We start from the raw sequence: 72,089 nt of genomic DNA on the forward strand, positions 1-72,089 counted from the left end.
GCACATGAAAGGGCAGAAGGCAAGTGGTCATTTCATACTCTGAGGAACAAAAATAGTCTGCATGGATACTGATAACCAGGCAAGACTGAGTGCAAATGGTGATGGATTTACCAGCCTCATCTCCATCCTTGCTTATGCAAAACTTTTGCATGTGTTCAGAGACAAAGTACACACAGAAAACTTTCTTTGTTCCTTCTTTGCAATGGCCAAAATGTATGGCAGACAGCATGGCAGGTATTGTCTCTGTACCCCAAATAACTGTTGTACCCCAAGGAAGGGACTGGTAAGATTTTCCATTCAGGTCTATCAGATAAAGGACAAGTTTATTTTATAGTCAGCCAGAGATGCACAAGCTGGAGGTTGACTGCAGCTTTACAAGTTAAACTTTCTTTTCCAGGTGTGCAGGTGCCAGCTCTGCCCAGCTCTCCTCTGACTGCTCTCATGTGCAGTTTGTTGGGATTATGGAAAGCAGAAGCTGAGAGGAAAGCAGGATGTCTGCTGTGTCACATATTTTGTCTGATTCCAGTTCAGAGATATTTGACTTCCAGGAGGGAATGTGTGCATATTTTTTTACTCTAGATTTTTCCTCCCTCTGTCTTTTGCAAGTTTAATTGCTCATTAAAAAGTCACAGAGAAGCACACACTGGCACCATATTTTGATGAAACACCCAATGACTTTGAGCATGTGATTTATGGACATAGCTTAAGTTACATGGGGACTTGTGTCAAAACAGGCCAGAGATAAGCTTGCAGTTATCTATGGAAGTTAAGGGATAATTATGTAAAAGCATTGCATTTTAAAAGAAACAAAGACAGACCTGTGGGAAATGCGTTTTCACAGCATGTATTAGCAAAGCCCAATCAACCTCCTTGTGGGAGGACAATTAACAGAATTAAAAGTTGGAATTTTAATTATCATACAAATTAGAGGGAAATTAATCAGCTTGTATTTTATGACTTGACTTGGCTTTGAGCGTTGCTGCTCAAATTTTATTGCAAAACTTTGATTAATTGAGACACTGCATGAAAGCATAAAATCCTGACTTAGGTAGCATTTTAATGCCTGGCTCAATTTCCATCTGCCACCTACAGTATGGGAAGCAGCAACAATGAGGCAGTGCAGAAGCCAAGCCTTTGTTTGCCCTGCCAGAAGTGTCCAAAACCATTTTTCTGCCTGTGGCCAAAATTGCTTTTTCTAAAAACCTCCTCTTTTTTATCTTCTAACTACTCAGCATGTTGGTTTACACCTAGCAAGATTCAAAAGTTAGAGATTTTCACTGACTTACTGGAAGCATCATTTCAATATTAATCAAAGCCCAGCTTTATCTTTGGTTTAGGGGTTTTTGGTTTGTTTATTTTGGTTTGGGTTTTTTTGGTTTGGTTTGGTTTGGTTTGGTTTTGGTTTTTTTGTGTGGTTGGGGGTTTTTTGTTTGTTTGTTTTTTAGGGTAAATGTTGCTCCCTTGTGGGTTGTCAAGAGTGAGGAATTTCATGTGAAATCTAAAGGCACCTATGAGCTTGGGTGGGACCTTTGGAACTGCTGCCCCAGACTCAGGAATGCCCTGCCTTGGCAGGTATTTGAACCTTGTTTAGGGTTTTGCTGATGAGAACCTGAAAGCAGCTAGAGGCGTTTGTGGCACTGTGGGAGGATGGCAAGTTCCAGTTCAGCTGCTGAAAATGCGGGTTTGATAAAATATTTACTCTTTTTTGATTGTTCTTTTTCTCCCCAATGACATAATTTGAAGTTTGGTTCCAGACTGATTAAAGAGTCAAAACTTTGAGTGCTCCTTTACTAGAAAATGGGAGATCTAGATCAAGGTTCCCTACATAGAGAAAGGTGCTGAATTTGGTATTTGCACTTTTATCTTTCTCTTCCCTCTTTTTACTCTAGTAAATATCTGTCAGGTTGAGTCTGCAAATCCTGAAGGGTAGTCTTGCCATATTTGACATTGAAAATCAAAGAAAGCATAAAGCTAAGCTCTGCCCAGGAAAAAATGAAATCAAACACTTTTCACTGCTTTGTTTGGGTTGTAAAAGTAAAATTCAAATACCAAAGTCTAAGAAAAAGCAAACCTGTGCTTCTGTCAGAACACAAAGCACAAACAGATTGCAGAATAAACTCGACTGCAATTTTATAGGGTCTCAAGTTAAAAGAGGTAGTTTAATTATGATGCTGGATTTAGTTCAGAGCTCAAGTAATGATCTAGGAAGCTGGAGAGAAGCACTGGAAATGACTGTGTGCTAATGAGGACCCCAGTTGCAGCTTTCTGTGCTAGTTAATTTGCAATCTATGTGGAGATCTGTTGGCATGCCTATAAAATGAGGTTTTGCAAAAGTAATCACCACTTCAAAGTCTAGAGATACAGCCTGAGGAAGCAGAAGCATGTTGACTGTTAAATTTCCACTTTGAACATTGTTTGGAAAGTTGACATTGTTGCTTCCTACCTGCTGAACTGAGGAAGGTAAACTGTCCTTCATACCAAAATAGATCTGGAGCTCACCATTTCAAAAGACAGATAACAGGAGTGGGTTTTGGCAACTGTGCCAGATATGCCAGCCAACTCAACGTTGTTCATTTAGAAACACTAAGATGTCTGTGGATGTTTGCTGAAGGGCAAGGCTTTAGTCTTGTTTTCAGCTGTGGTGAAAGCATCCTCTTTTCTGCTCTGAAGGTGCTGCTCCTCAGCACTCAGCACTTTTCTGGAGTGGATCTGGGCACGATACAGTGTGTGTTTTAGGGTGAATCCTTTGGCCACTTAAGGTGAGCAAGGCCTCCAAAAGAAGTCCTTAAAGCATATCCATGGAACAAGGTGATGAAAAAAACTGAGGCAAGAGTGCTTTCCCTATGGAATGCCAGGTTGGCTTTGAGTGGTAAAGTATAGGTAGGTAAGCCAAACATGCCACTTCAGACTCCCCTGAGTAGAGACAAGCTCTCCTCTCCTCTCCTCTCCTCTCCTCTCCTCTCCTCTCCTCTCCTCTCCTCTCCTCTCCTCTCCTCTCCTCTCCTCTCCTCTCCTCTCCTCTCCTCTCCTCTCCTCTCCTCTCCTCTCCTCTCCTCTCCTCTCCTCTCCTCTCCTCTCCTCTCCTCTCCTCTCCTCTCCTCTCCTCTCCTCTCCTCTCCCCCTCAATACATCTCAAGGAGTGAATTCCACAATGCTGCAGCATTGGAGGGACAGAAGAAAGTCAATGAGCTGGTAAAGGTCCAAGGATTTATTGCAGAGCAGGTATTATGCAAATCCAACTGATTACCTCACAGAACTGTCAGGTGGTCCGAATGGATGTGGCCATCAGGATCTGTACAATGTCACACTTTCACTTACCTGTCAGTTTACTTTGAGTTAGGTTGAAAACAAAATGTTCTTTTGTCAAAGCTACAAGTGCAACAGAATTACTCTTTCTTTTCCTCGGTTTTCAAGCTCAGCCAGAGAAGCTGAATAAGCTGCAGGGTTTGAGTAGAGGCTCAGAGAAGGCTGGTGGATATAGAAGAGATAATTTTAGCTGGAAGAGACCTGCAGTGACCATCCAGCCCAGCTGCCTGAGCAGAGGAGTGCCAGAGACCCACAGCTGACTCTGAACAAGTCCCTGCCCAGAGTGAGCTCAGCAGCTCTGCCTGGAGAGCTTGAGACATGGGAGCTCTGGAGACACCAGTCCTCTGACTGTGTCAGGGCTCATTTGGAAAGCACCAGACTGGGTGCTGTGGTTTGCAGGGACACCCAGGAGAGGAGCTTTGTTTGGCAGTGACAGACATCCTGCTCCAGGACAGCACACCCGGCTCAAAGTAATCTCTGATCTGAATAGAAAGGCAACAGGTTAAAGCCTAGACCCAGTGGTTAAGGGAGGGAGAGGCTTAGTTTACAAGACAGAGTTACATAAATGTCCTAATCAAGGCTTCCATAATTGGATTTTTTAGGAATTATTTTGCCTATGGTGCTTGCCACTATGTTAAATCAATTGTCCCTGTCCTAAAAATGAATTGAGGAATCCTGAGCTGTCATCCATTTTACCTGGGGAAATGGACACATTCATGACCTCCAGCCTTGCCACTGTTTGCTTAAGCATTAAAAGGACTCTGATTTTCCCCTCAGAGTTTGAAATAAAGAAGTCACTGACCCCGTCTGAGATGAGGGGTGTCACTGCATCCCTGTGGTGAAAGGAGCTCCTTGCAGGGGACTGAACAGCAGAGTGGGGAGGAAACCAGGAAACTCGGGGCTGTCAGTGCTCCTTAAGGGAACTTCCAGCAGTACCCCTGCTCCAGGGTGGCAGACAGAGCACTCCTGAAGGCTCTGCAAGGCTGCTGCTGGAGCATGTGGTCCCTGGCATTCCCTTGGCAATTTGAGCTCCTTGTGGGGCTCTTGGTGCCTTGCAGCTTCCTTGCTGTGATGGCCTGGGAACACTATTTGGTTGTAAGTCTGGAAATGGAATGCTTACACCATGTGGCATTTGTTACTTGATAATTTTTCCTTTTAACTTACACACACTGTTAATTTTTGACATGCAGGGTCACTTGAGATGTGCTCTGAAAACGAGGGGGTAGCTAACTCCTGGGGCTTGATTTAGCCCAGCTGGCAAACTCAGTCAGAATTCAGGAACTCTGTTTAAAAAACAGATGCTGCAATTGAACCTAAGTATTCTGTGGTAAATGGAAGTGTTTTTTAATTTTCTTTTAAGTACTGGGGTTTTTTTGGAAGCATCAGGAGTTTGTTTCAAGTAAGAGATGTATGTAAATGTTAGAAAGTTTTAAGTGTGCTTACAAAATGGGAAACAAAGCCAACATAAATGAGAAGTTAAATAGTTTATTGTCACTAGAGGGTAAATGTAGGGTAACTGTGACAAGAATTTCCCAAACACAGTATCCATGTTATGACTTGGCATCCCAGCACATGGCTTACATTAAAGCAAACCCTCCAATTCTATTCTCCAGATAATGAAGTCTAGTAATTCTCTTATCTAAAGCCATATGTTAGAGGGGAAAGAATTCCATTCTTGCTAAGTAATTACTATTGGTAATTAATGAAGTACAGACTTCCCTGCCTAGAGTATCATTTTCTAACATCACATTATTTGACAGATGCAACCCATGTTTAGAGTTCTGTTTGTGGAGCAGATCCTATGAAGTGCCTGGTCCTGACCATTCATGGAATATTAGATTAGGTAAGCCCTATATACAGTCAGGATTCCAGGTCTCCTGTTCCTTGGCTGTCCTTACTGTAGCACAGAGCTGGGCTTTTAGACCCTTCTTTCAACCATCACGAGCAGCACTGTGCAGTCAGGCCTTATCTTGAGATCTGAGAACTCAGATCTTTAGTAAAATGTCCTTTTAACCTCCAGGATTGTTTAATGGGACACTCACTGGAGCGGATACAGATGGGTGAGAGTCTAAACTTGAGAACAGAAGCAATGAAAACCTTGGCTGGGGAAGAGGGGAAAGTTTGCCTGGTGCCTGACTCTGACAAGAGTTTCCTCCAAATGTCAAATGAATTCAATTATCATCTCTTTAACAGAAATCCTGTACAGCTTGCTTGACTTGGGGCCAGCTGCAACTATTGTGAAAAGGAGACTGTTCCATGCCCACTTCAGACTGAATCTCCAGCTTCTGAACTGGACATAAGGTTTGAAGTGCTCTGCTTTCATCAATTTAGTTCAAGTGCACCAGCACATATCTTCTCTCCAGCATAACTTTTAGACCCCAGGCACTGTTCACTGTCACTGAATGGTGGCATCAGTGGTCAAAAGCTGGCCTGAAGGTTTTCTGCCCTTTGGTGGGGTCTGTTTCTGCTGTTAGTCATGGGCATGTTCACAGCCGTGCACAATGCCTGGGGTTGTGCATTCACCTGGCACTCAGTAAAGACAAGTGCTCTCCTGGCAGGTGTGGTGATCTTTATATTTTGGGAGAGTGTTTAGAGTTACCCCCTCCAGCTGGGCTTGCCTCCACAGGGAGCTCTGAGCATTGGGCTGTGTTACCAGTGTGTTATGTGCCCTTTATTTTATTAATCCTGTTTGACTGGGGGAGCACAGTGTTTTAACTCAGGGAAAAGGCATTTGAGGATGTCTCTGAACAATGTTTGCTGTGTGAGAACTTTTGTCATGATTGGCTGTTGTGCCAGTGCCTTATTTCAGTGGGATTAGACTAGGAATAATAGTAACTCAAAAGTACAGGTGCTCTTAGAGTTATTAAATTTGTCAGCTCTCTAGAACTTTACTTGCAAAGTTATTTCATCTCAAGCAGGATAAAACCATTGCTGTAGTGCTTCTAATGGACTATATTTCTAGTATGGCAGATAATAGGTGGGATTCCCTGATTTTGATATCAAATATTGGAGATGCACTGCCTTATAAAATTCCTGCAAAACACTAATTGAGGTCCTAAACGTGTAGTTTTGTCTTCATTTTTCTCAAAAATAACCAGTTCCTAGTGTGCCCTAATATCTTCCTGCTAATGAAGGACATAAATCTTTCTATAGAAGTATTAGGCAATTACAAAGACTTTTTCTTTTTTTTTTCAAATTTGAACTTTTCCAAGAGGGAAAAAGCACAGATGAGTGAGCTTTGTATTAAGTTAGAAAGATAAATATAGGCTGGTGGTGTGAAAGATTTTTACTTCTTCGAAAACCTGTGATCCACCTCTTCATCCTGAGATCCACATCCCTACTTGCTGGAGGCTCCTAACTATGCATCTGTACACTTTTTCTATCCAGTAATGGATGGGAAGAATATATGCTGCATTATGTTCTAATACTTTGAATGCCACGGATTATGGGTAGAGCTCCATGCTAAGGCCTCAGCCACCCTCAAGGAAGTATTCCACCAACAGATTTCTGAATCTTAGGCTGCTAGATCAGGCTGAAATAGCAGAATTTGGTTATGTGGGCTACTGCTGTGGAAGTAATTTTACCTACCAGAGTCAAGCAATTGAATGAGAAATGCATTGTGTCTTTGTGTTCATTCTTAGTGCTACGGATGGGTAGGCAGCATCCCTTTTCCCATCCCTTTTCTCATCCCTTTTCCCATCCCTTTTCCCATCCCTTTTCCCATCCCTTTTCCCTCCCCTCCCATGTGGAAACCCAGAGCACAGGGAATATTTCTCTGTCTGCTCTGGGCTGCCCTGACCCCCAGGGCAGCACTGACTCTGACCCTCATCCATGGAGAAAGTTTCCCAGACTTCAAGATAGACTGGAACCCACAAAAGTGTGCAATAGATTATAGAGAGCAGTGCAGGTGCATCACTGGGTGAGAAATTGAGGGTTTGGGGTTTTTAGTGTGTTGTGGATGGCAGCAAGATGGAGGCACAGGGTGTTGTCCTGGGTTTCTTCTTCATGCTTCTTCTTCCTTCTTCTCCATGGGTTTGGGTGGCATTTTGGAATTGGGCAGAAGAGTCTGCACTGGGGGCTCTGTGGGATCAGTTCTTGGGTTCAAAGGGAAAATAATCCAGGTGTCAGTTCTTAATTGGATAGGTTAGCCTTAGAGACCTTGTACCAAGAGATTGTTGGACATTTTGTGCCTTCTAATGAAAAGCTGCAGAACTCACAGTAGTGAGACTGTTTTACTGATAAGAAATAATAAACACTTGAGTCTGAACATGAAATACCATCTCAAATACCTTCAATCCAAACCCAAAAAAGCCCACATCCCAGCACATTAAAACCAGGATGCACATCTCCTTTGGCTGGGGAAGATTCACATTCTGTGGGTAGTAACATGAGCTCTGCCCAGGCTTGGTGCTACAGGTGATTCAGCTGTAGCTGAATCTGAGGCTATGCTAGAACAGCACTCTCTTGCTGTTACACTTGAAATTGCTTCTGCTTTCTCCACGTCTTACTTTCAAATCCCCTTTCCCCATTCTGGTCATGTTTCTCCAGCAGTGGGAGTTCCTGTTCCCTTGGCTATTACTGCATAGTGTGGTGACCAAAGCTGGCTTTGTGAGAGGTGCATTTGGAAGTAAGAAAAAAGGCAAACCAAAATTGTGGAGTGTTTTACTCAGTGGTGTTGGAAGTTGCAGTTCTCCATGCTGTGCCAATTAGCTCATTTCCATAGGAATCTGAATCTACTGTGATTTTAACGGAAGAAAACTGCATTGACTGCAAGCAACTTTCTCAGTCTCATTTAGCTTCTGGTATTTTAAATTCTTACTTTGAGCCATATCCAGGTATGAGCCTATTCCATGTTGATTTTAAGGAATTGCTGTGTAGAACACAACTGTTTCTATTCAAGATAATCTAGTACCTCCAGACTGATGGATAGAATTTATTTGCATCTTTTTCCCTCCAAGCTTGTTCTTTGTCCACCTTTGATGTTTTGCATTTGCAATGCTCACAAGAAAATTGTGCTCAAGGAAGTATGGCTGCCCTTGTTCTTGAAAGGATTCTTGCTTATCTGGCTGGTAACAAGAGGGTTTACCATAACTTCACTGTAAGTTGGATTGATGTTGATTTATTTTCACATATATGTTGCCCTCTTAAAGGTTTAGGTCAGTGCAAGCTGCTTTTGGCATGCAACATGACTTTCTAAAGCTAATGCTTGTTCCTTATCCTTGTGCATTAGAATTTGAGGCTTTCTCAAGTGCTCCAAAGTCAAACAACTTGCTAAGAGGAGCACAATTGCTTTCAGTTCTATCTTGGTGCCCAGGGCTGTAAACATGAGAAGCAATTCAATTTGATTTGTGAATTCTGTTCTATTCTCTGCACCATCACATTCACACGAGGCTGCAGTGATGGGAGCCCTGCTCTCCTTACTGGAGTCTGCATTGCCTAAAGATTTATATTTACCAGTCTACATTTTTCATAGACATAAAGTTTTTAAGGCATTTTCAAAGTGCTGGAAGATGAACCTAATCCAGTAACACACATGTGGTTTCTTCCACTATGAAAAATTGTGCACCTTCTAGGCTTAAATGATGAAAGTGAGAGGAGGACTCTTAACCTTTGTAAGTTTTTTAGTTACAGCACTTTTTGCTGGGATTTTAGTGTTTGTTTGGCTCTGTATCAAACTGAGGGCAATGTAGAAAGGCTTGAATCTCACTGTGCAGATTATAAACTCACTTTAGCATTCACTCAAACCTGGAGAGAATGGATAGGTGGGCCCAGAAGCTGTTTATACAACCATCACCTGATGCTATTAACACTTACATGAAAAGTCTGGACAGTAGATGTAATGGTTTTCTCATAAAGACTGTGTAGGAATTCAAAAAGATTTTCTGGTAGTTGTGCAGATGAATCTACATCTGCATAAATTAAAAAAAAGGGAATCAGAGTGAAAGAGGGCAAGTAACTTTAACCAGATGAGCCAAAAATAAAGAGGAATTTCAAATCAAAGTTCAAGTGTCTCATCACTGGCCTGCAAGACCTCTCAGTTCTCTCAGTGGAATGAGAAAGAATAACTTATTCATTTGTACTTGTAAGATTTTATTGCAAGTTAAATTATCTTTTTTTTACGCTAGGGATGGTTATGTGTAGTAATTGATATGCTCAAAAGAGAAATCTGTGAAAGATACAGCTATGTTACCTGTTAGTTAAAGGTTAGCATTTTAAAAGAGGGAAAAGAACCAACCAATTTTTTCCCTGTAGGAAGAGGAGATATTTGCTATTTCCATGTGTGACTGTCTTATATAATTTTGAATAACTTATTATTCCTCCTCTAACATTATCCTTCCTCTTTCCCCACGTTAGACAGCAATACAATACAGATGGTAAAGGATAGAACATTTTCTGGGATAGAGCATCTGGCTGTTTCATGATCTTCACAAGCTGGTGGCTTCTGAGCAGCCTAACCCAAGGGTTAAGCTTGAACTGACTGACTGAAACCTGCCTTCATCTGCATCAGCTTCTTGCTTTTTGAGTGAGGATTTCATCTTGAGAAGCCATTTCCTATGGTGAAAAACAAGAGAGAGTTTTGCTTTCAAGTTTTATAGAAGGCAAATATTTTGGATTCTGGCTTCTGTATTTCTGCAGAGATTTGTATGATCTCACTGGATGCTGAGTGCTCATGAAGACACCAAAGAGATCCTTGGCCAATACTCTTTAGTAAGTACCACATTGTGTTTTACTGTGTGCTTGGTTTCTTCTTTGAAATTCCATGTATGGGATAGGAGAGCTTATAAATTTTATTAAAAAAAAAAAAGAAAGTGTGTGCAGGTTTTACTTATATTGCTCACATATCTAGAAAAAGTCACATCTCCCAGTTTACACTTTTAATGAGGTCATCCCATTCTAATTAAAGAACTATTAAGGAAGAAACCTCAAAATATGTCAGAAAGAAGATGACAACATGTGTTGCAATTAGGCATTCCCATATTACATGCTCTGTCCTCATTTTATTTAAATGATTTTTTCTTTCTTTCTTCTTTCTCTTCCTCTGTTAATGTTCCAATAACAAAACATTTTGCTGAATAAAATAACAAGAGAAATCTATGCTTAAATTCACAACTTAGAGTGTACTCTCCAACTGTGATCTGAACTATTGTCCAAATAATGTGGATGAAACACCTATTTCAAGAGATGGCAGGATTTCTCCTAATTTTGTCAGTGTGTATTTCAGTGTTTTTAGCAGAAGATTAATACATAGAGTATCTTTCAATAGCAGTAAATTGTCTAATGATATGCTTACCATCTTCACATGGGAAACAAAATGTTCTTTTCAACTGCAGATCTCAGGGGCTATGTTTGTATGATGAACAGGACATTAGTGTAATTGCCAATTTTGCTAGTGCTGCTATGCCATAGAAAATGGCTGGATTTCCAATATGTCTGGGAGTTGAAATATTTATCTGAGGAAGCCAAGTGCAGCCTGCTTGCAAGAGCCAGACACAGCAGATTAACAGCAGTGAAGTTGGTGTTTGAATCAAATGTCTGGGACTGCACATCCTGGAATGCTCCCCACTTCTGACAGCTGGTTCAAGTGCAGAAAGGATCCATTTCCTGTACTGGCTACATGCTTAAACTTGGCCATCCAAGACCTGGGTTAATTGCTTGGCAGGGTTTTTTTTTTATGTCAGGCTTATTGACAGGAAATTACTTGGAAAAATCTCTGGGAAACTTAGGACAAACACTGACAGTATTGCTACATATACTGCTTCTGACTGGTTAGAGAGTGGCTTCTCCAGCATCAGGCTTTGCACTGTGGCAACCTAAAACTGTACCTTGATATGGAAGCAGCATTCCTGGTTGTTGCAGTCAGGTAGAGAAATTGTAGAGAAAGGCTTCATAAAATCAGGCCTGCTCTCCTGGAATCAGTGGTTGGCCTTGTCAAAGCTGACCCTTTGCAAGTTCCCATGTGAAAGCAAGCCTGGTGTGAGCATTTCATTAACATAACAATCTATTCCTTCGTAAAAAACCAACTTGCAGCTGTATAAATTGTTTTTGCACCATTAGGAAGAAAATGGAAAACTATCTTTTACAAACAACTTTTCTGAGAGTTTGAGTGACCAATCAATACAGGATAACAACTTGTTACTAACCAATAAAGTAATTTCCAAGAAAGCTCCTGACCAATTGGAGCCCCACAGGAGGTCTGTAACACTGTATAAAAGGAGTTCTGTGAATAAAGAATGGCCTTTTTCCACCATGAAGAAAATGGAGTCCTGTGTGATTTATTCCCATAATACCTGGTGATACTTGAGTGGAATGTAATCTACAGATTTTTCAGGTTTAGACAGAAATATGTAACACAAATTGAATTTCCCACTCTCTTTCAAGGGATGTAGATAAGAACAAGAGTTGAAGATTAATGCCTCTGTTGTCTTAATGGATGTAAATGTTGCTCCAAGCAGTTTCTTACAAAGCAAGGAATATGCCAAGGGCTGTATGGAAACACACATTAACAATGCAGAATGCTTCCTGCTGGGCAGTAAGTCACCTGGGGAAACCCAGAGTGCAGAGTTCCAGCAGCAACTGCCTGGATCCTCTCTCCTGGGAAAGCACTGCTGGTGCCTTTTGGTGCTCTTCTCTTTACCTGAAGTAAGGCAGGAAAATTTTTATCCATGGATCCTCCTGAAGCTCTGTGCAGCTCACGTGTGTCCATGTGAGCCAAAGTCAAGTCCAAGAAAGGATGCCTTCCACAGTCATTAGTTACCTTGGGGTTCATTATAATCTAATGTATGGAATTTCATATTGTGAAACACAAAAAAATAGCCTTCTAATATGGAATTTAAATTACTGCTTTTAAAAAGCTTTTCTCATGCCAAGTCTTTTTTCTGACTGCAACTTGTAGCTGGCACATAGAAGGAAAGGGGAGAAATACGCTGATGAAGTGGTCTGATTTCTTTCACAGGAGCACCCAGGGATCAGTCTGACTTCTGTTAAACAGTGGTTTCGATTTTTTCCTTCTCAGCCTGCTGCACTTCAGGCAATCTTTTCAACTCTCATTTGTCTGTCAGGCATATCACTTATCTTGGAGCTAGTAGAAGGCTTTAGACCTATGATTTTTTTTTTTTTGGTGGTATAATGCTATTTCAAACACATTGTCTCAGTCTCAATTTGGACTCATTTTTACCTCCCTCTTCTGTAGGTGCTCTCCTGGAGTTTGATGGTTAAATTTTGTAAAAGATATCTCATCAGTGCTTGTGCCAGCTCTTTCCTAAGTGACTTCATCGGATGAGCAGAAAAGGATGGATAATTGCCTATTGGATTCTGGTTAGGGAAGGTCAAGGTAGTCTCTGCCTAGCCTATCCTGAGCTTGTAATACAACTTGGTTATTACAGGGCTTATCCAAGCCTATAATCAGCTGAGTTTCACTGAGATGGAACCATCTGCTTCACTGAGCAGTTTTTTTTTGTGTCAGTGTGGTCATGCTTTGTCAACCTTTGATAGGAGAGATGAAATGTCCACAGATGTTCTGTTCTGCACCCATTGTATTCTTAGTTCTTTGAGTTTTCATATAAGAAGCTGGTGCAAACATGGTGGAGGGGAGAGATGGCAGCCAGAGGAACCTGGACAGGCTGCAGAGGTTGGTCTGTACAAACCTCATGAAGTTCAATGAGGCCAAGTGTACCTGGGTCAGGGCAATCCTATTACAGAAGTACTCCAGCAGAGTCCAGCTGCAATATTAACTTCCAGCAAGTCTTTGAAGGGGTTAAGACAACATTTTTTAAACACAATCCCACTCACATCTGCAAGCTGGGTGGAGGATGGGCTGAGAGCAGCCCTGAGGAGAAGGACATGGGGGTGTTGGTGGGTGACCAGCTGGACATGAGCCAGCAGAGTGTGCCTGCAGCTCAGAAAGTCATCCTGAGCTGCATGAAGAGAAATGTGACCAGCAGGTCAGGGGAGGGGATTCTCCCCAGCCATGGCAGGCAGCTGGAATGAGGTGATCTTTAAGGTCCCTTCCATCCCAAACCATTCTATGAGGCAACTGTCACTTAATGAGTGCATAGCTAAGGATGAGTTTTGTCTTGTCTTGGTTTGAACAGACAGGTCTCTGCTAAGGAAGGCAGGAGCCTCCCCTGAAATGGAAAAGGCAAACCCTATCCCTCTAAATTATTATGATTTTGAAATTAAAAGACTCTCAGGCAATGATATGGGAGTAGGAATAACAGTGCTTTTTTAGGAAAAATCAAAAATATAAAAGTAATAGTACAAAAAAACCAAAAAACAACCTGCTGCCAGAGTGAGAGCAGTCCCTGTCCCCCTGTGTGTCAGGGGGTGGCACAGCCCCATCCCATGGGGGCTCAGCCCTCCTGCAGTGCCAGCTGTGGTTCTGCTGGAGCAGGGATCCTGCACAAGGGGGGAGTTTTCCTCTGCAGCTCCAGGGCTGCTGGAGATGGGCCTGGGCTCCCTCTGGCCATGCAGGGCAGCAGAAGCTGCTCCTCTGGCAATGCACTGGGCAAAGGCTGCTGGGCTGTGCCAGCACCTCAGATTGGATCCAGGTAGGAATGCTCGGCTCCTGCCCTGGGCACAGCATCTCCCCATGGGATGATGGAATTGGATCAGCCCTGCAGGGACACTCAGTGGCCATGGACAGCAGAGATCTCCTGCAGGGAGGAGTGGCTGGGGGAGAGATAAAGAAAAAACTGCCCAATGGACAGCAGAGAACTGCCCCAGCTCTGACAGATTATAACAGAATACACACTTACAGCCCAGGACAAGTCCTCACTTAAATTTCAATCTACACTACAGGAGTGTAGTGCAGCCTGGATATGGCAGCATTTTGAATTTATGTCTAAGATTTTTAAGTGTACTTCTGGCAATATTCTTCTGTCAAGATTATATTAGTCCCATTACAAACTTGTAATCAAGTCTGCATAATAAAATTAGTTGTGTCTGCATGGAAGCTACTATGAAATCCAACCATACTATAGAATATCTTGAGGCCTTGGAGAATTCCATACATTCTAGTAATGAATTTCATAAGCATTAATTCTTGAAAGTTGTGTTTAATGTCTGTCTGGCCTTGGCCAAATCAAAGTCAGACCCTAGTCTTGCCTGTTTAAGCTAAAAGATCTCTGGGGAAGAGAATATAAACCACTCTCTGCATGTGCTTTTGAGGCTGCTTGAAAATTCTCTTTGATGCAAGTTTTAGCCTTGTCTCAAGGGTCTGCCTTCTGACTAGTTCAAAACCAGCTTTGCTGCTTTTTTGAGGTTTTAAAGTGAGGTGAGGGAAAATCCATTAGATTTTAGGTTATAGAGTCTGTGCTAAGGAACTTAAAATTGTGGCACAAAGCCTGGGATGCTTCAAAAGTGTAAGAGGCTGGGTCATCACCAGTCCTTTGAACCTTGGCAGCAACAGAGAATTTTCTAGAAAACTATCTTCTGCTGTTTCCTCATACCATGATATCAGAGAAGTACTAAAATTAGGTGGATGAAGTTTTAGAATTTTGAACTAGTTTCAGTGCCAAAATGTCTGATACAATGCTCTGGGCTTTGGTGAGAATTTGGGGTGAATTTTTATGGGACTTTGTGTGAGACTTCTGGTTTTGTAATACTGACTTACATATGGGAATTATTTTCTCTTTATCCAACTTAGAAGCACAATTCTCTTTAAGAAAGATTTATTTTGAGTCTTGGCACTCAAGAGATTTATACAGGTTGGAGGTGACCTGTGTGGAAGAAGTCCTTAGTGTTGCTCTTCCTAAGCTGCTTTCAGGTGACAATTCTTGTAACTGAAATTTTGGTTCCAAGTTCAGCCCACTGATTTCTTGAAAATAGTTATTTCATAAGCTAGTGGCTTGTGTCACAGCCTAAAAAGAATGTTTTTCAGGTTTTTTGGTTTTCTTGTTTTTTAGAAAAGGTATATTCTACATCTGCCTTTCACCCTTCTGTCCGTGGGGCCTGCTATTTGATTTTCCAGAGGCAGTGTCTCAAGGCAGTTTATGATACTCAGTGTATGCATTACTTCAAGAATTTTATATTGGAAACCATAAAGAAACACTTTAGTTGATCCATGGAGATGAGAGAAATAAGGACAAGAACTAAAAATTATTCTGTGCCTGTGTAAAACATCTCTTGCTGCCTTAAGTAATCAGATGGAATAAATTAAATTATGTGGGCTTTCGTGAAAGACAGCTTAGCTGTCTTCAAATACAAAACTCCTCTTTAATTAATGTGTGCTGAGTCTTTGTCAGTGTGGAAATACTTTGTCAATGTGGAATAAGTATTTAGTTGGTTATGAATTTATATTGAAGAAGAGAAACTGCCATGTTATATCTATGTGTTTGCTTCAGCTTCTTTGGGAACTCAGAGCTCTTACATCCATTTGGAGTTCTTTTAATGTTGAATTTTTTTGTCATAAGAACAACTTAGAAAATGCTCCATCTGAACAATTCATACTGTGTCTTCACATATGATATTCTCTGCAGATGTGGTCTCTTTTGAGAAGGGGAGAGAAATTTATTCCCTGCTTCCCAGCTGAAGGAAACAACTGTCTTTCTGGAACAAATCAGTGGTTCAAGGCTGAAATTTCTTGAAGATGATGCCTAATACTTTGTTAACATCCTCTGTTTTGGGGCTCTTGTACTTAAAAACAAGAGGGTCACACTGAAAATAAACCAGGCTCCACATCTGGCTTTTCCTTCAAAAAACCTCTCTATGGTTATGTGGATGAACTGCCCACCATTAACAAGTTGCTGACTTTTTTTTTTTAATATGCTCAACTGAGTACGAAGTGACAGTCTCTATTTTCTGCTCTCCCCCAATGAATAAGCTGCTTACATCTGGAACTGGGACCTGCTGCTACAGAAGATGCTTTCTGCATATTTTCCTCCATAGAAAATGGATGTAAGGCAGTGGCTCTGGGCAAACTTCTTGCAAACAATGTGCAGATGGAGCAGTGAAGTGCAATTTTTCAGAGTTCGGGGTAAACTTCGTGCAAAATTTAAATAAATGTAGCAAAGAAAGGACCTGTCTTGTGGACTGAGAAGGACTGCTGGATGCTCTGAGCTCTTTGAGCTCTGCCACTGTGGCGTCAGAGTAGAGGAAATGGCATTGGTAACTCAGTACATTAGAGTACTGAGCCTTCCCTACACAGACATCAGTTGTGTTCCCTGCAAGAAAATTCACTATCTCTGCATGGATTTGCTTATCATGCTTGGGGAGGAGCAGAAGAGGAAGGGAGGGAGTTAAAACAGTTCAGTGTATACAGCAACCAGTGGAAAGATTCACGTTAACTTCAATGGATTTTGGATTTGGAACTTAAACTCTATTATATAGTCTCTTCAATAAAAGACCTTCTGTTTTTCTACTTGAGCAAAAGTTCTTGAAGACTGAACTGAACTTTCCCCTCAAGGTGCTTGCACTGTAGATTTATTACAGTTGCATTAAAGCAGCCATTTCTGTGATTTTAATGCATTAACAGGCTGCCAGTTGAATAAGATTGTATGTTTGGGTGGAAGAGAAATCTAGAGATGTGCTACACACACTGCTTGGAATGGTAATGAGAATGGCAGCTCATTAGGATTAGCAATGCAAAAAAGGTTCCAGTTAATGAACAATGAAAACATTTTGGCAGTTGCAGGGTTGATTATCGCAAGGCTGTTCATGCTGCTATAATTTAAGCATCTAACGTGACTGTCCATTATCAGCTCAGATTTCGAGAGGTTTATTATTCCATCAAAACATTAATTCTGTGCTGAGAGCTGGCATGGAAGACAGGCAAACAACTAAGTTGCATTATATGTGCTATTTGTATATTTGCTAGAGACTGTAAATGAAGGCAGCAGCCAAGTTTCTTAGGCCCAAATTAAAATGCCTGTTATCTTGGTCTGATTAGAAGGGCTTGAGAGAGACTGCATGGGCATGAGCAGATGATGCTCCTGGAGAGGCTCCCATTCAGTTCATGGGCAAGCACAGCTCCAACCTGTTTTGGAGCTGTGGCTGTGGGAGATGAACCTTTCTGAGCGCCAGCTGGGGTAAAGTGGCTCTGAGTGAATTTATTTTTGATGTAGAGCAGTAGAATTTTGTTGCTACAGAAGATGGTGAAGCTTGACTTTGCTGTCCACATGGAAAACAAGTGCTTTGTCCCTGAGATTAGGGAAAGGCTAGCTAGCACTAACCTTCACAGGAAAGTTGCTCAGGAGAAGAGTAGGGGATAACAGGAGAGATGGAGAGAGCAACTGCTGACTATGGTGTCCTTTGCATGATAGTGCAAGCTGAGGTTCCAGTCTGACTGAAAATCCAAGGCTTCAGGCTATTTGCTTTTCTGGGCTTCTTCTTACTTTGGTTTTAATCTGATGTGAAACCAAAACCACTTCTGGATTCACAGTCAGCTCTAGTCAAAGCTGGTTTTCTCAGCGTTGGCAACTATTATTGGCAACTCCTAACAGAGTAAAAATGACCACAAGTACCTAAAAATAATGCTTTGTTAATAACCCAGGGACTGTTCTGTGGGACTTGAAAGATCTTGAACTTGAAAGGAAGATTTCCCTTGACTTCTATTTTCCACTCTGATTATTTTTTAATTTGTTTACTTCCATCTAAATTGCACATGCCCTGTCTAATGGGGCTTTCACCCAGCAGTCCCCAGTGCCTGGCTCCCTGCTGCAGCAGATGGTGTGAGTAACCTGGCCCTGCTTCCACCATCAGGGAGCAGCAGAAGGTGCTGCCAGGTTGTTGGATGCTGTGGATGCCTTGTGGTTGTTACAATTTAGCTGTATAAAATTATGCTCCCTGACAATTAAGTAGCACAGTTGGTATTAAGCAAATGTGAATATTATTGTCTAGGAAATGGTATAGGGCTCTAATCAATGTGATTTTCTTATTGCTGTGAAATTATCTGTGAAAATACCAGCTCAATCTGATTCTTTGGTAAACTGTGTGCATTATTCCATGGGATGGTTACGTCTGGGCAGAGGAGGGGTTTGATCACCCCCTCATCAGTTCTACCATATTAATTACTATAGAGGGAATTATTTTATAATCACAATTTGGGTTAGAGTTGGCAGCATTGTCACTAGGTGTGAGTCAGGTTTGATGTGGTTTGTGATGTTAAGGTTTCACCAAGGAGATAGTCCAGCAGTGGGATGGGTCCCTTCTCATGCTGATGTTGATGGGAATTTTGGACACTAAATTTTTGCTGGATCTTAACCACTCTAGCAAATTATTGGGCACCAAGAAAAAGGTGCAGTCAGAGTGTATTCATTAGGTGTCATCATGATATTTTCTGAAAAATCCTCTTTGCCCAGGATTTTTCTCCTGGGAAGATGAGAAGCCTCAGAGAAGAATGAAAACAATATTATCTCATTTCGTTCTCCTATTTTGCTGCTTTGGAATGTGGTTGGAGATTGTATCCAACAAGTGATTGTTTGATTAGATTCATGTGAATTGTTTTTACTTAATGACCAATCATGGTCCAGCTGTGTTGGGACTCTGGAGAAGGTCATGAGATTTCATTATCCTTCTTGTTAAGCTTTCTGTGAGTATCCTTTCTCTATTCTTTAGTATAGCTTTAGAATAGCATTCTTTAATATAATATCATAAAATAATAAATTAGCCTTCTAAGAACATGGAGTCAGATTCATCAGTTCCTCCTTCGTCCTGGGGACCCAGCAAATATCACAATTAGGGTCTGTAAAAATAACAGTTTTGTAATATACACATCCTGAAACTCTTTTTGATGATGATTATTCAGGCTGCATCAAATCTTAGTTTCTTTGGGCTGAGGTCTTTGTACAACTTACTGTCCTGATGTAGAGGGTTTGTAGAAGTGGCTCACAAGCATAAAGATGCACCAGCATGAAAGGAGCCTGCAGGTCCTCTGACCCCCTACTGCAAAGGCCTCACACAGGGAATTTTGGCCTATGCTCCTTCCTTCCCCTCTGCAGACCATTCTCATCTCCCTTTGATGGCACATTCGTCACCCTCATATTTTCTGAAAAATCCCCTTGCCCAGGATTCTCCTCCTGGGAAGCTGAGAAGCTTCAGAGAAAAAGGAAAACAATATTATCTCATTTGCTTCTCCCTGTTTTGCTGCTTTGGAATGTGGTTTGGAGATTGTTTATCCAGCAGGTGGTTATTTGATTGGTTTCATGTGAATTGTTTTAACTTAATGATCAATCACAGTCAGGCTGTGGTGGACTCTGAGGAGAGGTCACTCAGGAGAGGGAGTTTTTCATTAGTATCTTGTTAAGCCTTCTGTAAGTATCCTTTCTCTATTCTTTAGTATAGTTTTTGTATAGCAGAATAGAATAGAATAGAATAGAATAGAATAGAATAGAATAGAATAGAATAGAATAGAATAGCCTTCTAAGAACATGGAGTTAGATTCATCATTTCCTTCCTGCCACGGGGGACCCCGAAAATACCACACACATTGGAGAGGGTCAGTGCAGGGACAAAAGGTTTGGCTTTAGCTCTGTCTGGGGTGGAAATGGGGATCACTGGTGTGGTATGGACAGGCTGTCTTGGTCCTGTTTCTTCCATGATGGGGAGGAGGTAACTGAGATGCACAGAGGGAAGGAGTTGAGGTCGAAAAGACAGATTACAGATAGCAAGGAGAGCACATAGGAACTGTGAAGACCTCATGCAGTAGCTTGGAAGCTATTTGTCTCTAGCCCACAGGAAGTGATTGTTAAAAGCTTTCCTCCATTGGAAAAATCAGGGTGAGTAGCCAGCATTCCTGCACAAGCCTCCAGTTTAGCCTTCATCCTGCTAGGTACTGCTGCCTCCCAGCTGCATGTTGATATTCTCGCTTCTGGCCATGCAGCAGCTGAAACAATCTAGTGACCTTCAAGCAGCTGCCAGGTCACCTGAACTGTGTATTGCACCTAGCTGGTCATATGGGAATAAATCACACAGGACTCCAGTTTCTTCATGGTGGAAAAAGGCCATTTTTTGTTCACAAAGTTCCTTTTTATACAGTGTTACTGACCTCATGTGGGGCTCCAATTCGTCAGTAGTTTTCTCGACAATTACTTTATTGGTCAGTAACAAGTTGTTATTCTGTACTGATTGGTCACTCAAACTCTCAGTGTGTACATGCAGGGAAAGTTGTTTCTAAGAGATAGTTTTCATTTTTCTTTCTAATGGTGTAATACAAATTTATACAGGTGTGAGTTGTTTTTTACCCAGGAACAGATTGTTATGTTAACAAACTGCTCACACCAGGATAGCTTTCACATGAGAACTTGCAAAGGGCCTGCTCGACTTAGAAGAAATGACAGGTCAGCCAGAGCAGGCCTGATTTTATAAGGCTTTTCTTTATAATTTTTCTGCCTTACTGCAACAGCCATGACTCCTGGCCTGGTCAAACCCTGGTTTAACTCCTTCCATTTAATGATTGTATACGACAAGGGGGCTCAGTGTCTGTGCCAGCCCTACTGACACTTTCTCAGCTGGATATGTGCAGACTGAGCTGGGAATTCTGGCATGTGGGATTTGATTGCAGCTGCTGTGGGTGTTGTGGCTGTCTGTTCTGTGGAAAAACTCTTGATATCCCTGCAGTACTTTGTTCAGAGATCAATAGAGGTTTCTACTATTGATGGAACTTGTGAGAGAGGCCTGGAGCTGCACATCCTCACTTTGTTCACAAATAGTTTTGCTCCCTGTGTCAGAGGTGAAGTAAATAGGAATAGAGATAGAAAGTTGTAGGAATAAGGGCCCTATTGTGAGAGTGACAGTACAAAAACCAGGGATTTTTGTGAGGATTTGGGGTTGAATTAACTCTCCACAGACCTGCTTCTGAACTGGTATCCTGCCTCTACCTAAGGGTCCTGGGTAGAGGCAGGATACCAGTTCAGAAGCAGGTTTCCCTTCTGTCCATAGATCTGGTTTCCCTTCTCTCCATACACTGCTGCTCTGTAACTGTAGAAATGAAGAGTTTGTGCATGCTTGAATGGTGATCCACCTCTAGAAAAGTTGTTCCCAGAGGTGCCTGTAAATTCTTACAGAGGAGGAATCCTTTCAGAACCCATTTGATTCAGCTCTTTCAGGGATTTCCCAACTTGTGTTCTCTCCCAGCAGACCTTTTGCACTCCCCATTCTGTAGGAAGGAGTAATTGTTTTTTTTACTTTTATATTTCTGCTGGATGCTGCAAACTTGCAGCTGCAAGGACAGTATTGTAGTTCATCTGTGCAATGATTGGAATTTAAGTTACTCTGTGGGATTTGTGCTTTGGTGCTGAAAGCAAATGGCTTTAGATAAAGCATGAACTTTGAATCAAACAATAGCATGTAGTAGATATGCTAATTGATATCTAACAGCTATTTTCTTTAATGAAATAAAGTGCAAATAAATCTTAGCCATTTGAACGTGTTTAATCAAGTCACACCTCTGTATCTTTTGCAAATTATCTTAGGGATAATAGTCAAAATACCAAGTAAATTTTGTGCAATGGAACATGCTGAAATTTATTGAGAACATAAAAACTACTCTATTGAAACTAATTTAGAAGCTTATTTCAGGCACTTCATTTAATATGTTAATAAAATAAATTGTAATTGTAAACAGCAGCCTCACAGCATGAGTTACTGAATTAACAATGGGATGCAGAAAGATGTAAATGTTAAAAGGATAAAAGCCTACTTGAAAACTTCTAAATGCTTTCTGATACCTCCATTGTCTGGTGAGATTCCCTTTCTAAGCCAGTTGTAGCTTTTAACTAATTTCTGTTGGTTTTATTTCTTTTTCATTGTAACAAAATTGCAATATCTTGGCAACAAATAACTAAAAGCGTGTTAATGTGGTGGGAGTCATGCACTGAATAGGTATTAAGTGAATCAATAAGTGAATTTACTGCTAAGGAGTAGCCCAGGCTTGGGCCTGCAGATGGCGGCTGGGCCAGGGCCTGCAGATGGCGGCTGAATTGGGCCTGCAGATGGCGGCTGAATCGGGCCTGCAGATGGCGGCTGGACCAGGGCCTGCAGATGGCGGCTGAATTGGGCCTGCAGATGGCGGCTGAATCGGGCCTGCAGATGGCGGCTGGGCTGGGGCCTGCAGATGGCGGCTGGACCAGGGCCTGCAGATGGCGGCTGGACCAGGGCCTGCAGATGGCGGCTGACTCGGGCCTGCAGATGGCGGCTGGACCAGGGCCTGCAGATGGCGGCTGACTCGGGCCTGCAGATGGTGGCTGGGCCAGGGCCTGCAGATGGCGGCTGACTCGGGCCTGCAGATGGCGGCTGGGCTGGGGCCTGTGCAGGGCCCAGGGAGCCACAGGGGCGGCCTTGGCGTGGCCATGGCCCTGCAGCCTGGGCCACCATGGCTGTGTCGGAACACAGGACATCCCTCTGGCTGCCCTGGAGGGCTTGAGCCCCTCGTCAGGGGCTCAGAGACCTTGGCACAGAGCCAAAGACACCTGTGCCTTGGATTTTAGCCCATGGAAACAGTTACCAACTTTATGTGAAGATTTACAAGCCACGAGAGTTTAAGTAGAATGATAGTTAGTTTGTCACAGGATGGAAAAGTACAGTTTTGGGGTTTTTAGAATGGGGGTTCAGAAGCCAAGATGGAGGGATTTGGGCATGCCTTGTCCTTCTTCTTTCTTCTTCTTAGCCTCCATCTTCTGTGTAATTGCAGCACTTTTGGATTGGTTTAGAGTAGAAACAGACTGTCTAACATAGGTGATAGGTATTGGAAAATTATTGTAAATAATGTACACGTAGTTCTTAGTATAAAAAAGTTAACACCGCCTCTGGGGTGGTCAGTGTGCCACCCTGCTAGACAGACCTCAGCAGGTCAGAAAAAGAATGTTATAGATAACAAAGAATAAACAAGCTTGAAAGCTAGAGCAAAAGAATCCTGACTCCTCCTTTGATTGCGAGGCTGGGAAAAAGAGACTTTCTGACACCTCGGGGTCATCTCGACCACAGAGACCCCGAGACAGCTGCTCTGCACTGCCATGGGCATCTCCCCAGCACCCAAAGGCACTGCTGCGGCCAGCCCCAAACAGCACCCATGGGGCACACACGGTGTGCAGGGCACTCAGCAGTGAATCCCACAGTCAGCAAGGTGGCAATAGACCCTGATGGTCACCCAGTGCCATTGGCAGCCTGACAGCACCACCATCACCCCAAAAGCACATCCCCAAGGGCCACTTGTGCACAACTCTTCAACATTTCAGAGACAGTGACTCTACCACTTCCCTAGGCAACTTCATCCAATGCCCGAGGTTTCTGTCACGGAATCATTGCTTCTAATACTCACTCTGATCCTCCCCTGTAATGATCAAGGATCATTTCTGCCCATGCTGAAAGGATTCCATGCAGGACCTTTGGAATTATATATGTGAGGAATGGGCATGGAAGGGAGATGTTGCTCCAAGGAAGTGACTGCAGGACTGTGATGCACAGCATTCCTCCAAAACAAATAGAAGTTTAGTTTAAGAAATAGTAGTAGGAATAACAGTATACAAAACCCCCCTCACAGAAAAAAACCCTGAAAAATGCAAACAATGAAAAAAATACAAATAAGGATAAGAATAAGAATAAAAAGATGATGATGATGATGAAGAAATCATAGTAACAAAGAAGAGGAATAAGAAAAAGAAACAGGATGATAATAGAAATAGTAAGTTGAATGAGAATAAGGAGAACGAGAATAGGCCTAAGAAGATGAATAGGAAGAAGAAAAATTAGTAGTACATAGAAAAATACAGAAAAGAATAAGAATGAATATAGGCATAAAAATGAATAAGAATAATTAGTACACTAATAAGAATAATATTACAAGGAAGATGCAGAAATTATAATAGTAGTAGTAAATAAGAATTTTAAAAAACCAACTAGAAATAAGAAGAATAAGGTGAAGAAGAAAGAGAAATCACAACTAAAAAGAAGAGGAATGGAAAGAATAAGAATAGTAAGAATAAGAAGACTAAGATGAAGAAGGCAAAATAGTAATAAGAAGAATAATTATATCAAATTAAAATATCCATCCACACATCTGCTTGAATCCCAGAACTCAAGGAAGAGCTGTACATATCATCTATTTCCAGCTCAATCTCTTTTACTCTCTGAGACCTCTTTCCTATTTATATATCTCTCCCTCCCATTCCTGCTTCAGTATAATCCACATCCAATGAAATCTCTCTATCCTCCTAACACCTACTTGTTCCTTCCCAGGTGCAGGACCTGCTTTTGCCTTTGTTGGATTTCCAAAGTTCCTCTCTGCCCATCTCTCCCACCTGTCCAGGTCCCTCTGAAGGGCTGCACAGCTCCACTCCTCCAGACTTTTTATCACCAGGGACCTCCCTGAGGAGCCATCAACCCCATGGGCTCTGCCTGTCCTGCTCCAGCTCCCTGCTCCCAGCTCACATCACCTCTCCTATGTTTATCACCATTCGGGTTGCTCCATCTTTTCTAAAAGAGCAAGAAAATAAGAAAAAATCCAGGTGGATTAACACTAAATTATGCTGGGATATTACAGAGATCATGGAAGACGACAAAACTGACAATTTTCTAAAGCAAAAGCACTACTACACCTACAATAACACCTATCAAGGAAAAATCTGTTCCCTAAAATAAGGAATAAGTTTTAATACAAAGTCCCATTAGCTCAAGGGGGTACTAATTAATCAAAACAAGTCACTTGCAGATTCTTCATAAGTACATTTTAAAAATTGAAATTCTTTTCTTACTTGCTATTCCAGTGTTGGCACAAAGGAGGTTTAAGCTGATTTTGATGCAATCTTAAAAAACAAATCATAACTGTAGTTTTAAATAGTTGGGATTGTTTATTCCTCTTACGTGCCAGTTCAAATACAGAAAAAAAATGATCAAAAAACCAGCACTAAGTGCGAAAATGAAAACCTCAGAAATGCCAAAGTCATGGTGCACAGTACAGAGAAATACCAAAATCACTGATTTTTAATGCAGTATGAGTAGTGTACAATTAGCAAACTCCAAATGTGCTCTGGATTCACGCACCCCCCAAGTGTGCACCTTAAATAAAATTAAATACTCATTACCTGTGAACAGTCCTGGGTGTTTTTTATGAAGATGTTGAGTTGCTAATTTAATTTCAAGTACAACAGATGCTTAGTACCACATCCAAATGCTGCTTTTCCTATATATTAGGTGTATATATTTGTATGGATTCATACAAACACTCTTCAGATACCAAAATAATTTTAAAATATCAGCCAAATGGTTTCTGCTTCCCCAAACATAGGAACTCAAGCCATGAGGTAAAAACCTCAGCAATTCCAGAGAGGAAACACTGCAGTGATGCCACAGTGAGCACCACTTCTGATGAAAACAGCTGAATTTGTAATCTCAAAACAAGATTTTTGGCTGCGTCCTCTCTGCTGCACCTCATGGTGTGCCTTGGGTGGATGGTTTTCTCACTTTTCTCACCTTTCTGACCGGGCTGACTTGCACAAGAGAGGCTTCCAAAGGGGCTCCTTGCTGCTGTAGCTCCTGTATAGCTTGGTGATTCTGCAGTGTGAAAAACGCCAATCACTTGTTTTTAGAATTTTAAAAGTTTAATAGTAATAAAATGGTTATGAAAATAGCAATATAATTAGAGTGATAAAAATTTTGGGCAATTAGGATTAGGACAATATGAGACAATAAAAACAAAGAGTTACAGATGTCCGGGTACCTTTTCTGGGCAAAATAAGCCTGAAAAGGGACACACGTTAACAGAGGATTAACCCTTAAAAGCAACAGCCTGTTGCATATTCATACACCTCATCCATGATGCATAAATTCCATTCAAACACAGGATTCTGTCTGGGCAGTGTCAGCTTCTTCCTCTGAACCCTGACAGCAGTCTTCAGGGCTGAGCGAGGCAGGAAGAAGTTCATTTCTCCTGATAAGAGAGCAATAAATTCTCTTTCTCTGAAAGATTTGGGTATCCTGTGACTGCTATCTCAGTGCGAGTCCTTTCTTTAGGAAAAAAGTATCTTACATAGCATAGTTTCTATTTTAACATTTTTTTATAACCTAAAACTAACACACTACTTAAGAGAATTAATGCAGCATAACTTTCTAACACAACACATATAATATTAATTTTAATATTTGCGAAAAGCCAATCATAAAATACACATTTTTCACATGCAGCAAGATACAAGCTGCTGAGTCCCGGTCTGATCACTGCTGTACAGAGAAGCTTTTGAGGTGCCAAGGCAGTCCGGGCAGGGGGCAGGACAAGGTGTGGCTGGGGCTGCTACAATCTGGGGGTTTGTTTTCAGCAGAGAAGCTGCCTCCCCTGAGGAAACACCACACCTATCCCATGGTGACAGCACAGCTACTCCGCAGAAAGCTATTGCCACATCTCAGGGAGTTAAATTTTCTCCCAGATGGCTTACTAATTTGTTGTGATATCCTGGGTGATTCCCTTAATATCTCCTGTGACAGAGCTATACATTTGCAAACTCTCTGGCAGAAGGTGACATTTGGCTCTCTCCCGATGCTTTTCACAGCACTGACAGGAGCAGAAGATAGGCCCCCCAGTTTATCCTTGTCAAAAAAATAACTCTGGAACTCATTGGCAGACGTGTTGTGTAAGAAGGCACTGTTTTTGGAGCTGCTTTCTAAAACTGAACTCGTGCTCACATTTCCTGAACCGGCATTTTGATGCCTAGTGCCATTGTGGAAAAGCTGTATATCAGCACAGCATTCTGCTGACCATTCAGAACAGCCTGTACATCAGAAGAACACATTATGAGTACTTATCTCAAATCAGAGCCCTGCCAGTGGGGATAACTGTGTGATAACAAGCATTCCAAGCTCCAAGGTTACCTGGTTACCTGGGGCACAGGAGGGAGACTGACATGCACAGACACATTTTAGATCATATCCTGCCTTGATGATTTTTATAGACCAGAAAAAGATACTTTGAAAATAGAAGGGTATTTTCTGTACACAGTACAAGACAGCCAGATGTGTATTCTGTGGCAGAACTGGAAAAAACTGCCTCTTATAGCTCACTGTCTAAGAAACAGCTCTGCTCTCTAGGTTTCCATAATACAATTTTTATCAAAAGCCCAGTTCCTGCTCTGGCTCTTGTGTGTGCAGGTTGTGTCCACAGAGTGAGTGTGCTGTGCATAACCCTTTATGTGCTCAGTCTGCCTTGCTCTTCAACCAGGGAAACAGTCCCTGAACCAGAGTTCACCTAATGGGCATGGATTGAGGCTTGCTGCGTGATTTCAGGCCTTGGCAGTGGATGTGGGTTTATTTGTTTGGGTTTTTCCTCTGAAAGCTTGGTTCCCCTTGTGAAAGGTGTTCTCTTTGTGAAGGGATGGGTAAGAGAGAGGTGGAAGCTCAGGCAATGAATACAGGTCAATGTTCAGGTCAAAATATCTTCTAATACAGAGGTATGTGTGTATGGGTATATCCTTCCTGAATCAGGGGTTTCCAGTTGTTCTGGCAGCCTTGAAATAAACCTCTTGGGGATCTGAATCACTTCAGCTCATTATATTCTTTTGTTTTTTTTGGTATTTGTGGCAGTTTTGGGATTTTTCCAACCATTCTTTACAGAAGGCTGCTGCAAGCTCTGGGTGGATTTTTAAAATGCCTTTGAAGATCATGATATAGTGAAAAATATATGAGGGAAGAGTTTAATCTTGTTGGGCCAGAGCTTTCATAATGACCATGGAGGCCTAGTCTGGGGGGCAGCTGCTTCTGCTTGTGTGCTGGGAGCTGTGTGTGGAGGGGCAGAGATTTAGCAACGTAGCAGCTGCTTCTCATCTGCCTTTGGCATTTCTGTGCTCCTGGGGTTCCTTCAGCAAAGGCAATACAGACTCCACCAGGAAGGAGGCTTGTGCTTCCCAGTCTTGTTCTTAACTTTTCTGAATTCACTTCTTTGGATTTATATTGGGTCAAGATTCTGCTCCACTGTTATGTCTTCTTATTAGGGGTGGCAGCTGCAGGCATTGAAAATACCAGGCAAAATACAGAAGCTGTTAACCTTGTAAGGCGCATCAGGGATGGAGGGACACTTGTCAGAGAAACTGTACTGAAACAGAGACCTTGGAGCACTTATAGCTGAGGTACTCTAGGGAACTGTTTCTGACCTCCACATGTCAGCTGGTATGGGAGATTTTTATTGCACAGTGAAATTAATTTGAGTTTGCTAATTGTGTTTGCAGTAGCTGCTGCACTCTGGCTAAAGGAAACACTGCTGAGACATCAGTGTATGTAACAAACAGCATGCACAATCATTGGTTGGGTTGGGCTTTTATTGATGAGCCTGGTTCTTATATTTACATTTGGACATATTGGAAGATTCCTCAATATCCTGTGGGTAGGGGATTAAAAAATCTCCCAGGGAGTCTTGTGGTATTTTTGGGGTCCCCTGTCGTGGGGAGTAAAGATGAATCTGACTCCATGTTCTTAGAAGGCTAATTTATTATTATATTATATTATATTATATTATATTATATTATATTATATTATATTATATTATATTATATTATATCAAACTATACTAAAGAATAGAGAAAGGATACTTACAGACAGCTAAAAGATACTAATGAAAAACTCATGACTCTTTCCAGAGCCTCGACACAGTTGGACCATGATTGGTCATTAAGTAAAAACAATTCACATGAAACCAATGAAACAACCACCTGTTGGTAAACAATGTCCAAACCACATTCCAAAGCAGCAAAACACAGGAGAAGTGAATCAGATAATTATTGTTTTCCTTTTACTCTGAGGCTTCTCAGCTTCCCAGGAGAAGAAATCTTGGCAAAGGGACTTTTCAGAAAATATGATTGTGACAGGGTCTCTTAGTAATTGTGTAAATAATTTAACTTAACTGTATGACAGCATAAAATACTCTTCACAAATATGTGGTGAGTTTCAATCCAGCTATCCTTTACCCTCTTCTGCAAAGTATTGCTGTACCTTACAAGAAGCCCAATTGATTTCACAGGAGCTACTAATAGATTCATACTCGATGCATAAAAAGTGCCATTCATCTTTGAATTAATTCAGCTTTGATTGTGATCTTCTATTAATATATTTCTAAAAAAAATTAAGTGGATAGCATAAGTATTCAACAAACCAGCTAATTTAACTTAATCTTGCACTGTCCTTATTAATAAAAAAGCAAATTTCAATTTGTAATTCAGTCTCAATGAAAATCTGACTCTTCATTTGAAGAAATGTGATACGTGGAGACAGAGAAAAAGTAACCATTTCCTGGTCAAAACCAAATTTCCCCCTGGAGCAGCTTGCTGGTCTTAATCCTTTATACAGAGACCAGGCACTGAACTTCTTTCTTCAGGGCTGATGTTCTAAGCTGTGCCATGTGAATTATTTCTGTCAGAGAACATGTGGTAGGAAACAGTCCTTGAATACAGCATAAAAGGGAATAGACAGAAATGTACAGGCTTTTTAAAGAACCTGGTTCAGGTTACTAACTTGAGTGGTCACTTTTAGGCTCTGGTTACTCCAGGAATTTGGAAAACTTTCCACATGCAAGGACTGAGCCTAAACTGAGCTCCATGTAATGCCTTCATTCACCAAGTTATCCTCTAAGGTGACAGGGTGCTCTATACAATAGATAATATGGCAAACCTTGGAAATAGCTCATGGACTTCTGGTTAACACCTATCTGTTGTGTTCTATAATATATGTGAGCAACAAAAGCAGTCAGCACATAATGGGACCAAGAGAAATGCACTAGGAATTCCAAATTTGATCTGTGTTTTGTAGAGAGAGCATAAAACCTGCTCACCAGGCATTGACCTTCTTAGCACGGCATATGAGCAGCAGATCTTGCACTCTCCATGGATGCTGAGAGCCCAAACTGAATCGAGATGTACTGATACTGCCCCAGCAAGAAAATTGTTGGCTTATTCTCTGTAACCCTTTGTCATGATGTATGAAGGAAATTCTTTTCCATTGCTGCTAATGATGTACAGCACAATGTGCAGGGATGGGCTGGCAGAAACCCCAGCAAGTTGCACTTGGAAATGATGGTGTGTCAGGCAAAGGCATCCAGTGATGCTGCCAGAGTGCACCTTTGCCCAGGGTGATATATATGACTGCAGTCAGGCAGGAATTTAGCAAAACAGCATCTATGAGTCCTCTGTGGGCTGCATGGAAACCAGCAATGTTCCTGGAAGCTGAAAAATGAATCATTACTTTCCATGGTTCCTGTTTTATGGTCCTACAGAGTCTTTTCTTAGGCACAAAGGGCTGTTTTTTAAAGGAGTCCTTTTACAGTTCATTAGATGGTTAAGATGAAGTTATGCAATGTCTGAAGTTTAAAAACTGCATGAGATTTGGGAGTGCTGAGAGCAGGAGGTGGCAGTTTGGTATAAACTCAAGAAGGAGCTTTAATGAAATTAGCAAAGACAACACGGTATTGAATTAGCCTCTGAAACTTGTTGCCCAGGGAGCTGTAGAAGTTGAGAGCTCTGGAGAGCAGCCATTGATGTGGATTGTGGAATGCGCTCACTATTGTGGTGTTAATTTTTTCCAGAAGGCTGTTAAGCTATAGCCCTGGGATTTTAATAGATCTATGTGATTCAGTGAAAGCAAAAGATTCCTCATCTTCCAGTTGAAATTTCTTACATTTTCTTCAGAGGATTCCAACAAGGCCTCTGAAACATTTACGTCTAATCTAGCTGGGCAGTGCTGTATCTGAAATTCATGCTACATTATATATTTGTCCTATGAGAAGTTCTTATTTTTGCTGAAAATTTAAGACTATTTTTGTCACTATTGAGTCAGGAACAGAATAGAAAGGCAACACAGACTCTGAGATTATCAGAAGGCAAAAAGCCCTGACTTTATTAGAACTCCTCCTTTTATACACTGTTCTGATCCAGGTGGACCTGATTGGTCATTTAATTAACACATTTTACATCACAGTCTAATTAAGAAAACACCCTTTGGCAAACATCTTATGAGAAAACAACTGTTCAAAATACCAGGTGCAGAAAGTTAATATAAGAATTTTTTCATTCTTTTCTCTGAGCTTTTCACAGTTTTCCCAGAATGATGCCTGGGAAACTCTCTGTTTCTCTCTGAGAACATCTGCATTTTTTCATTTAACCTGATTTTTTCAACTTTATTGACAGCCTACTGCAGTTTCATTGGACTATCAGAAGGCAGTGAAGATGAAGTATACTTTTCCCAGTGTCTGTAAGGATTGGGTTTGGGAGCTGAGAGTGCAAGCCAACAATTTGTTCCAACTTCCCACTAGATTCAATGGTATAAGTTAATTATTTTTTCCTTTTTTCCCATTCAGAAACATTACTGCATCCCAAAGTTAGGGGAAAATTGGATCAGCTATAATGATCACTTTAATGGTTTGTCCTGACAGTCTGTATTTCTTCAGGAGCAAAACATTAAGTGTCCCTAAGACACTTGTGTTTGCCAGAGTGTGCTGTTACTTGCAGTGGCTCCTGCTTTTGGTTTTTGGAAATGGTAAAATCTCATATTTTTTTTAAGAGAGAACCAATAGATTTAATAGGTACTTGGGAAAATATTTTTGTAGGAGCCACATGTGAAAAAACCTTGCAGAAATCACTTAAAAATACTTTAGAATACATTTTTCTTTCTTAGTGAGGGTGCCTTGATCAGATATTTGTAAGGATAGGAATGATGGAGCTTGGATGTTGGAGTAATGAGAAAGCCTAATATTGTATAAAGTTTGAATTTGGCAATTATGCTTCTTCTTCAGTACATCTATAATCCAAACACATTTTGGGTGGATCTTAGTGGTTCAGATTTTATGGATCCTCTTGCAAGCTTCTGGCTTTTGTTTTGCATTCAAAGCAGTGCATCAGGGCATTGAACTCTGCTTTTACAGGTCTCTAAAATGTGCTCGGAGTGGAGTCTGTCAGGTGATGATCTGCTCTTTTAGGTGTTTAAATGAGTTTAAAATCATAAAAATACCCACTTCAGTGGTGATTGCCCCATGCCAATGAGAACTGTGTGGAAATCTGAGGCCCCCCAGAATTATCTGTAGTGAAGCAGACTGAGGGTGGTGCTTGGGAGGTCCAGCAAAACCATGTAAACTGTAAAAACCTTTTCATGGCAGTTCTGCCTTCAGCATCTTTGTCCTTTCAGCTTGTGTGTAGCTCTGTGATGTGATACTGTAAGTACACATTTTGGGACCAGTTTGAGAGCAGCAACTCTCAGTTCCTGGTGTTGGAAAAACTAATTTTAATTTGCTTTAAGATGTGCTACTCCTTGTACTGAAGTCTCTTATTCTGAATGCCTCTGGCTCGGGACTGTTTGCTCTTGCAGTCATGTTTGAATGCAGTGGGCACCACATTTGAGTTTCCTGCAGGATGATCTGTGGTGTTTGTGAGGGTCCCCAGGACAAGGTGAGAGATGAGAATCTGACTCCAAGTTCTCAGAAGGCTGATATATTATATTATATTATATTATATTATATTATATTATATTATATTATATTATATTATATTATATTATATTATATTATATTATATTATATTATATTATATTATATTATATTATATTATATTATATTATATTAGAAATGCTATACTAAAACTATACTAAACTATAGAGAAAGGATACATCAGAAGGCTAGAAAAGAATGAATAATAAAAGCTCGTGATTGACTCGGAGTCTGACACAGATTAGTCATTAATTAAAAACAATTCACATGGAACCAATCAAACATTCACCTGTTGGTAAACAATGTCCAAGCCACATTCCAAAACAGCAAACACAGGAGCAGCAATCAGATCATTATTGTTTTCATTCCTCTCTGAGGCTTCTCAGCTTCCCAGAGAAAATCCTGGGCAAAGAGGATTTTTCAGAAAATAAAAGTGACAGTGGTCATGGAGCTTTGCTGTGACAGCCTTGCCAGCACTGACCTGGTGGGGGATGTGTCATAGCCTCACAAATATCTCCAGTTAAGGCATTGGTGTCATCCCCCCATTATTCCCCTGCATGTTGTCAGAAGAACACGATTGATTTCTTGAGACCTCACTCAGTATTTGTGCGGGTTTGCCTGACGGGCTCCAGATGTGGTTTGCCCCAGGGCAGGCAGCTTGGGTTTCTCCAGCTCCCTGCCCTGGGAGGTGGGAACTGCTAGCCCAAAGCTGGTCTGTAATGTATCCTCTTCCTCACCCTCCCTGGGATCACCTCCCTGGGGAGTATCAGCCATGAGGTTGGAGAGGATTCTCCTTGGAGAACAGCCTGCCTGACTCGTATTGTTCAAACTTAATGAGTTCATGGGATTGACTCTGCTGCAATTATTTCTTGGTGATGTATAACAAGTAGCTGTTCTTACAGGCTTATAAAATATTCCAGAGCTCCATTAATTTGCCCTTCATTAGCTGTGTAATTTTGCTAATGACCCGAGATATTTAGAGGCATTGTCCTGTGAGAATTATGAGTTTCACTGTGAGGCCTCACAGAATCACTGCACACACAGCTCCAGCACGTCTGTCTTACTACCAGAAATTTGTTCTGCCCTGCTGCATCTAATTGTATTTTTTACTTTTGAACTGAAGTAGAGTCATCTCCTATTGATAAATGAATAATTATTTCATATACAAAATTACACATTTAATCGAAGTTTTCATTGCTAGAATGTTAAATGATTAAATTTGTTAATTGTGTAATGTTACTGGACATAATGATGCATTTAACCATTAACAGTTTTCCACTGCATTGCCTTTTAAATTCTTATGTAGTGCATTCTTGTTGCCTTTTCATCAAGTGTTAATAATAATGGAAAATAAATGTTAGAGTCTGGAATGGGAAGTATCCTGACTGTGATAACTGGGGAAAAAATGATGTGTGTCACTGGAGACCACAGTTAGTAGGGTGGTGGCTGAGGAGAATAGGGTATCTGAAATACTCAGCTAAGTGGACTTTTTCATTTTCGTTCTGTATTGTGCCCCCCCCCCCCCTTCTCTCCATTGGTAGGATTTCATTTTTCAGTGTGAAATAGCAAAAAGAACAGGGGAATTTGTAAAGAAGTGGTGTGAGGGACAATGGCAGTAGTTCCTACTTTAGTCCTTCTGAACATCTCTCAGTGCCCATTAACCCTGAAGATTTGGATGGGATTTGTCCCATTTCCTTCCTGTGGTAAGAACAGGAGGAGAACCTTTGTGAAGCCTGGACTCTGCTATCCTCAGGAGTGTACTTTGCTTGGAGGGAGAAGGATCGGTCTCTCTAATCAATGGAGTGTGGTGGAGAAAGGAAGACCTGTGGCCTGTGTCACAGGGCTGGTGTTTGTGGAGGCAGGACCAGGATTGCTCCATCTGCCTTGGCCACTGCTGCTATGCAGGAGCATGGCTGTTTCCTCAGCTTTTCTGGAGTGAAGGCAGCAACTGAACCACAGGGCCTGAATAAGTCCCAAAATCATGGAATCAGGAGTTGGAAAGGACCTTAAATAGCATCTTGTTCCACTCCCCTGACATGAGGGCAGGGACACCTTCCACTATCCCAGGGTGCTCCAAGCCCTGTCCAGCTTGGCCTTGGACACTTCCAGGGATCCAGGGGCAGCCACAGTTGCTCTGGGCACGTGTGCCTGGGCCTTACCACCCTCACAGGGAAGGATTTCTTGCTAAAACCCAATCTAAACCTTCTCTTCATCAATGTGAAGACATTCTCCCTTGTCCTGTCACTACATGTCCTTGTAAACTCTCTCTTCATGTTTTTTGTCAGCTCCTTCAGGTACTGCAAGGCCACACCAGGTCACTCCTGATCTCCTCTCCAGGCTGAGCAATCCCAACTCTCCCAGCCTTTCCTCAGAGCTGCTCCATCCCTCTGATCATGCTGGTTCCTCCTCTGGGCTCACTCCAAAGGAGCCTGTCCTTGCTGTGCTGGGGACCCCAGGTCTGGCTGCAGCTCTGCAGGTGGGATCCATGCTGGGGCAGCCCCTGCTCTGGAAATGGGGGGCTGCCTGTGACCAGGGAAGTGTCAGGGATGGGCAGCAGAACTGGACAGAAATGCTGCATTTATGTCCCACAGCAACCCTTCATTAGACTGGACTTTCAATTTTTCCCCTTTTTGCAGCTTGTACCTGTAAAAAGCTGACTGGCCTCTGTGTTTTGGGTCCAAGATAAAGAGTTCCAGAAGGGTTATCTTTACTGATATTGAAGTAAATCAGCTTTCATAGATCAAGCAGATCAGGCAACATCATATCACCGTTAGACCAAAGTTGAAACAATCCCTAGGAAAGCCAGAAAGGCTTTAGAAACGGACTTTAACACTATCTTTGAAAGCAAAGTCGTTTTGCTTCAAGATTATCATCACAATTTAGATGCTGTACATTGTAGTAGGATAAAGAGGGAATTTGGCAGATGAGCTTTTGCCTCTGGAGCCTCCAGATGACTGGAACAAGCTTCCCTTTCAGCTTAAATCAGCAAACAGCATAATCTCCTTTAAGCCTGGGGTTTAAATGGCTGTTTGAAGGAGGATTGTGCAAAATCTATTTCCAGTAATATGGTTACTGGAGCTAAAGAGTATGTGTTGTTTTCATGAGATTTTTGGATGGCCCTGTAGTATGCATTAAATTATTGCAAGAATCATGCAGTTGATGGCTTTCACTTAATCTTTAGGTGTATGTGCTGGGCTCTTGGTAACACTGAAAGCACCTTTTAATTCTTGGACATTTTTTTCACATGGTAAACAAAGCAGCTGTCAATACCCTGAGCATTTCCTCTGTAGGAAAGGTGCTTGTGTTTGTTGTGTCCATCAAGAGTCAGTTAAAGGTCCCTCTCATGAAGTGTAATGCCATTGGGGGAGGAATTGATTGAAACCACCAGGAGCAGCCTTTCCCCCACCTGTGAGCTGGCTGTGGCACCTGTACCTCAGGCAGTGAGGCTGTGTCCTTACTGCTATTCCTGTTTGGGGGACATATTCCTGGTGAAAGTTGCCTTTCCATACTGGCAGGCACGGTTTGACTGTCACATTCACATTTTCTGAAAAATCCCTTCACCCAGGATTTTTCTCCTGGGAAGCTGAGAAGCCTCAGAGAAAAGGAAAACAATTCTGATCTCATTTGCTTCTCCTGTGTTGTGCTCATGTGGAATGTGTTTGGAGATTGTTTACCCACAGGTGATTGTTCCATTGGATTCTGCTGGGAGTTGTTTTCACTCTTTGGCCAATCAGGGCCAAGCTGTGTCGGGGCTCTGGAAAGAGTCAGGAGTTTTCATTATTATCTTTTTAGCATTCTGTAAGTATCCTTTCTGTATTTTTAAGTATAGTTTAGTTTAGTATTCTTTAATATAATATAGTATCATAAAATACTAAATTAGCCTTCTGAGAACATGGAGTCACATTCATCATTCCTGCCTTCATTGGGGTATTCCCAGCAAATACAATAGTTTGAAGTCCTGACTTTTATGGAATCAAGGCCAGAGTATGCTGCACTTCTCCCTCTCCTGGGTGGCCCAGCCTGGGCTCCAGCTCAGTGGAGGTTAGGAGCCTTGAGTCTTCTCCATTTCTTTGGGCATAGTGTTCCTGAGTTAAAAAAAAAAGCCACTTCATGGGCTTTGGTGACAGAGTTAACTTGTTAAGAGATTAACTGTTTGGGAATGTCTATTAGGAGCACGAGCGAAGAAATTTGAATGAAAAGCTGCGGGCAGCACTCAAATATTTGAGCTAAATCATAGGTTTCTGCAAAAAAAACACTACATGATCTCTGCCTTTACTAGAGGAACTGACAGTGGTTCTACCTGGAAAAAAATACCAAAAGCATTTTTCTTGCTAGATTTCCCCATCTTTATTACTTTTGTTTTCAATGTTTTGTAGTACTTGTGGGCTGTTCTTCCTTCTTTTCTGCCTTCCCCCATGTCAAAGTTGAGGGCAGAAGCTGGAACTATCTTTTATAATTTTCCAAGGGAAGGAGGAGCAATTAATGTTGAAATAATATGATCATTATCAATGGGGAAGAAAATAAAACAAATGCTACTTCACTCATGAGCACCAAGATGCATGTGGACAGGCCAGCACTAAGCACTCCAGGCACTAAGGCAGGTTTCCTGTGTGGATTCCTCAAAACAAAGAAGAGGACCAAGCAATGCTGGCTCCCTAGTTCTTATTATGCACCCTGAAACCTTCCTAAGGTTAATTAAGTATGTGCTGATGTTGAATGTGCCTGGATTGTACCCTTCAGGAGGTCACGGTAGTTGTGTTCCTTTTGTCTATTGTGCCCCCCTTCTCTCCATTGGTAGGATTTATTTATTTTCTTATCTAGGTGTTGACTTATCTCTCCCCGTACTCTGTGTCTTCCTACCACTGTCTCTCCATGGGTTTAGTCTGTATTTCAATATCCTGCATTGTCCTTACCTGGGTTATGTTGGATCCTGACCTGCTGTCAGCACCTGACACCCTTTTTATCCCTGCTCCTGCTGTTCCTTCTGCTGTTGCACCACACCCAAGCCTTCCATTTGCTCCCCATTCATGCCACTCTCCACGTTGTTATTAGATATTTCTGCAAAGTGGCCATGGGAGTTTTCATTCTGTACCATCACACCCCACTCTGTATCCCTGCATCCCCAGCAGCCTGCTGTGTAAGCCTGGCAAGTTGCATGAGCACTTAATTTATTTATCATTTCATATTTCAAATAATTAAGTGAACTGCTGGCACTGCACAGATAATATCTGTAGATCTTAACAACTGATCATGTATGGTTATGGTAATCTGGAGAAAAGGCAAATGAACTATGAAAACTGCTTCATCTATAAATAAAACCATTTAGCTTCAAAACAGTATTGCCATGGAAATTCTTCACTGATAAAGTATGGGAGTGAGGCTTTTCTCATTTAGATTTCCTGAGCCTTTTTATTTTATGCTGACAAGATGCCAGAGGGAAAAGAGCTATAAACTCAGTATTGCATATTTAAAAGATGGTATTTTATTTCATCTTCTTCATTCCAAATTTTTCCATTTACAGTATACAGCCATGAACTGAAATTTGTAACAAATGAGGAAAAAGGGATAGAAAGTACTGTTGCCAAGGTAAATCTGGTGCTTACTGAAAACTTTTGACTTTGTTTAGAGGTGGCATCTGTCTGTATTTGTAAATACTCTTCTAATCAAAAAAGCTAACCAGAAAGCTTTCTCTGAACCACACACAAGTTGAAGTCCTCAGAGGATAGCTGAGAGAAAACACACTTGGCTGATCTCTGAGGTGGTGCACATAAAATCCAACCTCCAGCAATGCAAGATTCAGAGTATGCCTGTCTTGCTGGGGTTTGCTCTCTGTTGGAGCTCTGGGTAGGACTGAGCTCCATATGCCATCAGCCTCCCTGCTGTGGCACTGGGGAGATGGAAGGAGCTGGTTAGAAGCTGTCTTGGATATTGCTCTGCACCTTCATTGCAACCTGAGTCTCCTGTGCCTTGTGCCTGGTAATCCCTGCACAGCAGAGTTAGCAGTGATCACCTTGTTTTGCTTTTCTGAACCTATAATTCTGCTTTTACTGTATTTGTGTGGTGGCAGTTGTGTCTAGGTGAGGTAAGGGTATATTATCATATTTCTGTGGGGTTATTCAAAGCAGTTTATAGTGTTTCTTCTGACAAAGTTTATGCTAAATTATGTTGTCCTGGACTGGATCTAAAGTTGGCATAAAATCACCCTTTATTTTCTTTTTGTGTGTGAGTTGGCAGAAGTGAACCATACCAATCCTGCTTTGCTCCTCTGCCTACTGTGCTTTTTGATTTCATAGCAATTATCTGTAACTGCATTTACCCCCTCCTAGAATGAAAATTTGATACTGAGGTCTCTAGATCCTATCAGGCTTTGGTTTCTGAATCAAACACAGAGACTGCTGGATGAAGATCTTACATGGAGCTATGAAATGTTGTATCACACCTTTCCTCCTGTGTCTCTCTGTGGAAACTCCTCACACAGCTGCACAATCTTCAAATAGATCTGGATGTAGAGTGGTGCAGTGATACGAATGGAAGCCATCTAACAGCCTATTGCAAGGTATGGAGAAAGAGCTTAGTTCAATTTCCATTTTTTAGCATACATTAAAAACAATCAGGCAAAGCAGCCCATCAGTGTTATTGGGAGAAGCCTGGCATCTTTATGAGTTAGTGATCAACGGTTAGGATAACGCTTCCCTTTATTGATCATAGCCTGCTGCATTCAATTAAAATGAGAAGTAATTGAATGAAATTAAATCCAACTCACTGGGGGCGACCAAGCATGCCATGCACGTGGTGAATGTCACCCAAAGGAAAACTTCACACTGGTAATGCATCCATTGAACCATCCTGCTCACAGCAGGAGCTGGCTGAGTGCCCTCTGCACACACACATTGCTGATCCCTGCAGCCTTGCTCAGGGCTGGAGGAGTGCAATCACCTGCTGAGTGTGCACCTCATCTTACCTGCCCATGGTGACAGGAAGAGGTGTTCCCTTCTTTTAGGAAGTGTGGTTGAGACAGCCGGGTCAGACAGAGAAAGCCAGATAAACCTTCCCAGTGTGAGAAACAACTGCTCACTTTGAACATTTAAAAAGATTTATTAAACCTTAACAAAAATACAACAAAGGACTACATAAGGAAAAGGCTGCAGTGCTGGGTCCATGCACACCACATGGCCAGTTCATGTTCAACATGGATGCTCAGTGTTTTATACCCCGGGGTTGCATCAGCCAGCCCTGGCCCCTCCCAAAGGCTGTCACTCAGCTCTTCTTTGCCATTTATCAGTGCAAACTGCTTTCTTGTAACTGCATTGGAGCTCAGGTGTTGCCATGCCTCACCCCCTGAGCACCCCCAAGCTTTTCCATTGCCACCTGCCCCATGCCAGGGACACATGTGCAGCTTCTTTGTACCTGTCTGAGACAGCCCAGGCTGTCAGATGGCAACAATACAGGGGGAAAGGGAACTGTGGGGAGAACAGAGGACAGCTAAACTGCAATAACATAACTGTACATCACTAAAGCTTTTCTTAATATTCACACAAGAGTTATCTTTTAATTGTGAGAGCCAATCATCTCATTATCCATCTATAACAATAGTGTATAAAAAGCAATGGGTTTCTAATAAATGGGTTATTAGCCTTCTAGAGACCTAGAGTCTATGTGTCACTTTTCACCCATTCCTGACTCAAGGGTGACATGGAAGAGCGTCACTGACCCACCATGGGCTCTCTCCAGACCCATTCTGCAAACAGCACGAGCCCCTGGCTTTGGATCACCCAGAGTGGGAAAAGCAGCACAGATGCCCCTGGCTCCTCAGCACAGCTGAAGAGTCCATTTGCAGCCAGAAGTGCAGGTTCCCTTGAGAAGGTCATGTATGACAAATCAAAGAGAAAGCTTTGTTGATAAGACAGCAGACTTTAGGAGAATCAAAGCATTCAAAATGGCTTAACACACAAAGCAGGGAGCGTTTGGCTCCTCCATGACCCTGGGAGATGTGGATGCTTTCAGCACACCCCTTCTGGCTGGCTTCGCCTCTTCTCAGCAGATGGTGTTGCAGCTCTTCCAACCCTCCACAGCCAGACACCGACAGGGGCTTGGTTTACTGGTGAGCCACAAGGTTATTTCACTCCGACAATGCTTGATTTCCTTTTTTCTCACCTGCAGAAATCAAAGTATTCCCATACCTATCACTTAGCAGTTACTCCTCAGAACAGTTTGTTGCCTTTTCAAGTGGAAATCTACAGATTTGTCACCCTTTGAGGATTAGATGAGTGATCACCAGCCTCTTGCCAGGAGCACAGACAGCTTTGGCTCTGTGCTTGGCTGTGCTGTGCAGCAGTAAATTAGACCACCACTATCTTTTGTGGGGAAATGCCAATATGACTCCTCTGGTATTCCCAGTTGCCCCAGGAGGGAAAATCATCAAAGCCAGATTTTTCTTTTTTCCTTTTTCCTGAGAAGATGAATTGCAATAGTGAATTGTCCTCTAGCTTGCCTTTTTATTTTTTCCCCCTGGAAAAAAATTGAAATATTTCACCTATGATAATTCATGTTGCATTTTTTCCTTTTTTGCTACAATTTAGACTGACTGCTGTGCATACCTGTAAAACACTTCCTGGCCTTGTGCCTGTGAAGGTCAAACAGCAAAAGAAAAATCTTTGAATACATGGAGAAAAAGGAACATGAAAACAGATAAAATGTTTTCTTCATCCTCTGGAATTAGTTCTTTTGACTTGGGAATACTTAATTTTCTGGACAAACAGGGTGCTGGCCAGCATGTTCCCAACTGCATTTGGGGTTCCTTTTTCTAATGAGGAATTAACCACAGTTCACACTGGTGCAGTTTTGTATTTGGCAGTGAACTTCAGGCAGAAGCAGCTCACATTTTATGGTTCTCTGATTTGTAGAATATGTAAAAATCAGTAGAGTGAAGATTGTTAGCTTTGCATATTTTTTAAATCACAGACCCAGAGTTTCTTTGGCTTTGTTTAATCTTCCAAATTCATGACTTGACTTTATGATACATTCTTCTTCAGGAATCAGGAGCTGTAATGCTTTAAAAGCCTATGCAGAGGCTGTTGGAAGCAATAATTTTGTTTTGAGGGCAAGATCATTTGTCTGAACATAGTAGTTCTGTGTTGGAAGCAAGAGGGTGGGGAAGAAACACAGTGAGAGACATACACTGAACTGGTTTAAAAATTAAACTGGACAAAGCTTTCCTTATAGACAGAAGTGTTATCTGCTGAACATTGATGTAATAATGTAGGAACTCATCTGGCAGCTGAAGCTGGCTATTAAACTTTTATGTTGCCGTTATTACAGAATCATCACCTCTAGTGTAGGTTTTATTGAATGATTTTTTTTTTTAATCACTAAATTGCCTTCAATGAACTTTCGAACAACAGGACTTTCCAAATGAACTTTCTTCTTTTTCCTCTTTATTCCCCCACGCACATGCTCTGTGGGAGCCAAAGGGCTTCCTATGTCTTGAATGCTCATTCTAGTGGCAGAAACCTGTTTGAAAAAAATGTTGCCAATTTTTTTTGCATGTTTCTTTGAGCAGAGGAGCATTTTAAAGATTCCAAAGAGGTGGTTTCCATCTGGCACAGCTGTGGCCAGATGTACATCACATGTCACATCCTGGGAATGGCATCCTCAGGAATTACAGACCACTAAATGAGGAAGCCTCTTGTGGGAACTGAGCAGAAGCATCTGCAGGAAGTCCTGGGTCAGATGAAGGTGTTTGGACCACTCCTGTATATTCTGTTTCAAACCACTTGCTGGAAGAATCTCTAAGGCTGAACAAGTGTCCCCTGCTGTTGCAGGCAGAATTTTACTTTGAGTTTATTCAATGTGGAATCAAAGCATTCACCTGCAAGTTTTGTGTGTGAATTTTGCTTCTGCTACTTTAATCCATTTTCATTACTTTTCTGTAGACAAATCCACAATTCCTTATTTTGACCATTTTTTTTCTTGTGCTTGCTTTATGTTAGCAGATTGTGATAGTTGTGCATCAGACACCAAGTTCAGCCTTCAATGGAAAGAAACAAGAGAAGATGAGGAAGAGAATTAATTTGCCTGCTGTCTAACAAGAGCTTTCTTTATTACATGTACACTGGTCTTTAATTATGATGATGATTTGGGGCTTTTTTTGAGGGAAGATGAGACTTCTCTTTCTGTGAGAGTCATGGGATTGCTGAACTCAGATGGGCATGAGGAGGAGTGGCAGAAAAACATATTGCCTACAACAGTATCTCAGGCATGTAATGTTGTAATCAAAGAACCCTGACGATGGCAGGAATGATGACTCTGACTCCATGTTCTCAGAGGCTAATTTATTACTTTATGATACTATATTATATTAAAGAATACTATCCCATACTAAAGAATACAGAAAGGATACTTACTGAATGCTAAAAAGATAATAATGAAAACTTCTGTCTCTTTCCAGAGCCCCGACACAGCTCGGCCCTGATTGGCCAAAGAGTGAAAACAACTCCCAGCAGAATCCAATGGAACAATCACCTGTGGGTAAACAATCTCCAAACACATTCCACATGAGCACAACACAGGAGAAGTAAATGAAATAAAAATTGTTTTCCTTTTCTCTGAAGCCTCTCTCTCTGCTTTTCAGCTTCCCAGGAGAAAAACCCTGAGTGAAAGAATTTTTCAGAGAATGTGAATGCCACAATGTAAGGATTCTTGGCTATCAAATCCTTTCCTCCACATCCAGCTAAGCTGGGTGGTGCTGGGAGCTGAGTGTGATGGAGGAGAGGGAGTTGCAGTGGCCAGCCCAGCTCAGCCACCCTGGCCTCCCCTGGTGACAGCTCGTGGGCAGGGCTGTCTGGGAGGTTTTCCTGGCGCACAGCTTAGAGCAGTGGTGTGGAAGAGCAGCGATGTGCTCCTGCTAAACAGACCATCCAAGCATCATGGGAATTGGCTTCAGCTTTCTGGAGCTGCTCATGCAGAAACTTGTTAAGGACTCCAGAGGGTGAGTGCTGTCTGCCTGGTGTTACACGGCTGCTGCTTCTGTGTTCAATCCATGCTGGGTCTTCATGGGTTAATCATTTACAAGTGTGAAGTTTCTTGTGACATGCTTGGCCAAATCTAATGTACAGACTTCAATTTGAAGTGAGCAGAGTGTTGAAAAATGAAATGTTTTTTGAAAGTTAAATTGCAGTCATTTATATGAAAATGCCTTAGGTAACTCGTTCCCCCCCAACCCCCCCAAAATATACTAATTTTATAGCACATTAATAATTCATGTGCATATTGGTTGCAGACATAAAGCACAAAAATATCCATTCTTCTGTAAAGCACAGATTTTTGAAAGAAATAGGAATTGCTATGATCTGCTGATAGTAATGCTTGATTAGCTCCATACTGTTTAATTGTTGATGAATGTTCACGAGTATTCATTGACACAAATGAGAAACAGGATTCTCTGCAGTGGTTTGCAGGAAGTGTCCAGAACCACATCTCCTGTGACATCAGATTTATAGGCACAGCAAGGTTCACATGAGGCAGCCAAGTTCAACCCTTGGCTGCATTCAGGGCAAGCTGCTGCACTCTGGTTTGCTAAGGCAGTGTGGGAAGAAGATATTAAATATAAGGGATAACATGGAGAGACACTTCCTCTGGGCACTAAAACAGGGATCTCCAGGGAGTTCTTGGTTTGTGATGAGTCATTCTCTGTCAAGAGTCAAGGAGGGGCACATCCTACCCTCCCAGGTCCTGCAGCACAAATATTTTATAACAGGGACTTGGCTACTAAGGGTCCTTTGGCACATTGCTGTACTAATATTGCCCTTTGAGGGTTTTTTGACTAAACATCCTTGTGCCATTAAACATTAAAATATCCTTTATTTGTGTTCCCAGGTGTATGTTGTATACAATAGTAATGTCCTGCTCACACATGACCGAGTTTCTGTGGTGTAAAACAGACCAAGAGCCCCCATCATGTCAATGCTGTCAGAGCTATTGTCCTATAGAGCTGAGAAAACCGCCTTTCACTGCATTTGAAGTTGGTGTAGATTCTGCTCTCCTGGTGGGACTTGAGCTATAAAATGTGTTGGATCAGGTGGGTACCTTGATGTCCATCCCAGAAGGAACTGGAAAGTTGAGTGAAGAAGGCCGCAGGTACATGCACAGCTCAGGTGTGTTGATGGAGCTCAGCTTCTGCTGCTCTGGGGCAGGGTGTGAGTCACTGCCATTGGAATGAGGGACTTAAGCAAAGTGAATTTTACTCTGGGTCCTGGGTTTGAACTTATTCATTAAACTCTGTCACCATGATATTTTCTGAAAAATCCCTTCTCCAGGATTTTTCTCCTGAGAAGCTGAGAAGCCTCAGGGAAGAAATTTAAACAATAATTATCTGATTTCTTGGAACATGGTCTGGAGGGTGCTTACCAACAGGTGAATGTTTGATTGGTTCCATGTGAATTGTTTTTACTTAATGACCAATTCCAGTGCAGCTGTGTCAGACTCTCTGGTCTGTCACGGGTTTTTATTATTCATTCTTGTCTAGCCTTCTGATGTCTCCTTTCTTTTTCTTTAGTATAGTTTCAGAATATAATATAACATAATATAAATATAGTAATCAGCCTTCTGAGAATTTGGAGTCAGATTCTCATCTCTCACCTTGTCCTGGGGATCCCCCCCTCACAACACCACAACAAAACTCCATACTGATTTTCAGAAATGCCAGAAGTTAATGACTTGTTTGCTTGATTTCACTTCACTTGCTGTGATTGCTAATTAAATATGGCAATGGAAAGCATTCCTGCTCCAGGGGATGGACTGCGGAAGACACAGTCATTCTCTTTCCTTCTCAATCCTGCTTGCCATAGCAGACAAGGCCAAAGCAGTTCAATTTTTGCCAGAAGGGTTTCCCAAGTACCCATCCTTTTTCATTTGGGTGTGGAATTAGGCATGGGGCAGATGTGTCTGGTCAGGGGAGCGTGGCCATGTCCTGCCTGGAGCTGTTGGAGAGAGGGATGGTGGTCACTGTTGGAGAGAGGGGGGATGGAGGATAAGGCCCCAGAGGAGTGTGTGGTGCCTCTTGGCATGCAAGTCCAGCTGCTAAGAGAACTGTCCCTGAAAAGGTGTGGTGTGATGAATCCACTCTGAGCAAACTGCTGCAGACAGGAAAGGCAGCACATGAAATATGGGAATGACTTTGCATTGCAGGGTGATGATGACTCTTCTGGAAAAAAAAAAAAGATGAAAACTCTTTTGCTGCAGGTGAGGCATGCTGGGAAGAATAACTTCCCTGTGATTACCCTGTGAGAAATATTTAGGATTTTTTAATCCATCAGTGCATTTTTGTCAGCTTTTGGAGACACTAGGGGAACTTTATTCAGAGATATGTTGAAGATACCAGTGTACTATTGGAAGAAAGCAAGTCTGAGCATGTCACCTCTGTTGTTAATAAATGTCAGCTCATTCAAGGTGCTCAACAATTTTCTGCAGAAGTTTCAAAGTTTTCATTAAAACTCTTCATTATTTTTCTGTAAAATAATAATTACTATTTACCCATTAACAATTACTCGACCAAGCTTGCATAAACACATTTCAATAAAATTCTTACACATTATCAAAATATATTTAGATTTCCTTGAAAATATTTCCAGTTATCCCTCCCAGTCTCTATATAGCTTCATTAAAGGATTTTCCTGATCAGGTCAAAATAAATACACCAGAAAAAAAGGGCAGCATGAATGTGGAGTAGAAATGGGAGAGATTAAGTTTGAGATTCAGGTGCCTGTGTTTTGTTCTTGGAAAGGTATTTTAAATGTCATTTCAATTGTACAGCTGAACTTTACAACATCCCCTTGGTGTGAAAAGCTTAGGCCTGCTTTAGTAGAGAAGCTCTGTTTTAGAGGTTTTTTTTTTTTCCTCCAAATTAATTTCCTCTCTGGCTTTGGATGTATTGACTGCAGGACATGGTGTACAACATTATATTTGTGAGCATTTTTGGAGGGAAAGTTCAGATATTTAGGGCTGCAGACAGGGAGGTGCTAATCTGAATTTTTTACTTGCTGCTCCCAAATATTCTTACTCTTAGAAGAAATGGCCAAAGGAAGTTTGGCCAAATGCAGATAATTCTTATATAGGTTATTTCATGGGTCTGATTTTTAATTTCTCGTGGTGCCAGATGCCAAGGGATACAGGCATTTTGAAAAATAGAATAATGACAATTGCAAGTATATTTTGGGGAATATATTTAGAGGAGAGGATTGCAGCAGTACCTTTAAAGACTAAAAGTGAGTTCTTTAACTCTGGGCTGGTTTTTGCTCCTGTGGTCTTTTAGTGAGGTGTATTTGCTTTTGAATATGCCTTTGAGGACTCTTGAACAGTAAGAGAGTATAATCAAATCACTTAAGGGTTGATATGGCTTTTTCTGTGGATTATCTGGATGTGGCTGCAATAACAGTGTTGTTTTCTTCTGGCAAATCACTGCTGTGTGCTGCCATGAAATGCCTGCACACTTAAACTTTATTGCAAATTTAAATTTCATTATTTTGCTGGACAGTAATTCCCTGAAGCATTATAAACCAAATCATTAATTGCTGTTCCTAATGTGCACGATCCATTGGAAAACATTAAGCAACACTCACAGTTCCCTTTATTGTTATTGCTCTTTCAGTCCCTGAGGCAGCAGATCATATGGAAACTCCTGGGCAATCTCAGAGTGACATTCTGTGCTTCTGACAGAGATGGCTTTGGGCTCCAGATGTTCTGGGACCATATGGTATCTGCATATTGTCTTCAAGAATTATTACAAAATGGACTGTTTTGGAGGGGAAAGATAACCTGATCATAAATATTAATCACTGCAGCTGTAGTTTGAATTACTGTAAAAGTATTGTCATGGAATTCCAGACTTTTCCTGGTTTCACTCACTGCTGTATATTTTCCATACTACTTTATAAGTAAAAATCTATTTTTCAAAGAACTCTTTGGTACCCCTGCAGATTGTCTGTAAACAAACTGAGTGTTTTCTTGACAAGAGCATCTGAACTAAGATGCACTGTACACACAAAATGCAATTCTCATCAGGAGATCTAAACCAGTGGCTTTCCCTGCAAAATCCTGTTGTCTCATTTTACCTCCAAAACCCTAATAATCCCAACTGCAGGGATGAACACTGCTTTTCTGCCTGAGTTCCACTAACACCAGGGCTTCAGTGAAAACCTGCTGCAGTCTCATGATTAGGCCTGAGTGCAAGGTTTTTTTGAATTTGACCTTTTCTATTTTTCCTGCAGATAAGTATATTTCCAATTGGTTGAGAACATTTGTTTGGACAAAGTTACCCATTACTAGGTCTGATGGAGTGCTGTTTAATGCTTGTTTAGGTGATGCTTTCTTCCTGAGGCCCCCTGATTCCAATGCCATCCACTGAAGGATTTCTTTCATGGGGTGTCCTGGGGTGACTTTATGATGCTGAATTCTATCCCCATTGGTGTGTTTAGCCCTGTTTTCTCCCAGATTTGCCCTAAAGCAAGTAATGAGGTCACAGTCAGTGGTTCACAGCTCACTCTGCAGAGGCCTCTGCTCTCCTGGGCAGGGGCTTGGTTGCAGATCTGGAGTGAGCCCATTTCTGGTGTCCCTCAGGTGCAGGAGGAGAGCAGCCCTGACCATCCAGCTCGGATGTAGCACGTTCAGGGGAGATGGGCTGCCTGTAAAATGTATTCCCTAGAAGCACAGAGGCAGAATTCCAGGTGGGATCTCATGAAGGTGGGGTATTTGAGGAGGAGAATTGCTGGCCATGCTGCTTTTGATCAACCCAGGACAAATTGGTCTTTGCTTGTGGTGGGCTTTCAGTGCTGATTTCAAACTAAGGCCTTTGGCTTAAGAACGGATTGATAAAAAGATTGGGAGAGGGTCTAAATCCTTCAGTGCAGCTGATCAAATTTTCTAAATTATCTTCTTTTGATTTTGCTTTTAATTTGTGGCATTAAACGACAGCTCTGTGTGCCTGTTTGTAGAGAACAGTCTGCATATTCTGTAGTGCTGATCAAATAAACCTCAGGTGTTGTATTGGAATGATGCTCCTGATGCAGAGCACTCGATTGCTGTCTCACACCCAGGGTGGTAAAAGCACTTCTGAGGCCTTGTGCCTTCTCAGTGATATTTGGTAGAAGCTGCTGTGGCACTCTGGGCACAGTTGCTGTGAGTGGATTAGGAGAGGTTTTGATGCTGAACGTGTGAAAGATCTCCTGTATGTTTGTCACCTGTGACCGTGGTCACAAGGGTTTTCAGGATGAAGAAGAGACGAATGTTGACTCCATGATCAGAAGGCTTGATTTATTTTAGATATATGTTACATTAAGACTATACTAAAAAGCAATAGAAAGGAAAAGGTTTCTTCAGAAGCTAGCTAAGCTAAGAATAGAAAAGAATGAATAACAAAGATCTGTGTCTCAGACAGAGAGCAAGAGCCAGCTCTGCCATGAGTGGTCAGTAAATCTAAACACCTACAGGAGACCAATCCCAGGTCTACCTGTTGCATTCCACAGCAGCAGATAACCATTGTTTACTTTTGGTTGCTGAAACTGCAGCTTCTCACAAGGAAAAATCCTAAGAAAGGATTTTTCATGAGAGATGTCTGTGACAGTCACCATCATATTTTCTGAAAAATCCTCTTTGCCCAGGATTTCTTTCCTGGGAAGCTGAGAAGCCTCAGAGAAAAGGAAATCAGGGAGAGGGTCTGGGTTCCTACACTGAGTTACACTGCGCTGAGTTTCTCTTGGAAATGTTAGGAATTCATTTACCATCCTTGTGCTTTACTTCACTCAGCTCTAGGAAATGTCAAAATCAGAGGGATAACAAAATATAACATTATCTCAATACATCCCTCCTTTCTTTTCCCCAAAGTTGGAAATGAGTTGAATGTAAACTCAATTTTTTCCTCAAATGTAGTCCACTGTCCTGAGTTAGGAGTGCAGGATGGTGCAAAGGATTTCTGCAGACCTCTGGGCAATCCTTTACTGGACCAGGACTCACCACTTGGTTTGTTCTGTAACCCATGCCTTTGCTCTCCTTAGAGTTGCTTCCATAGCCAAATTTGCAATTGCTTCCATAGCCAAAGTTTGGTTTAGTTTTCAGTTAGTTACTAAGAATAACTCAATTACCTAAGTTTCAAAATTGAATCCTGATTTGTACCAAAAGCTAATCACCCTAAAACCACCAAGTCTCTAAAAATACTGTCACTAAAAGAAAAATATCCAAATTCCAGACTGTCAGGGAAGAGCTGCTAAGAAATGTGAATATACAGAAAGTGCTTGGAACTGGTAGAGGAAACCTCAGAGTCCATCACCCACTCACCATCACAATGACACGTTAATGAGCACATCCCATCCCACTGCAGGGAATTTACAAGGTTTAAAAAAGTAGATTCCACTTCTGATCTTTGCTTTCCTGTCCATGATCCTCTCATACTCCACCACCACTCTACAGAACATTTTTCTTGCACATGTGAGGGCACTTTTCAGTGGCCTCAAGGAATCCTCAACAGTGGAGCAAGCCTTCAGGGATAAAGGAAAAAGATTATTGAACTCTTAAGCCATATTCTTTCCCCTCATCCAACCTCAAATACAATACATTTAATTCATTCCAGAAGTTCCATCTTAATTTATTCCAGCATATCCTTGTGGGAACACTAGTTGAAAACTGGCAAATCCAGCGAACTAGCTCAGTTTTGGATCAGAGCTCTCTGTTTGTCTCACTCTACTCGACCAACAGATGAGCTGATATAATCAGTGCTCCCTGGAACTGCCACCAGGGCAAAGATTGCAGGATTTTCATCCCAGAAACCTGCCCTTGGGGCAGGGTGAGCACCTTGAAATTAGCACTCCATCTGAAAGATTCCAATAAATTCCTCTCTTGCTAAGCAGTTTGGAGACTGACTTAAAAACACCCAAACATATTCTTTTGGAATGTGTTTGGAGATTGGTTACCCACAGGTGATTGTTCCATTGGATTCTGCTGGGAGTTGTTTTCACTCTTTGGCCAATCAGGGCCAAGCTGTGTTGGGGCTCTGGAGAGAGTCAGGAGTTTTCATTATTATCTTTTTAGCATTCTGTAAGTATCTTTTTGTATTCTTTAGTATAATTTAGTATAGTATTCTTTAATATAATATAGTATTATAAAGTAATAAATTAGCCTCTGAGAACATGGAGTCAGATTCATCATTCCTGCCTTCATTGGGACACCCACAAATACAGTATGAAAAGAATGATATGGTAGCACAAACCACCCAGCATCTCGTATGGGGCTGTAACTGTGCTGAAAAAGGGTGGATGTGAGCCAGGATTATTAGTGGAGAGCTGAGGGACAGAAGAAGAAAAATGTCATCTTCTTTTAGTCTCTAACTGGCCATAATAATTGGCTTAATAACGTTATCCTACAGTTATTTGTGTGCAGCAATTCTGGGCAGAATTTCATTTATTTATGTGCTGTAAAGATAAGAGAGGAAGCATATGCATTTTGATAGATACCATATGACTCTGGTTCTCATCCCTCAAATTCTTCCCATTCCCCTCATCTTTTGTAAGAACAAGAAATAATAACAGATGTATTTCTTTCCGTAGTTTTAATGTTGAGGTTTTAGCTCACTGCTGTTCCATCTGCTTGTTACCATGAACTATGGGAGCAGTGAATTTTCTTGACACTGTTTAGGATATTCTAAAAAGAGAGAGCAGCTAGGAAAAATTAATAATTGAAAAGCATAAAACACAAAGCAAATGTGCTTTCCCTCCAAAGCCCAGGTGTGGATCTGGGGGTGCTCCTGTGCCTGGGTGGGGGATGGCTGAGTGCTGGGCATGTTGTCAATAGAGCTATCACTCCAAGAGATGTGAAGGAAGGACAGACTGTGCACCTTACTGCAGGAAGATGTGCTTAATATGGGGCTTTCTATGGTGCTTTCAAACTGATAATGAGATATTATATTCTAAATAAACATCCCAATAGCTGGTGTAACAGATTTTGTATCTGTTACCCCATAAGAAATAGTAATAAAATTCATGGAACTCCCAATCTCAGGGAAATCCAATTAAAATTAAGTATTCGCTGTGGGATCTGGCCTGGTATGAGAATTTTGCCCTTTCCACTTGCAACTCCTGTCAGGATTCTGTTTATTCTCTTATCTTTGTCACCATATCTAGTGGGTAAGGACTGGCTGAAATCAAAGACAGATTGGCAGGAGGGTCACAATCCCCTCCTTTCCTACCAGAAATGCAGAGTTTAGCCACTCAAACTTTTGCTGCCCAACATGGCCTCAGCCTGGTCAAAGGGCACAATCCCAACTTTATCAAACTCTCTCCATCCACTTTGGGTCAGACCCTGCTCAGACAAAGCCAAACTGACACAGGTAATTATTTACTGCTTTACCAAATAATTGACATTACAATAATGTCATGGGAAAAAGCTGGTGTTTCACCTGAGCTGAGCTTGTGAATTCTGAATTTCTAACTTATATTTGATCAAAGAATTGTCCTCCTTGAGCCACTCATGTGACATTGTGTTGGAACAGGAAAACACACCTGCAGGCATTCCAGCACTGTTGTTGGTAGAGCAAGCAAATGCAAAGATGATTCCCTACCTTTGTTGTGCAGATATTTGCCCATTTTGGCCACATTTTGAGTGGTTTGGGAAGCTGTGAAATAACTAGTCAGTGAGTGGTTGGAAGCTGTGAAATAACTAGTCAGTGACAGTTTTCACCCTTTTAAAAATAACTTCAACATTTTAATTTTATTAAAATGCTAATACTTAGAATTATCATCTGCCCTTGGAAAATGCCTCTAACTGAAAACAGGGAAGCACCAGGAAATAATGTAGGTGAGGATCTCCTGGGCCCTTTATGACTGTTTAAAAATATACTTAAAAATAAAACTACTTTGTGAGCTACTTGCTAACATTAAAAAAGTCATATAGAGTGGCTAGCTGTACCAATAGGCAGGAAAAAATTGATTTGTGATATTCTTAAAATGTATTTTTATAGACTAGTGAAGTAAAAGGAGTTTTTAATCTTTTTTGAGGGACAAAAATAGCTTGTCATTGGATACCTTTGTATGTTAGGTAAGATCAGAGGCTTTCTTTAACCATTGTTTTACATATAATGTATCAATTGTTAAAGAAAACATTGTAGCCAAGAATACATTGTATATATATATGTATATAATTTGTATAGATATAAATATAGATATGGTTTCATATATAAAAATTAACATGAAGCATCTTTCCAAAACTGAAATAATCTGTAGCCAGAGTAAAGAAAATGGAGTTTTCTGAATGGCTACAGCTCTGGAGCCCAGGAGGGGCTGTGGCTGTAGCTGAGGGGCTTTGGCTCGTTGTCAGCTCAGGTTTCTTGTCCCTTTTTGCTGTGAGAGGAGCTGGTGCTGGGTGTGTACAAGTGCAGAGCTTTGTCCACAGCCAGGGTCTAATCCAGAGCCTGGGGAAATCACTGACAGCTCCTCTGGCACATCAGCCACCCCAGGAGTGGATTTCAGTGCTCACCCTTCTCTGGCTCTCTTCCCAATGATGTGAGAGGGAGTTTTGTCTGATTTAGGACTGCTGAGCACTGGGGGATTTCTCTCTGCTCCAGCCAAGAACATTTTGTGGGCCTGTTGAAATCACTTTGTATTGGCTGCCTGATTTACATTTTATTTTCTTCCAAAATGCTAATCTGAGATAGGAAGGGCTGAAGGAATATAATGTTTAGGAGCACATTGCCAACACCACTGATATTTAATGACACTGCCTTTGGAATTTCTTTTTAGCTCACTTTTTGGTATCACTGTCTTAGAGCAAAGCAGAAACCTTTCCTTTGTTGAGGCAGAGCCACAGAATAAATACCTGAACCACAGGCAAAGGGCTGCTGGCAGTGCCCCAGCCAGGCACAGCCCATTCCAGGGTGAAAGGGTCAGTGGAAACCAGTCTGTGCAGCTGAAGAGTTACAGAGAGGTGTTAGTGCCCACCCATCCTGGGACTGGGGGAAGCTGGCATGGTTTTCTCCTTTTTATTGCAATGCTTTCAGGTACCTGAAATTGGAAAGGCAGCAGCAACAGCTGTGGATGGGCAGAGGTTGAGGTGATGCAGTGAAAGTGATGCCCTGTGAAGGCTGACCTAGAACAGAGGCTGGACAGAGCTAAAGAATAAAGCAGGGATTTATTAGGAGGCCTCAATGGATCCACCTTGGGCAGCACAAGAGCCCAGCCAGGGCTGCACCCAAGATGAACCAAAATGGCCCAAAATGCACGGCCGGGCACGGGGTCTGTCACTGGGATCAGTTCTGCTCCATTTGCATCTTGCAGTTCATTGTCCCATTCCAGCTTTAGCCCATGCAGTCCCACCCTGCTTGTTTTTCTCTCTCCAGCCCACGGTGTTTGTGCTCTTGGGCTGAGATTTGGATCATTTGTCCTTGGTGCCCAGCTAGAGCAGGAATTGTTTTGTCTCCCTGCTCTGTGCACAGAGCTCAGCATCCCCTGATATGAAGCCCAGACCCACACACTAAAGCAGCACAGAATCTGAAAAATAGAAAAGCTGAAACCTGAGGCATCAAAAGCATTTACTGAAGGGAAACTTCCACTGGTTGCCTGAGAAGTGTTTGTTCAGCTTACAGGACAGGAACAGCCATTACATCTGAGCATCCTAAGAACACAGAGCTGCTTCATGGATTAAAAGGCAAATGCCCCAAAACATGCAGAAATGGTCAGGCACTTGACAGTTTGTCTGCAGACCACCTAGCCTGGGTAATTTTGAGGAGACAATTGTTTCAGTGAGGACAACTGTGGGTTTGAACATTTCTCTGAGACTTGTTTCTAATCTGTAGCATTTGCAGCAAATCAGTTTGGATTTTAAAGTGTTTTAAGACAGTCCTTCTTTGTAACATCTGTTAGGATACCACCCATGCATTAATAAGCTTTGCAGAGCTGTGGGGATGTAGAAGATCTCCAGAATATGTTTCCAGTTCCCAAACTCTGAATTATGGAAATCATTATCAAAGTGGGGAGTTTTGAGTTCATTAAGAGTTGAATTTTCAGCAGAAGTCAAAGGGGATTCAGGCTTGTAGTAATCTGAAGCTCATTTTTGTTAATTCCCCATCAGTAGGTAAAAGTTTCAGAAGATCATAAGTACTGTGCACCTGGCTCATTGCTAAAACCTTTTTGTGTTAAATGAGATCTGTAAAATTCCCAGTTCTGTAAAATATTGAAGTACATACTGAAGTCAATCCTGTTAAATCCAGTAATTAATTCAATACCAATGAGTTTTGAGCACACACCTAAAGCTAAAACATGCCCTTACCTTCTTTGTGAGGGAAGTGCTTCATTCTTTAAAGTTTACATGTGACTCAAGAGCAGAGATGTGGTCTGCATTATTTTATCTGTACATGTTTGGTCTCCTCCAAATGCTGTTCCAGCCTCTCAGGAATACTGTCCATCCTCCCAGCAGAGGTGTTCTGATCTGGTTCTGCATCCAAGTGCTCCAGAAGTCAGGAAACCACATCAGGGCTTTGTTTGGCATAAATGCTGAAACAAGAGAGCCACAAAGCTGGTCCTGAGAAGAAATGGGAGGGCTTTAATGATGTTCTTGAGCATCCCTTGTTCCAGCCACTGAAATTCTAAACTGCAAGGCAATAACAGAGGTGCCACAAGAATTGTAAACAGTGGCAGGAGGCCCATCCATTTGCCAATAAAAGTAATGCAAATAACTTAACTTATATGCAGTGACTTAGAAATTCAGCCAGAAATGCAGCTGCTGACCATCCCAGTAGTACTCTGGATTCCCCCCTGAATGTGGCTCAAAGGAACCCTCTGAGCTCTCAAATGCTGCCCTTCAAGTCTGTGTTTTAGTAGTGTTAGAAGAGCTGTTGAAATTCAGCCTTCTCCTGAATTATTTGCTGTCCTGAATTTTAAAAACGAATGTTTCACTTTATCAGCGTTCCCTGAGACAAATGCTGCCTTCAGCCTTCCTGCCTTTCATGTTCTGGGTGCTGCATTTTGTCCCTGAGCCATTTTTGTTCCGTGGTAGCAAGGCTGCTCCTTCACTCACCTTGGCTGCTTGCAGAGGTTTTGTTTGATTCTGTGGGAGCCAGCATGAAAACCTCTGATTTTGAGTATTTTAATGTGTTACAAAGTACAGTAAATGATAGAAATCTCACCTAAAAAGGGGGGAGTGAAGGATGAACCATAAAGTCAGCCCCTTAATCTTCTAATCTGATTTTATTACAGCTGTAATGGGGCAATTTCAGTTAAAAGGCTCTTGTCAGACAACAGTTACTGTAGGTTACAGCTGCATAGGAAACAGTCTTGTAAAGGCAAATCAGGAATTGCTCTGAAAAAGTGATCATTTGCTCACAGATCCCTTCCACTTCAAATCACTAGAATTTAATCTAATGAGCAATAAAGAGAATGAATTTACAAATTTTGCTACTCTATTAATTGATGCTTTTGAAAAGAGCAAAAAAGCTTTTCTGGAGGATCTAGGGGAATTAATTTCATTAACCACAGTTCAGAACCAGGCACCTTTTAAGAGGCAAATTCTCCTATTACCCTCGAACCCCCAAAATTTGGGTTGAACTGATGTTTTGTACTAAATCTCCAGGATACATCTCTGTATAGCACAGCCAAAAATCACCCCAGGTCTTGTCTCATCTCCTGCTGTATTGCAGATGCCTCTGGCTTTGGGATTTTATTGCTGGTCATACCTTAAGCATTTATATCATTTTAATATGACCACTTGAGCACTCAAAGGAGTATAGCTCATTGTGTTTTTTGCAATTAGCTACCTTCTTTCCCTGTTTTGTAAAGAAGAAAGAAAACCTGTAATGATTCAAGGTCATGGAATATTTGTCCCTGCTTTCTGTAGCACTCTGAAAATACTTATTTAGATTTCCTTGGCTAGGGATTGTAGAGGAGTTTAAAAGTTGGGCACCTGCTGAAGCCTGCCTGGAATTCAGTAAGGGCTGACTGCTGATGTCCCTAAGAAGCTCTGGAACCCTCAACAGTGTGAAACTGTGTGAAATGTTCTTTTTGATACAGCCAGAGTGATATGAAGGATTGGCTTTACCTCTGAGCAGACAGAAACTGAGCTTGGTGAGAGATTTAAGTGCTGTTGATAATACAGTGCCTGTCTTAAGGCACTCCTTATAAAGGGGCGTGCATAGATTTTAGCTTGGTGCCCACAAGCTTTAGGAAATGATTTCTGAATGTCACATTCAGCAGGCTCTTTTTGCAGTGCTGGGGCTCAAATTACCAGCCATTGTTGTCGTCCAATTGTCTGAACAATTGAATGTGCTTTAAAATAACTTAAAAAAATGTATAAATATAATTTTCTGACGTTTGGGCTTAAATAAGAGCTCTCTTGCATGACAAGTTTCATTCTGGAGTGAATTTTTACTGCAGAGTTATAAACCCCTGGAGTAGCAGTTTCTAATAAAAATGCTGCCAGACCCATAATGATAACAGCACAGTAGTGCTGCTGTAATAAAGAGAAAAAGGGAATCATCAGACTTGCTGCTTAAATTATTTTTTTTATATATAGTAGACCTTTGAGAGAGGATCCAATGCTGATGATATTCATGAAGTACTACTAAGAGCTATAAAATTGTTGACAAATATACAGTCCTTCTACAGAATACCAAAAAATGAGATATTTTTCATTTGGCAGTTCGAGAGTTGCCAGTGACAAAGGAGCCAGTGAACACAGTGAACATTCAGATTTGAAATTATTTATTATGAACACCATATCCCACACACAAAAAAAAAGGGCAAAAAAAAAGCAAAAAAAAAAAGCAGAAGCAATATTAGGAAGCATCTGAGTGGAAAAACTGATTATTTTGTTATTCAGTGCCTGCGTTGCAGGACATTTTTTATGTTAGTTATCTGTAGCACTGCACAGTGTTCAGAGAAACTGCTTTTTCTGTGTTGAAAAGTTGTTTATAGGGCACAATTCTTATCTGATGGAAGTGAATCAAAATGATGTTTGTTAGGCTCAGGCAGATGTGGTGAGGCTGTTTTGATCCCTTCAGGGTTTCTGGGTTCAGCACTGCCCATCCCTCCCAGGATGTGGGGGGCAGCAGGGGAGAGGCAGCTGCTGGTGCCAAGGGAGGGGTGGAGAGCCTGGAGAGCCCCAGGGCTGCCAACCGCCCAGGTGAGCAGTGGGGATGTGCAGGTGCAGCTTGTGGTGATTGTGGTGGGGCAGAGCCTCGATGGGCTACAGCTGTGCCAGACAGGGAACACTGTTAAAGGTAACAGCCAGGGAGTGCCCAGGGGCACTGAGCAACCACCAAAGGGAATGGAGGGTGCAATGCATCAACATGAGGGGATAAAAGGTGGGGCTAAAGAACAAGCAGAGCAGATTCTTGCAGCTTTCTCAAGTGATGTGGTGTTTCTCTGAATGCATAAATCCTTGTGGAATTGCATGGTGACACTCTGTGTGTCGTGGCTGTCTCAGCTGTGACGTTCCAAGAGTATCAGAATTGGTGGAAAAGACTGCAGGTAAGCTTGGGGTTTCAGAACAGTTGCATGGAAAACTCTCCCTTGACCTCACAGTTAACTTCTTAGTATGTTGGGAGATTTTCCCCAGTATCAGGCCAAACTAAGAAACTCCAGCATGATACCATGAATCCATTTATTTGGGCTGGAAACTGGAGGAGGTGATGGCTGGTACCATTCATTCTGTTTTCAGAGAAACCTTCCAAAGCCTGAATACTGTAGTTTTCACTGGATTTACATGGCTGGCAGAGCAGGTCCAGGGCTGCCCCTTTCACATGTGGAAACGTGATTGGGCTTTAGGGTGTTGAGGTGTCAGGTCTGGGTCAGTGACATCACAGGGAGCAATATCTCTGCAAGCAGGATGATACACAGCCTTGCAGCTGCATTTCTGAGGCTGGTGGGAAGTCATCTATTGGAATAAATTTCACAGGACTCCATTTTCTTCATGGTGGAAAAAGGCCATTCTTTATTCACATTTATTCCTTTTTATACAGTGTTACAGACCTCATGTGAGACTCCAATTGGTCAGGAGCTTTCTTGCCTATTCCTCTGTTGGTTAATAAAATGTATTTTACTTGTCCATCAAGTCTCTCTACTCTTAAACTGTTTACATGTTTTCTTCACATGTTCTCATGGGGATAGATTTCATGTTTCTGCAGGTGCTGGTTGTTTTTCACCCAGGAGTAGATTGTTATGTTAACAAACTGTTCATGCCAGGATTGTTCTCACATGGGAACTTACAAAGTGCTAGCTTGACAGGGCCAGCCATCCATTTAACTGAGCAGGCCTGATTTTAGGAAGCCTTTCTTTATAATTTTCCCACCTTCCTGCAGCAGTCCTGCACCCTGCACTGCCTGCCCAGTGCCTCCAGCTCTGCCTTTGGGGGGCTGGAGGTTGGTGCCAGTGGCTGCTCAGGTCTGCAGCTCTGTGCCTCCCTCTCTTCTGCAGGGTGGGGTATCTGCTTTTCCAAAGGGGAATCAGAGGGTTTGGTGAGGATTTGGGCACAGAGCTTCAGAGGCAGGCAGCTGGTGGGGTGTGGGTGTGAGGAGTCCCAGGAGGTCTCAGGGAACACACAGGAGCAGCAGAAGGCACTGCAGGCACACCCTGGAGGGAAGCCCCTGGCTGTGGAGCTGGTCTTGTACCCTACAAAGTGAGCTACAGCCTCAGGGTTTGTAGGTGCCAGGTTTCCCAAAGCCCATCACAAACAGGGGTGCTCAGATCCTGTTGTTTGGGAAATGGACAGAAGGTACAACAGTGGTTTAACTGCTGAAATGACATCCTAAAAACTGGCTTGGGAAGCAAACCTGTTTCTGGACTGCTGTTTCTAAAGTGCATTTCTAAAATGCTCTTTCTAGAGATGTAGCTGCCCAGTGCTGATACAAATATGGACAACTTTGTCTGAAATAAGGGCACAGCATCTTTTTGGCTGCTTATTTTTGAATGCTTCAAAATCAACCTGACATAACACTTGTACGTTTTGGGTTTGGTTTTCTTTTTTTTTATTTTGCTATTTGTTGTGGGTACCAGAACAACAGAACTGCATAACCAGACCTGTTCTCTCTGTCTGCCTAGGCAGATCTGCATGTCTGAGCCACACAGAATCTGGATGTCTTGCAAGCATTTCAAGTCCAAATTTCTTGTCTTCTCTAGCTCCTCCTGGTCTTAATAATATTTTAGCATTATTGAGTGGTTTTTCTTTAGGTATTTCCTGTAAGCAACAGCACTGTCCAAGGAATGCAGTCAGGATCGTACAGTGTACAGCCACAGCTTCTTATAAGTTTCCAGAATGAAACACTTGTTTAGAGGTCCTGCTTTCTATGATAATGCCCAGTCTGTCTTCAGGTTCTCTGTCTGCAGGGTACCAGGAGTACTCTGAGCAAATCTGATTTTTAAAAATGTTTAACCAAGTGCTCAGTACTTGTGGAGAGTGGCTGGATGTTGGTCTCCAGCCAGACCAGTAGCTGAAAGGCTTTATTAATGTTCAGTGTAGGTGGTTTCCTGCAATAAAAGTAAAGAGTAGGTTGCTTAATGGGCAAAATAAACCTTATTTTAATTACAACAGCTCTGGCTGCCAACATGCTTTAAGTATAATTATTTTTAGTTTAAATATTCTCCCTGGGTATGCCAGGTCCATTTCCTTCTCTGTCTTATTCCATTGCCTGGCTTAGCTCTAATATACCACAGGACTTGTGGGAGTGTTGTTGGTTACAGAATGAGTGAGTTGTGTGAAGGGAGCCCAGGGCTGCGAAAGGTGAGGGCAGAGCTGAGCAGAGGCGTTGGCTGAGGGGGGACACCTGGTCTGGACCTCAAATACAGAGGAGCAGTGTATCCAGGAGTACCTGGAGCACACACTGTGGAGGCTGAGCCTTTGTGCACATTATAGACATCTGAATTTAAGATCTGATGTTGAACTCAGTTTATTTATGTATTTATCTGATGTATTAACTCTGGGTAATTTCCTTGGGAAGGAAAAAACAAGGCTAAACCTTTGACAAAGGTGTCCTGAGAACTATTTTCTAGTCCTGCAAATGGGAGACACTTTACAGGGTACCTTCATGCCCATGATACATTTACATAAAGTACAGTGGTTTGGGTGGGGGTTTTATGTTGGAATTTTCTTCTAGCACTGGCTCATTTGGCAATTAGTAACTCCACTAACAGCTCTGCCAGTGGGTTTGGTATTGGTAATGAGTCTAAAGGGATGTAGGAATCTTGTTATGTCTTGGTGTTCTCTAAGGATTGCTGAAATACCTTTCTGTCGGAATGCCCCTCAGCTTTATTTCCTCTCTGGCTCAGTTGTCAGACTTACACATGTGGCAGCACAATGGAGAGCCTGAGATGGAACATCCATTTCTGGGCAGCTCATTCCATCCATCACCACCCTGGAACAAAGGCCAGTGTGAAAAGAATCATCAGCAATGTTTGCTCAGAGAATGGAAAAGGCAAATATGGAGAAAAAGAAAAAGCTGGTGAGAAGCAGCCATGGGCTCTCTGAACCCCCATCTCCCCACATGCCCTGTCCACCCCAAGGACTGGCCATGGGAGCAGGGGGCTTTCTGTGTCACAGCACCAAACTCTGACCCAGACAGCTCAGTCTGAGCCTCCAGCCTTGGAGCCTGAAAGAGTTCATCCTTCTGTGGTGAAGGAGCAAGACCTGAGGGTAGCTCAGCATCCCATCAACGCTGCTTGACATGCTGAAGCAGGCAATCTGAGATAATTCACCTTAGCAGACTGCTCCTCCTAAAATGTGCATTTTCAACCCACTGGAAACTCTCATGCAGCAGTGTTTCTCCTGAAGTTCTACCACTGATTAACTATCTGTAGAAACTTGCACTTGAACTCATACCAAGTTCCAGGGGAAGGTTGCTCCATCTCATGCCTGGCTGGCAGCCAGACAGATGCCAGGGAAACCTGCTTCCCCCTGCAGAGGAGCTTTTAGTGGCATGAGCACACACAGGCTGTGCTGAGTGCAGGGAGATGATGCAATTTAACACAAACAACCATAGCTGCACTCCTGAAGTCTTCCACTTCTCTTGCTTTAATTGTAGCAATTACATAGGTGATGAAAAGGAGGAAAAAATCAGTTTTTCATGAGAAGGTACCATCAGATGCACATGTGCACTCTGCTCAGCAGATTTCTATCTCTGAAAGCACTGCTACATGTGGAACTCTCTTATTCTGTTGCAGGCCTTAGATCTAATATATCACCAAAATTCATTCCAGGCCACCCTCAGAGGTAGAGATATGCACAGTATTTCAGCTGAAGAACACACAAATGGCCTTCAAGAAGTGAGAAACCAACTAATTAAAAGCAAAAGTGGATGCTTGCCATGTGTTTGAAATTGAGACTGCAAATGGGGAAGAGTAATTCAGGGTCAAACTCCGGTCAGTCACACAGAGCTTGGCTGTGTGAAAGCAGCAACTGTGCCTCAGGGAGGGGATTGACCCTTGGGGGCTTGGACAGTTAATGTGGAAAATCAGGGATAATGATAGGCCAATTTCTGAGGTTCTGTTTTTCCTCTAGATTTTAATCCTGCAGCTCTTTACTCACCTGAGTAGGAGATGGTGTGTGAGACTCAAACATCACAGAATTCACAGAATCACCAGGTTGGAAAAGGCCTTCAAGATCATGGAGTCTCAGCACCTCAACTCAACCCTGGCACCCAGTGCCACATCCAGGCTTTGTTAAACACCCCCAGGGATGGGGACTCCACCACCTCCCTGGGCAGAATATTCCAGAACTTTATCACTCTTTCTGTGAAAAACTTTTTCCCAATATCCAACCTATGTTTCCCCTGACACAGCTTTGAGATTTGAGTCAATAACTATTTTTTTGGACCTGCCTGATGTGCCTGAGCATGACCTTGAACCCAAGCCTTGAGCCAAGTTTGGTTCCCAGGATGGTTCTCACTTCCAAACTGCTGATAAAGTGCAGGAGGAGCCATGTCCATTTTCCTGTCCTTCTGTGCCTGTTGTCCAACATGCAGTGTGGATCTCCAGTTCTAGCAGTACAGGGGTATCCAAGGGGTGTTTCCAGCAGTTTCCCAGCATTCAGCAGTATCAGTTTTTCTAGAAGATGACTTTTAGGGGAAGGTGACAATCCCAGCTCTGGGGTTTTCTGCCACTCTGATTTCTCATAGGAAGATAAGCAAAAGTTAAAGTTAAGTCATCTTATCCTGCTTGCTGGAGGAAGGTTATAACCTGCATTCAGTGAATTTTTCATTTATTACCATGAATTTCACATTTATTACATTTAATTTCATCTGTCAGTTTTTTAGGCATGGCAAGTCTGCTCTGCAATGTTATTCCACAGTTGTGCAAGATGATGTCTTATTTACCACCTGGAGCAACTTAGTTTGAGCAAACTGTGTTGTTCACTTTCCTTTGTAGAACTTATATAAAGTTTTGAAGGACCTGGACATATCAGTCTCTGTCCTTTTGGAGAACTCCTGGTGATTTCCCTGCTGCAAAAAATAACTGGTTCCTGCTCAGTTTTCTGTCTCTTTGGCAATTATTTATCCTTGTGAGACCCCTTCTTCTTATATATGGCTGCTTAATTTCCTTAAAAGCTGCTGCTAGGTGGACCTTGCTGTGTGCTTTTGGAAATTCCAAGTGTACTGTTGGAACTTAATTTCACTTTTCTTCTTGACCTGTTCAGAGAATTTCAGGACTGCAAAGCTTGACTGCCATCTATGAAGCATGCTTGTTTTTTCCCCAAATTTGTTTTTTCCCAAATGCTACATTTGTTTGTCTACCACAAAATGATTTCTTTATTTTGTATCTATTTGCCTTGGAGAGCCATTGAGTTTCCTAGTCCCTAGTTTCCTTGATTTTTCCAGGAATCATATCTCCACTTCCAGCACCGGGGTGATTTTGATTGAGAGACTGCATATCACAACTGAGTGTCAGAAACCTTTCATTCTTAGTTCTTTAGAATTCCTGCCTTAAATCCTCTTCTCCAGTGACTTGTTGGCTTTGCTTTCATCTTTTACTCACAATTCAATCTTGGAACAATCCCGAGACAGCCTAAAACCTGGTCCTGGCCTTGGAAGCTGACAGTCATCCCAGTGAGCTGCTCCCCTCTGACCTACACTTGGTCCAAGCCCTCTACAAATGCTGCATTGAATAAATGAAATATGTGCACACCTCTCTGCAGGTACGAGAGGGGCGGGTGTAGGACCTCCCCTCATGTGACAGATGCTCAGAATAAACAGCTCAGCCTTTGATAATCTATTAGTTTTAACCTGTGGCAGCCAAGATCATGTTTGAAGCCATGACTTCAGGTGAGTCAAAAACTCATCAAAATCAAATCACCTCACAGAGCAGGTAGAGACTTAATTTACATCTCTGGTCCTTTCATAACAGGATATTCCAGTGGGACAAAATGATATTGAGTCTCATTGAATCTTTCATGTGTGGAAAGTGTTTAAATAATTGATAAATGCTATCCTTTGTTGTGGACTTACTATTTTTTCCATGTTTTTGTACCTTCTGTTGAATGAAGTAACATTAATCAGAAGTAAGTTATCTCTTCCTAAAGGCTCAAGGGAAATGAAAACAGACTGATAATTTCTTAGCAGCTGAGGAAGAATTCCCTGAGCACTGTGACATGACAAATTGCTGGCTCTCTGCCATATGGGGAAGGAGAACATTCCTGGATAGGGATCACCAGTGCACAGAAGAGAAGGATGACATATTCCTCCTTTATAATTACCAAAAAAGGCAGGTGGGCAGGCACAATCATGCCATGCCCATAAAAAAAATTGCACAGGAGAAACTGGGTCCTGAAAGTTCTGTTACCAGTACTAAAGGAAGAAGCAAATAGGGTGGGGGAAGTTTTCTGTGATCTAATGAAAAGGGCAGAGGGGAAAGTATTAAACACATAGAGGAGATGTGTTGAATTTACTCCACTAAAAGAAGCATCTTTTAGGGAGGCTTTGGTGAGCATTTTTCTATGAATATGGAGCTCTTCATCCTTTTTATTTACCTCTTAACAGGGGAGAAGTAACTCCACCTACTGAGATGTGGGGTTTCCCTCTCTGCTCTCAGCTATTCTAGGATGACACTTTTATGGCTAAAGTATGAAGAGACAGGACCAAAATTTGTGCCATCAAAATGGGAGATTGGGGTTTTAAGGGCCCAACTCTTGGGGTTTTAAGGGCCCAACTCTTGGGGTATAACTACTGTGATAGGAAGTGATTTAGCTGCCCCAGGTAAAAGGAGCAGCTTTGCTGAGCTGCTTGCAGGGCAGGAGATGCTGTGTCAGCAGAGCATGGATTAGGAGGCAAAATGTTCCTTATGCTCCTCTGCATAGAGAATGGGAGATAAAAAATACCTCAACAAAGGTGCTAAAGAGGAGTATGGGATCCAGTCCCACATTTCATCCATGAGTACTTGTGTCAGCACTTCACAGCAGGAAAATAAATCACCTTGACAAGAGATAAATGGTGCTGTGCTAAGCCCCCTGCCCATGGGGAGAGCCTGGAGTTCTCTTGACTTACCTGACCCATTTCAAGTCAGAAGAATTCCTCAGTTGTTCAAAACAATCTAGAGAAAGCAAAATTTGAATGAAATGTTGAATAAATTGTCAAATGTGTTGATTTATTTTGGGAGTTTGGGACTTGGATGTGCCCAGGGGCAGGGCTTAGGATCTCTGAGGAGTTCAGGGCCCTGGCTGTAGATGTTTGGTGAGGTGATGTTTGGTGATGTGAGGTGTTTGGTCCTTTTGGAGAACTCCTGGTGATGTCCCTGCTGCAAAAAATAACGGGTTCCTGCTCAGTTTTCTGTATCTTTGGCAATTATTGGTGATGTTTGGTGAGGTGCTGTTTGATGTTTGTGTATAGTGAGGCCTTACCAAGTCTGGAAGATGAAGGGCAGGGGTTGTGCAGGGAGGGTGTGTTGACCCATGGCACCTTTTGTCTGTGGTGTTGTGCCATGAAGAGATGCTGGTCTAGGGGTGTTCCTCCTGTGAGAAATCAGCCTCTTTGCCAGGAAAATCACCAGAGTGACAGTGGCACTTTTGGACAGGGACTGAGTCACTCTAGAGGAGGATTTGCAGAGGTATTGCAGTGTTTCCTCCAGGAAACACTTGGGCTGGTCAAACAAAAATCAGATTTTGAAGCTGTGCCTGACCCAAATCACTCTGGTGCAGTTATTCCCATATGGATTCTGTGTTCCAGGGGTCTGGATGATTTCATGCACACAGGAGGAAAGTGCTGTTTGCAACTTCTGCACTGCTGTTGAAATATCCTAGAGTAATCTCCTCTGGTTCTGCAGATTTATGGGCCCCTTGTTTGAATGGCCAATCCTACATCCTGCACACCTTGAAGAAATTTATTCCTCTTCCCCATCAAGTCTGTTTGCTTTGGGCTGTTGTGTGCAGTATTCCTAAGTGGCTTGTGGCAGTGGAGAGGAAAACAAATAATATCAGACTGAAGGCTGGAAGTAATGATGTTCTTGCAAAAATTAACCGAAATTATCTACCAAACCTTATCTATTTGACTGCTGTGTTGAGAAATGTCCCTTTGAATGGACAGTGATAGTTTGACAATTATATTTTAAGCAAAATTACTTAAGAGATAAAGAGTTGTAAAACATTAAACTTGTGAATTGTCTATGATAATGTCTGCAGTTAAAGATATTTGGTTTCCTCTTAGGAACACCTATATATATTTCTTGTATTTGTTTCTGACATCCTGTATATGATGTCCCAACAAGGCGTAGGAAGAGGCAAAGTTGAAGGCTTTTTGGCTGGGACAAAGACACATTTTTGGCAGAGCCCACAGCAAGGCCCAGCTATGATCTGGACAAGGCATGCACTGTATCTCCAGCTGTCCCCATGTACAAAAAATAAGGATGATCACACATCCTGCACTATCCTGTCCTTTTCAGTCCCTTTCAGACCAAAGACTCTTTCTGTACATGTAAATGTGAAAACAGTGTGGGCTGGGATTTGGTTAGATCAATTAGGCAGAGCTGAGTCTAAATGCCAGAGTAACTGAGGGAGCATTAACTAAAAGGTGTCTGGCAGATCTTTTCCTTCAAATGAAAGGAAGTATCCTGGTTATACTTAATTCAAGTGAATTTTTGGGTTTAGATTCTTATTTTATTAGCCTTGTTGTGTGGGATCCATGTAAATTAATGACTCCATTTCTCTTCAGTATATTAAACCTCTGTAATTCCCTCTTGCAGCTGGTGTGCCAGGCACTCATCAGCCTCATGCACAGGCAGTCCCCAAGGTGTACTGTATTGCACACCATTCTTCTTGCTTGACACTTGCTCTCATCAGCATTTAAAACTCTGATATGATGGTAATTAAACCCTGGATACTCTCCAGCTTTTTTTAGTGGCTTAATCATACTTTGTGCTTTTGATGAAACTTAGTATTGAATACTAACCGCCCTGCTGATTGCTCACAAGCTGTAAAGACAAGGGCAAGCCATTCTAAGCCATTCCCACCTTACAGCATTTTCCATCTTCCCCTGCATTGTGAAGAAATTGCATCTCTTAATCCTCTGAGTGTTGAGTTTTCCTTTGGCCATCATTCTGCTGCACACTGAGCTGAATAGAAAAGCTCAGGGGGCTCTGTTATCTAAACATCTCAAATGAGACAATTTGAAGCTGCATGAATCTGAAGTTACAGTGCAGTTCCCTCCAGTTGCCTATGAATAGCCTTTCTGCCAGCAGGGAATTTGATTCTATCTCAAATGATTTTATTCATGTGCTTAATAATGTTGGACAGTTTGAAAACGTGGACTTTTCAGTCCTGCCAATAGGTAGTGTTCCTTTGCTAGGTTTCATTTGGACTCTAACAACACAGGGCAGAAAGCAAAGATGCCTCCCCTGCAAATCTCACATTCTGGGGCAGATCCAGCCTTGCCATGAGGAGATATCATCTCCTCAGACATCTCAGAGTTCGGAGGTTCATTGCATACAGTGAGATGTGTAGGAGACTGATATAATGCCTCCCACTCTTCTTTCAGTGCTTTGTAAAGAGTATTCTTTCCTTTGAAAGTTATATAATTAGCCAAAATAGCAAACAGCAAGTCAGCAGTGCCAGCACAGAGCGTGACAGTGCAAGTGTAAGCAATCTGGGGTGAGCTGCATTGCAGATGAATCAGCCTTTTCTTTTTTTTGCTCTGCATGACTTTTGCAGAGTGAAATGCTTCTCTAGGGTCGGAATGAGTGGAAGGGCCAAATGCTTTTCTTTTTGGGTAATTCATTAATATTTACCCTAAGTAAAAATCACAAAATCTGGGCTATCTAGAGCAGCTAGGTGAGGAAGGTCAAATGCACCAGGAGTACCAAAAATCTCACTCTAAACAGAACACCTCCATCAGAGGCTTTTGCCAGGGTGGCACAGCTGGTGAGCTCTAAACCAAGGACAGTGGTAATAGTACTATGGTGTTCCCTGTGGTCAGTTTAGTTTAACCCTGTATCTGCAGCTCTTTTAAGGTTCTTTATGGGTGTGTGATGTGCACTTAGTTCTCTTCTTCCACTCAGCAACAGTTATTATTGTTTCAGTTCTCTTGCTAAATGGATTGTCTCATCTCTGTGTGTGCCCCATCCATCAGAGTATGGTGTATCTGTTTTGCATAGTATAGATTCTTCTATTCAAAGTTAAACAAAATTCCAAGTGAATCTATTTCCTTTTTTTTAAGTGGGGAAAGCTCTGAAAATGGTCAGAGCTCACAGAGCTTACACTCCCATCCTCTTTGTAGTGTTGGAATCTAAACTGTGTATTTCAAAATAAAGACTTTTGGCTCTGGATCTTCAAATAATTTCATTTTTTTTAACAAAAAACATGAGAAAGGTTCTGTTCCCAGTTTAATGTCTTTTTCCAGATGTGCCAGTCAGGTTGAGTTTAGAGGGCTCCCTCCCACCCATGACTCTGTCAGACTACAGAATATTACAAATTAACAGAATATGTATCAATCTGTTAACAGCAAAAGAAGATGAAATATATTTTATAAGAGAAAAAATAATTATTATAATAATTATAATATATTTAATAGGATTAATAATAATAATAATTATTATTAATAATATTAATTCTATTTAATAAGAGAAAAATCAGATCCTCCTATGTCTAGCTGCTACTAGAAAAGCATCATCCCTTCAATCCTGACTCAAATAACATGTCTTCTAACACAAGACATCATCTCCTTGATGAGGCTGCAATTATTGTAGCCTCTCTTGACCCCAGAACCTAATAAAAAGGTCTGGGGAGAGACATTTTCTGTCAGTTGTTCCACTTAAGTTGAGAAATTGGTGAGTTAAACATGACTTTGATGCAGTCCTATGTATTGATGAAGAATTTACAAAGGCCTGTGTCCCTGAGCACAGCAGGACTCAAGAAAGCTCACTTAAAAGCTGTCCTCTTTGGCTTTTCCTCAGGCCATGTTGTTAGTGCTTGCTTGCTGTCCAAGACTTTATTTCTTCTGGCTTTCCAGTGCACAGCTTTGCTTTCCTTCCCTTTTGATCGTTTCCACTGATCAATGCCTTGTCCTCTGAGTGTACATGCTGACATCCTTGGGAAGCCCTCCATGGAATAATTAGTTCTGTTTGCTGGGGGATTCTAACAGTTTCCTTGCTTTATTTTTGCCTCTCTTCTCTCTGGAATATTTTTGTAAATGCAGGCCACCGACAAAGGCAGGAGTGATGCATCTGACTCCATCTTATCAGAAGGCTAATTTATTACTTTATGATACTATATTATATTAAAGAATAATATACTGTACTAAACTATACAGAAAGGATACTTACAGAATGCTAAAAAGATAATAATGAAAACTCCTGACTCTTTCCAGAGTCCCAACACAGCTTGGCCCCGACTGGCCAAAGAGTGAAAACAACTCCCAGCAGAATCCAATGGAACAATCACCTGTGGGTAAACAATCTCCAAACACATTCCACATGAGCACAACACAGGCGAAGCAAATGAGATCAGAATTGTTTTCCTTTTCTCTGAGGCTTCTCAGCTTCCCAGGAGAAAAATCCTGGGTGAAGGGACCATGTCCAGAGAATGTGAATGCCACAGGCTATAGTGTGCATCTGCAGGTTTGTACCACCCAGAAGAGAGGTGGGTTTGCCCTGTGCTGGTGCCTGAGCCTCAGAGGTGCCCCTGCTCTCTGGCATTTATATGCAGGGCAATGGAGACCTCCCCCTGCCCTCTGGTGTGGGCAGAGGGCTCACAGGAGATCACTGAGGGCACAGAGGAGATTGGGGAGCTTTGGGGGGAAACTCCTTGCCCATATAAGTGGCAACTGGCAGAAAGCTTGCGATGTTTTATCTGAAAATGTGGAATGTGCAGAGCTGGCAGTTCTGAGTCAAGGCTTTGCCTCCCAAATTGGCAGGTACATCCACCTAAGTCAAGGAATTGCAGTGTCTAGATCTCAAGCCTTATGGTGAGTGAGACTTTGTCTGGTGGGTGAAATAGTTTCTGGTTGTGTGGCTGTTGAGCTTCAACTGGCCCCTGGCTGTGGCATTCACATTCTCTGAATATGATCCCTTCACCCAGGATTCTTCTCCTGGAAAGCTGAGAAGCCTCAGAGACAAGGAAAACAATTCTTATCTCCTTTGCTTCTCCTGTGTTGTGCTCATGTGGAATGTGTTTGGAGATTGGTTACCCACAGGTGATTGTTCCATTGGATTCTGCTGGGAGTTGTTTTCACTCTTTGGCCAATCAGGGCCAAGCTGTGTCGGGACTCTGGAAAGAGTCAGGAGTTTTCATTATTATCTTTTTAGCATTCTGTAAGTATCCTTCTGTATTCTTTAGTACAGTATAGTATTCTTTAATATAATACAGTATCATTAAGTAATAAATTAGTCTTCTGAGAACATGGAGTCAGATTCATCATTCCTTCCTGCCACAAGAGTCCCTGCAAATACAATACCTGGCCAGCTCAGGAAGGGATGTGAATGAGACTGGCTTGGGAAGGAGACCAGTTAGTGACCCTGAGTTGATTTGTGATGTGTTTGTACAGCTCTGCTTCAGTCCAAGTTCCACAGCTTTTCTTCTGAAGCACTGGGTATCTTCTCGTAATCCTAAGAGTATCCCTGAATATGGAATGCTTCTGAAGATCTTGCTTTGTCTTCATTTGCACTCAAATGGATCTGGGCAGCTAGCAGACACTAAAGCAAATGAAGTTCATGGTGCCTGGTGGCAATAGATACAAGAATGTAGCTGTGGGCCTGATATTTGCATCAGAGATGGGATCAAACCAAATGTGTAGTCTTGGTGTCTTCACCCTGCACATGTAAACCATGTTTCCTCATTGTCTCTTTGGCTTCCTGGCAGAGAGGTGCACTAGTGAAAGTCTGGAGTGCCATCAAGCCTTCAGGAAGGCTCTGTCTCAGGTTGTCCCCCACAAAACTTGGGTGGGAAATGAAGAGCATCCTTTGAAGCCTCCCACAAGTACCCAGCAGGATAAAAGGGTCTTCTGTATTGCACTTGACTTTGCCACAGACAGCAGTGTCATTTCTGTGGTGTTTTCTAGGGTCCCCTGTGGCAGGAAGGAATGAATCTGACTCCATGTTCTTAGAAGGCTAATTCCAAAGCAGCAAAACACAGGAGAAGCAATCAGAGAATTATTGTTTTCATTTTTCTCTGCAGCTTCTCAGCTTCCCAGGAGAAGAAATCCTGGCGAAGGGCTTTTTCCAGAAAATATGACAGTGACATCATTTCCCATTGCCTTGCCCATGTGTAGCACCAGTGTGCTGGAACAGGGATGAAATTACTGATAGAAGGCCCAAATATCTCTTGCAGCCACATGGCAAGGGTGGGATGGGAGGCACAACAGGAGTACCAGGGTGCTGTGGCAGCCCAGATGTGATTGGAGGATGTTGAATTCAATCAGTTGAGTTCAATCAGTTGAATTCAATCAGTTGAGATTGTTCCATTTGAGCTCTTTATTTGGATAATGCACAGTCTGATCACAAATGATGGTTCTGGCCATGCATTGTTGTTTCCACATATTGACTCTAGTGAATTATCTCTGTGGTTGGAGATAAAAAGAAAACTGTGTGTTGCACAGTTATAGCACTGTCATTTCTGTTTAGTTTCAGGTATGTTGCTGAGCCCATGATACATCCCAGATCTGAGATAAAAAAGAACAGTTTTCCTTTGCTAATGGAATAAGTTATTTTAGTATAAAGTACAAGCTAGGAATTGATGTCTGTTTCCAGTTTAAATATAAACAAGGTCCATTCAGTGAAATTTCACTGTGAGGCAGCTCCTGGAAAACTACAGAAATGGGGAAAATCTGCAGATTCTTTTAATGTAAGTTGCTCTAGGTGCTTTGGGAGTAAATAATCAGCAAGGACAAAAAAAACTGTTTTGTGGAATAGATGTGCTGGTTCATTGCAAACTCATAAACAGATAAGAACAAGCAAAGATTTTCCAGATAATG

The sequence above is a fragment of the Molothrus ater genome, chromosome 10 (genome assembly GCF_012460135.2).
Source record: "Molothrus ater isolate BHLD 08-10-18 breed brown headed cowbird chromosome 10, BPBGC_Mater_1.1, whole genome shotgun sequence".
Taxonomy (NCBI): domain Eukaryota; kingdom Metazoa; phylum Chordata; class Aves; order Passeriformes; family Icteridae; genus Molothrus; species Molothrus ater.